The sequence below is a fragment of the Silene latifolia genome, chromosome 5, assembly GCF_048544455.1.
Source record: "Silene latifolia isolate original U9 population chromosome 5, ASM4854445v1, whole genome shotgun sequence".
In the NCBI taxonomy this organism is placed as follows: Eukaryota; Viridiplantae; Streptophyta; class Magnoliopsida; order Caryophyllales; family Caryophyllaceae; genus Silene; species Silene latifolia.
This window is the reverse complement of record NC_133530.1, coordinates 31,137,023-31,197,970: the sequence shown is the minus strand read 5'-3', so window position 1 is coordinate 31,197,970 and position 60,948 is coordinate 31,137,023. Positions and strand designations below refer to the sequence as shown.

At 36.0% G+C, this 60,948-nt stretch overlaps 2 protein-coding genes across 2 annotated transcripts; one reads left to right on the top strand and one right to left on the bottom strand.

Moving 5' to 3' along the window:
* Positions 1-24,566: 24,566 nt before the first annotated feature.
* On the top strand, positions 24,567-32,293 carry LOC141655172 (meiotic recombination protein DMC1 homolog). Its single transcript, XM_074462264.1, has 7 exons — positions 24,567-24,613; positions 31,324-31,390; positions 31,472-31,585; positions 31,648-31,716; positions 31,813-31,891; positions 31,980-32,179; positions 32,264-32,293. The coding sequence occupies exons 1-7, from the start codon at positions 24,567-24,569 to the stop codon at positions 32,291-32,293; spliced, it is 606 nt and encodes a 201-aa protein (XP_074318365.1).
* A 2,847-nt stretch (positions 32,294-35,140) lies between these two features.
* Positions 35,141-36,954, bottom strand: LOC141655171 (protein FAR1-RELATED SEQUENCE 5-like). Its single transcript, XM_074462263.1, has 2 exons — positions 35,631-36,954; positions 35,141-35,532 (listed from the first exon to the last, which is right to left on the bottom strand). Exons 1-2 carry the CDS (start codon positions 36,952-36,954, stop codon positions 35,141-35,143), a joined length of 1,716 nt encoding a protein of 571 aa, XP_074318364.1.
* Between the last annotated feature and the right edge of the window lie 23,994 nt (positions 36,955-60,948).

Genomic DNA, 60,948 nt, shown 5'->3' with positions numbered 1-60,948 from the left:
ATTATCTTTGTGGAAATGCAGGAGATGGTGAACGAATAAATCGTTCCGTGAAATCGCACTGCTTCGCATCAAAGTCCAGGTGATCGATGATCGAAATGATGAGGTAGATGACGACGGGTACGAGCAAAGATGTTGGTGACGATGATGAAGAGGAGGACAATGGTGATGAGGACGAGGGAGATGACGAGGATGTTGATAATGTTGGCGATGAGGAGGACGGTGATGATATGGAGGATGATGGATCCGATAATGAGAAAGAGGTGATCAGAGATCTTGGTAGAGACCGTGAAGGCCCGGTGGCCGCGTCAATTGTTTCGGATGACGCAGCTAGTGAGAAAGCACTGGAGGTGTCTACACAATGAGATAATGGAGGCCGTGCAATATTACGGCTCCGCTGAATTTACTACAACATCGGTCACGAGACGAGTACAATAAGGACACCGACGTGGATGTTGGTAGTACTCGTGAGATTTCCGTTATATACGAAGGAGGAAGGCAGATGGAAAGCGGTGGGTCATTAAAGAACCACCAAAATTTGACCGCGAAGCTCGGGAAGGTATATATTCAAAAGAAGAGCTTGACGAGGCCGAGAAGAAGTTCTATGCGAATGAAGCGGTGCAAAGGAAGAAGAGCAGACGATGGATCTGGACGTTGGTGTGGCCGAGGATAATGAGATAGGTGACAAAAAAATGAGGCCGAAGAAGAGCGAAGATGGATCTCGGACGTCCGGTGGCCGGGGATAATGAGTTAGCGGACCAAAAAAATGAGGACGATGGGCCCACCGACGCTGTTCCACCCGTCTCTCAATCTGCGATTTCGTCTGCGAGATTATTGAAGCGCACCGCCGAGCCGAAAGGTCGGCCGAGAAGACCATGGAATTGGAGAGGTAAGAGAATTGGTGAATGTGGCCTCCGACACTACGGGAGCGGTTGTGTATGTGAGTGAAGCTCTGAATGCCGAGGCGGAAAAGGATGATGACAAGATGGGGAAGGGTAATGCTGAACCTGGTCTCCAATGTTCAAGTTCAATTGTGGTTTCTAACCCTACACGATCTTTGTACAAGTGGACTCTAAATCTTTGGAATTTAGAGGGCCCGATGCCCGGAGACCGAGAAGGCGGATAATGCTTTGGCGGAAGTTCGAACACGAAGTTCCCCCCACCACTCAATTGATGTTCTCTCTCACGAGATATGCGATGCGAGCGCGCGGCCAACAACATTATCAAGAGGGTGCAGAAACGGCGGAGGCGAAACCACCGACGAGCGGGTGTTAAAGGAAAATGAGCGCCTGAATATGTATATGCGTTGCAGTGCAAAGGAATTTATGGACGTAGAATGGACAAGCACTCGTATATTCTTCTCGCGAAGTAAACGCGCTGTTCGAGGAGCACCCAATATCTCAGTGCCGATTTGTAAATGAGGAGGGTTGGAATAATGATGAGCCAAATTTGGATATAAGTTCTCGAGACAGTGGTAGAGAAGGTAGTGGATGGGGTCAAGGATCAAGGATCACGAGGTAATGCCGTGGATGAAGGTATTTACTTAGAATTACATTTTTCTATTTTAAAGTTACACTTTTCTTATTTACAGTAACACTTTTTTGCCTGTGAATGACACTTTTCTCTGCTGCAAGTAGACAATTTGTTAGTTAAAATCACACTTTATTCAGTTAGAATCACACTTTAAGTTAAAAATATACTTTTGTAGCTTACAATTTGTAGTTAAAATTAGACTATTTGTAGTTAAAATTACACTTATTTGTGATAAAATAACACTCAATTTTGTTTGAATTATAATTTTGTCTACTGAATTATACTTTCTTCTCTGCCACAGTTACACTTACTTACTGATGATGAAATAACACTATTTTTATTACAGATGCGGCAGTTGAGGATGTTGCCGCGAAGTCTTCGGAAGGGACCGTCGAGAGAAGAGAGGTATCAGCTGACGTTCTTCCAGAGGCAGAGAACGTTGACATTCCTATCCTGGTCCCGTACGTCCCTCACAGTGATCTGAGCTACCATCCTTTTTTACTTCACTCAAGTGAGCCCTTACCATGCATGGATCACGTCATTGAGAACCTTGGGTGTTCTCTTGATTGTGGGGCACCTAATCCTGATTTGTGCTTTGCGACGAAAAACCTAGCATTCATCAGAGCTCTTAGTGCCAATGTTCATGGATGAAAATATGTGATTGACTATGCGTTCAATCAGTCAGACGTGTTTAACGAGTTGTAAGTGCATTATTCTTTACAAGAGCCTCTTAACATTGCTAATTATATATATATTTGTTGGCTAATTTCATTTTTTCGTTGTAGGGAACAATTGGTCCAATTCAAATGACGGTATTTCATTACCCGGGAAGATATTGCAACTTTGAACCCTGGCGCAAATCATGACCAAAGTGTTATTGATGGTTGGTGCTTGCTACTCAACCACATCATGAAACCTTCGGACATATCCCGTTCTTTCTTTGGACTAAGTCACACTGTAAGTTAAAATGTTACCTTTGTGTGTTAAAATTACACATTTGTCCGTTAGAATTATACTTTTTAAAGTTAAAAGGTTGGTTTTGTATGTTAAAATTGCACATTTGTCCGTTAGAATGATACTTTTTGCCGTTAGAATTACACTTTTGATTGTTTAAATTATACTTTTAACATCTCCCTTCTGAGTTAATTCTAACACTTTTTTTGGTTAAAGGTTCACTTTATTTGTATAAAATAGTTCTTTTAATTATCTGTTCACGCATTTAACACTTTTCAAATTACACCCCCGCAATTATGATTTGGGACGCTCAAAAGCTTGGGAAAGTGTTGAACAAAGACGAAGACATTTTTGGTGGTCAGGATTCATGGGTGAAATGTGTCGTGCACCATTCCAGCTTGATACGGACATGGTAGGTAACAAAACATGTAATCTTGTCTCATGGTTTTTAAGTTTTAATTGTTCGATCTTAGCAACACACGTGTGCGATCTTTCTCCCGTTTATCCGGCGACGGTGATCACTACACAAGTGTGCATCAACTTTCTCACCGAAGCGATTGACTACCTCGACAACCGCAAGTACGATGACCCAATAGAAACGCTCCCTTACGGAGGGATAGCGCGTATTTCCGTAAGTGGCCGATATCTACAATTACTCTTTCTTTGTTAAAATTACAGTTTATCCATTTTTGGTTGGAGAAATCCCACTTTTGATTACGCTTTTGTTAGAATTACACTTTTGATGCTAAAATAACACTATATGCTACTGCAATCACACTTTTCTTTGCTAAAATTACAATGTAGTATGTTAAAATAACACTTTATCTTGTTACAATTACACTTTTCTCAGCTAAAATCACACTTATCTTGGCTAAAATTACAATGTAGTCTGTTAAAATAACACTGTATTTTGTTAGAATTACACTTTTGTAAGCTAAAATAACACTTTATTCTGCTACAAATCCCACTTTTGACCCTTTGGTAGAATCACACTTTTGTTGCTAAAATAACACTTTATCTTTCTACAATTAGACTTTTGTCACTAAAATCACACTTTTTTCTCGTTAAAATGTCACCATTTGCTGTTAAAATAACCCTTTTTTTTGTTAGAATTACACTTTCCTCTGCTACAATCACACTTATGTTAGTTAAAATAACACTTTGTCTTTGCTACAATCACACGTTTTTTGTGTCCAGGCAAATATAATGGGAAGTATTTGGTGTCTAAAGGGCTGTCTAAGGGGGCAAAGGTCACGGGTTCAAGATTGTCAACATTGAGTTCAAATTTGGCAAGGTCAAGGGTATTCGAGAAATGACTGTGGTGTTTTCATGATGCTACATATGATGTTCTACCGCGGAAGCCCTTTTAAATGTGACCTCGGGAAAGAGGATGCTATGAGTTTGTACCGTGCTGAGATTGCTGCATCACTCGTCCTCTGTGACATTAACAGTATCAGAGAAGATATCCTGACCAGGGTTGGTTTTTTCAAAACGACTGCTGGACATCCGTTGACAAGAAAGTTGAATGCTGTTAAGAGGAAAACAGATGGTGACATAGGGCCGGAGTCCATAAAACGTGCTCGCGTAACTGAATTTGAAAAGCCCGTTATGGAGGTGACGCCGGTTGCCATGCGCATTCCATCTGGTCAAGCGCTATCAGCCGTCAGGAGCCATCCCCGTGGAAAGGGGGACGGGTTGGGCACTCTCTCGGATCGTGGGTAGAGGTGGTCTCAACACAAATGTGGTGTCGAAGCTGCTCCGGGGCAATCAGGCGTTAATCAAGGATATTAAAATCAGGAGGAAGCATGTAGCCGACTATTGCTTGTTAGATGACCACACTTATGATGAACGGTCTGTCACGCTGGCTTAATTAACGCCTTCTTTATTCAAGGATACTCAGATTATTTTTGACATTTATTTTACTTTAATTAACGACTTCTTTAATATTACGGAGTGCGGTGAATAAAATGGTTCCGGTACACCCGTCCACGCAACGCCGGAGAAAAGACATTATGTCCTTGATGCCTGAAAACCTTATGTCGTTAGATGTGATCGAGTCTTTGGTCGATTTTGATGAACCATTTGGAGAAGGAGGAATATGGCGACCAAATGAGGATGTCATTCTTTGGTATACGTCACATGGTAATTCCATTTATCATTGCATAATATTTATGTCCACTTCTATTCCACCTTTGTTGCTTAGAATGTCACTTTTCTTAGTTACAGCGTTTTAATGTGAATGTTTCACTTTAGTTCTTTTAATCCACAAAAGTGTCATTCTAACCTTGTGAAGTGTAATTTTAAGGGACAATAGTGTAACTTTGGGTGACAATGTAAACACAGTAATCATGTGTACTATTGCCTTTTCAAGGAGTTACTTTGTTGCGTATGCTCGGACGTTTGAGCAACCAGGCACACAATCGACAAAGAACTATGACGACGCTTGCACCAGATCCGGGACACCTTCATCCAAGACAATGACACCGCACCGCTTAACTTGAAAACAGACTTGCTATTTGTCCCGTTCTGCATTGACGACCATTTTGCATGCGTTTGTATCAATCACAAATCAAATACATCGACTTGCTGGACGGGCAAAGGCATTCTCGACCAAGAAGTCGCAGATTTGGCAAAGCAAACAGCGTTTAATTATAAGTTATTTTCGATCGCTTTCTTCCGAATGCTATCTTTTTTGTTCAATCAGTTTTTATAGGGTAATTATGTACATTTGCAGTCTAGCGCAGTGAGTGATTATTTAGAATCACGGGATAAGGATAAGAAGAACACTAGGGCACGGGAAATTCCTAATTATGTGTTGCGCCAGATACCTTTCAGCGGGATGTCACCAACTCTCAACCAACCAGAGTCGGGTCTGTTCACCATGATGGCGATGCTCTTATACGAGGGTCTTCCTTTTCAAAGATGAAGATCTCGAGAAGAAGAAATCACGGCGCTATTTGGTGATCCAGTGGTAGCTACCCTCGTTAAATGCGCACATGAACATTTTGCGCGAAGGTGTGCTCGAGAAGGTCAAAGCTTTTGTTAGCACGAAGGACAAACTGTGGAAGGTATTACAACGAAGCGTAGATGACCCCGTCCCAATGCGAAAAAATAACAACCTTAATTTAGTAGTTCTGTTTTTGTTGGAATATTCCCTTGGCTATGTAAACACTTATTTCATATTTTGTATTATTTGCAGCTGTTAGCAAACTTAATGTAGACAGTTATTTTTTGTGTAAATAATCTTACGACATTCTATAAAAGAATGCCTTTTCCTCTCAAGCAAGACGCAGCCACAACTGTCTTTCAATGTATCTACTTCAACAATATAGAGTAATATGTTATCTAAATCAGTCAGAAGAAAGTGTGACTGTAATACACGAAATTGTAATTGTAACCTTCAGAAGTGTAATTCTAACAGGCAATATCATGATGATTTACCTTACATTACATAAAATATAAATGTAATTTTAAAAGACAAAAGTGTCATTTTAGTAGTTTTATTTATGAAAAGATAGTAATGTTGTTTTACCTATCTCGAAAGATGTTGCGATAATAATCGTGTACTTTGAAGAACATAATTTCTCATGATAGTCAAGCGTTACATATTTTAACTTAAAAAAAGTGTTACTGTAAATAACAAATTATTTAGTTAGAATTACATTTTTTAACTTTTAATTACATACTTTGAAGAACATATTTTAACTTAAAAAGTGTAGTTTTAGTAGAGAAAATTGTAATTCTAATCAATAAAGTGTGATTTTAACTAACAAATTGTCTAATTGCAGCAGAGAAAAGTGTCATTCTAAGGCAAAAAAGTGTTACTGTAAATAACAAAAGTGTAACTTTAAAATAGAAAAATGTAATTCTAACTAAATAACTTCATCAAAATACATTGTCATACCAACGGCGACCGTTGTCTACAGCAGATTGATGTCTAAACACAATACGAAACATCATGTTGTACCTCGTATTTTGTGTAGACATCCCAAAAAATTGCACTACTTATTACGTCTTAAATTGATTATTCTAAGATGCCTGCTTCTTCATCTTCTTCGTCTTCTTCTTCTTCTTCTTCGTCTTCTCCATCTTCTTCTTCTTCCGACGAGGTTTCGACGATTGCGAGATCGGCGGGTGCTCTGCGAATGGGTTAGGGCCTTCCTTTTGTCATGGTTAGCTAATCGCTTGCAATTTTTACACATACGTTTTGGCTTCCTTGCCAAAGCAATCGCTTTTTCCTTCTTCGACAACATTCTCTTTCCGCTCCCTTTGTTCTTGGATTTCTTGGGCGGCAAAATGGTTATCTCCTCAGTAGGAGAACATCCAAGAATTTTCTCCAACTGTTGACGTTTATTCAATGGTGATCCTAATGGTGAGAGTTTTTCCTTAAACTGTCTAATTAGACACGAGAAGTTCTCGACATCATTCTTCAATTTGCCCATGAGCAACCCAACTGTCTGATGAATCTCCGACCACATTACTGACATCGCAATCTGTTTTCCATCTATTATATCAATGTCCTCAGTTGCTTCACCATTACAATCGAACATTTTAGACAACCTTGCATCTTTACACCATCTTTTAACAATACATTGTTCTGGAATAATCTTCACTCCGTTTGATGAGTAAATCCATATGACATGCCGGCAAATGATGCCTTTCCTCTCAAGCATTCTGCAGCTACAAGTGGCTTTCAGTGTATCTAGTTCAACATTATAAGGTAATATGTTAGTTAAATCAGTCAGACGAAAGTGTGACTGTAGTAAAACACAAAAGTAGCATTTTAATCAATAAAAGGGTGATTCTAACGGATAAAAGTATAACTATAATCAATTTGTAATTTTAACTACCCAAAGTGTAATACTAATCAATAAAAGTGTTATTCTAACTGATTAAAGTATAACTTTAGCAACCCATCGTATTATTTTAACAACCCAACGTATAATTCTAACAACCCTAGGTGTAAATCTAATCAACAAAAGTATAATTTTAACGGATAAAAGTATAATTTTAGGAAACAAATGCTGCTGAGAATGATACCTGGGCGTATGTGACCTCATAATTTCTCTCCCCGCTTGCATCTCTTACAAAAGGGTCACTTCTAAAGAGCCACACTCAGTGAATCCTCTACTTTTACAAGTACCAATTGACCACTTGGCCTCTTCTTTAAATTCCTCGAATACTTTATGACTGTACACTTCCGCCCCGTGCACTTCAATAGCTAGATGCGTTGATATTTCAGAAACCGTGTCTCATTACGATTGTCAATCTGTTTCGTGTGTGTCTTTCTTTGGTCCATCGCTACTGTCAAAACGCATCGTAAACTCAACTAATGTTCCCGACTTACTCTCAAATCTCTTAAAAAAACTATTTTCGCTCTCTGATCTTTGGGTTGTCCTCATAACACCTCCCATATCTAGGTCCCTACAATGAGCCATAACCCACTGCCTCCTTTTAGCAAACATTTCTTGGAACCAGCCAATGTTATTAACATTGTGTTCCCTGCCAATTTCTTCCCATTTTGCATCGAACTCTGCCGGTTCAATGTCTTCATCCCATATTATGGCATTCAATTTCTTTAGAAACACTGAATAATCATCTCTCGCCATTCCATACTTGCTTGGAACCTTGTTCATGATATGCCACATACAATAGCGGTGGCGCGCTGTCTTGAACACCAATGGCACCGCTTTAAGAATACCAGCATCCTGATCGGTGATAATGTACTTAGGCTCTTTGCCACCCATCGCACCCCGAAACGGGTGAACACCCATTTAAACGAGTCTGCATCTTCATGAGCAACAAGCGCTCCACAAAGTGACCGACCGTTTATGATTATCAACCCCCGTGAAAGGTGTGAATGACATGTCATACTTATTGGTGGAATACGTCGGATCGAATGACACTGCATCCCCAAAGACTGAGTAGTTCCTTCTAGCGATCCCGTCCGCCCATATAGCTTTACTAAGGCTACCGTCAGAATCAACATCATAGTCAAAGAAGAACCCTGGTCTAGTAACAATGTACATTCCTTAAAGTGGTCCACGAACATCCGACCGTCCGTTCATGAATGTAGCATTTCACATCCCTGTGAAAGTTCTTAAAAGAATTCAAACTAGCACCGATGTTTTCAAACCCATTAACATGTTCCTTCGTAATTTTGTACGTCTTCGTAGCTCCTATCTTCAGCTGTTGATTAATGACAATCTTTTAGATTTACAGATTTCATTCATCAAAAACATTATTAAAACAGATACAAATATATCAGTTCAAAAAAAGAAAATAGTTGTTTTAACAATAAAAAATGTAATTGTAGACGCAAAAAGTGTAATTTTAGATGACAAAAGTGTAATGCTAACAAAATTAAGTGTAATTTTAATCAAGAAAAGTGTAATTCCAATCAACTCAGCCTTGAATTATAAAGGATTATCATTTTGTGATAGTCTCATTATGTTGCATGACAACTTTTGAAACTCTCTATCTCTTGTCGATAGAGAAAACAGATACAAATGTATAAGTTCAAAAAAAAAAAGTGTTCTTTTAACAAGAAAAAATGTAATTGTAGACGCAAGATGTGTCATTTTAGTTGACAAAAGTGTAATTCTAACAAATTACTGTGAAATTATAACATAAACAAGTGTAATTTCAATCAAGACAAGTGTTATTTTAATTAACTCACCCTTGAATTATAAAGGATTATCATTTTGTGATAGTCTCATTATGTTGCATGCCAACTTTTGGAACTCTCTATCTCTCGGCGATACGAGTTCATGGTTGTGCCCACTTGTGGAATCACAATTCGTAATTCCCCCTTCATCAAGAACAGCCTAATCCTCGCTTTGCAACCAACACGCCTGACTTTGTGTCTCCTACCTGAGTCCTGGCCGCCACTACACTCCAATTGTCCCTTCTGTTTGAACCCCTCCCGGTTGCAAACCAACAGTTTAGATTTGATCTCCCCTCCACGCCATCTCTTAGTTGTGTACTTACGCACATCAAAACCACAAGCAACAAAGATAAATTCTATAAAATGTCACTTGCTTCCTCTATTTCCAGGAACTCCCGACCAACGTCGGGGTGAACTTAGCTTCAACATCTTTGCAAAATTCTTCTTCGTTCGGCTTTTGTTTTCCATTGTGCTCAATATTATCTGACAATAGCGTAATAATTATCAATTGTTTTCATAACAACTTAAAGTAACCCCTATATTTGTTCAAATTATATATTTCTTAAAATTAGACTTTTCGTAGTTATAATTACACTTTTGCCTGTTAGAATTATACTTTCTACTATTAGAATTATAGTTTATAAAGTTGCGACTTTTTTTACAATCAACCCTTTGGTTGTTAAAATTACACTTTTCTTTCTTACAATTATACTTGTTTCTATTAGAATTACATTTTGAAAACTCACAAATGTCTTTTGCAATCACACTTTTGCCTGTTAAAAATTACAGTCAATCTGTTAGAATTATACTTTTTATTATTACAATTATAGTTTATAAAGTTGCGACTTTTCTCATTACAATCAACCCTTTGGTTGTTAAAATTACACTTTTCTTTCTTACAATTATACTTGTTTCTATTAGAATTACATTTTGAAAACTTACAGAAATTGTCTTTTGCAATCACACTTTTGCCTGTTAAAATTACAAATCAACTGTTAGAATTATACTTTTTATTATTACAATTATAGTTTATAAAGTTGCAGCTTTTGTGTTACAATCAACCCTTTGGTTGTTAAAATTACACTTTTGTATGTTACAATTATACTTGTAATTATTACAATTACGATTTGAATAATTCATATTTTGTCTCTTACAATAACACTTTTACCTGTTAAAATTATACTTTCATCACATATAATTACAGTTTTATAAGTTATACTTACGATATTGACAATTTAGATACAAATATTACACTTTTGAAATTCAATTCTACCATACTAATTACAATAATACTTTGGTGGCTTACATTCACACCTTTTGCAGTTAAGATTACAATTTCATCGAATTCACTGTTATAAATTTCAAGCCTGACACTATGATGTTGAACTTATTATTCCCAGAGTTTAACTTCCATCATGGAGAAGTTTAACAGATTTTACATAATAAAATACAAGCTTCAAAAACAACCTAAAATACACTTCCTCGTCATATTTAAAGAACTGTTAATATCTAACCTAATGTTTTCATAACAATATCAGATATTAAGGACTCAAAACAATATTATATATAAACTAACATGAAGAAAATAAAAAAAAAACAATCCAATCATTACCATGGCCAAATGGAACCATTTGCAAATCCGTCATTTTTTACGTTGGACGTTGGTCTTGTTGTTTGTTTCTCAGCTTCGAGGATAATAATGGAAGATGCTCAAGGATAATAATGGAAGATGATCAAGGAAGCTGATAAAGGAAGATGGGAAATGAAGAAAGTAGGATTCCCTCTCAATTTTCGCCTGTCTTATGAGTATTTTTATTTTCAAATTGTGTTTTGGTGGAGTATGTCTAAGAAATGTGTTGAGGAAGGTTGTTGAGTGATTATGCATGTGTTTGTGTGTGCACAGTGGGTAATAGCAAGTTGTACTGACAAAGCCCTTCTCTCTCCTGCTCACCCTATTTCCTTTTTTTTTTTCACGCCTATAATGGGCTTAAACTAGGCAAATCTCCACTCTCCATTCTTCTAATCCAAGGGCCCTAATAAAGACTTAGGGACTCAAAAGATATTAAGGACTTAGAAGAACTTATCACTATATAGTAATTTCTCAGCTTCGAGGATAATAATGGAAGATGCTCAAGGATAATAATGGAAGATGATCAAGGAAGTTGATAAAGGAAGATGGGAAATGAAGAAAGTAGGATTCCCTCTCAATTTTCGCCTGTCTTATGAGTATTTTTATTTTCAAATTGTGTTTTGGTGGAGTATGTCTAAGAAATGTGTTGAGGAAGGTTGTTGAGTGATTATGCATGTGTTTGTGTGTGCACAGTGGGTAATAGCAAGTTGTACTGACAAAGCCCTTCTCTCTCCTGCTCACCCTATTTCCTTTTTTTTTTTCACGCCTATAATGGGCTTAAACTAGGCAAATCTCCACTCTCCATTCTTCTAATCCAAGGGCCCTAATAAAGACTTAGGGACTCAAAAGATATTAAGGACTTAGAAGAACTTATCACTATATATATATATATATATATATATATATATATATATATATATATATATATATATATATATATATATATATATATATATAGGCTAAATCATCAATTACTCCCTTTTATAGTACACTTTTTCAAAATTACTCCCTTTTATAAAAAATTTTAAAAATTACTCCCAAAAAATTGCTGAAATTTTTAAATTGCTCCCAAATCCCTTTTTTTGTACATTTAGGACGAAAATGCCCTTGATTCGCGAGAATTGGGTCATTTTGTTTGCTTCATATCCGAGTTTTACATAAACAAAAATTACGTTCTTTATACGAATAGAATCTTGAAGAAGTATACTTTCCAATGGCATTGGAATCAATAAGTTTTACCGTGTGAATTTTGCCCAACAAGCCTTCAAAGACTCGATACGATTTTAAGACAGATTTATGCGTCTTTCCACGAAATGCGATTCCCGACAAACTACAAATCACCCAGAAGTCTACCTTACCAATTCGGAAACTAGACTCAAAGGGCTACAACCATGTGAAAGGGCGTTTACATTAAATCAAAATAACACCATGGAAATGGCTCCTCAATATCGACACGAAACTGAAAACAGGAATTTCAGGTCTTAAAATCGTATCGGTCTTTGAAGGCTTGTTGGGCAAAATTCACACGGTAAAACTTATTGATTCCAATGCCATTGGAAAGTATACTTCTTCAAGATTCTATCCGTATAAAGAACGTAATTTTTGTCTATGTAAAACTCCAGATATGAAGCAAACAAAATGACCCAATTTTGCGAATCAAGGGCATTTTCGTCGTAAATGTACAAAAATAGGGATTTGGGAGCAATTTAAAAATTTCAGCAATTTTTTGGGAGTAATTTTTAAAATTTTTTATAAAAGGGAGTAATTTTGAAAAAGTGTACTATAAAAGGGAGTAATTGATGATTTAGCCATATATATATATATATATATATATATATATATATATATATATATATATATATATATATATATATATATATATATATATAGAGAGAGAGAGAGAGAGAGAGAGAGAGAGAGAGAGAGAGAGAGAGAGAGAGAGAGAGAGAGAGAGAGAAAAGAGATCAACTAAGGCCATTATATCATATTAAGTCCATAAGGCCTAATGTGGGCTTGGATCAAGCAAACCAATGGCCAAGATTGTGCAAAAAACCCCACTCAACTAATGCTTTAGAATTACCTCTCTCCTCTAACCACTAACCCATGCATGCTATAGTGTAATGTCCATCAGTCTGTCATAATTTCCCTCCTCAATTTCCACGTTATTCAAAACAACTTGCGGTTTTTTTCCCTTTATTTCCTGTCATTTCGTCTTCCTTTTGTTTTCTTCACATTGCTGATAAACCCCATCTTCCACTACCAATTAATCCCAGCTCAACCGCCCCCATTTTTCATCACTACCAATTAATTCCAACTCATCAGACGCCATTTTCATCACTACAAATTAATTCCAAGTTGCCTGCAAACTCGTCTGTCTCCATTTTTCTATAAGGTATTTTTTGATTCCTTATTTAGTGATTTGTACTTTGTTTTTTTGTTAATTTGATTATAAAAAGAGTTCATTTGATTTTTCAATTATCATAAAAAGAGTTCATTTGATTTTTCAATTTTCAATTATGGGTTTGCTCATGTTGATTTGTTCAATTGTTAATTATGGTTGTGCAGATTAAATACGAGTTCATTTGATAATTAACAATGGTTTTTGCCAAGAAAAATGCCAAGAAAACTTCCAAGAAATCTGAATCAAAGGTAAAAAAGCTCGTCTTGTTGGTACAACTCTTATAGAATTATGTATAACTTCAATTAAATATATGCATAATTCTAATCCCAATTGTTTTGTCATCTACAGATGGATGTTGTAGAAAGTATTGACAAGGGACTTGATATCCAGGTTAAAAGTTTCGATTTTTATTTTTACGTTACTAGTTGTATAACTCTGATTACTAGATGTATAACTTTAGTACTCAATATGTATAACTCTGGTTAGTAGATGTATAACTCTGGTTACTAGATGTATAGCTTTAGTACTCAATATGTATAACTCTGGTTAGTAGATGTATAACTTTAGTACTCAATATGTAAAAATCTGGTTACTAGATGTATAACTCTGGTTATTAGATGTATAGCTCTTCTGAGTCTGTGACCAACTCTTCTTTCATAATGTCAAACTCTAATTGTTATATGTATAACTCTACTTCTAATTAGTTTTTATGCCTAGAGTTAGACCTGGCAAACAGATCAGGTCGTGTCGTGTTCGTATTCGTGTCAACTTTAAACGGGTCACCACTACCCCAACCCTAACCCGACCCAATTACTTAAACGGGTCATTTGTCTCAACCCTAACTCAACCCATTTAATTTTTCTATAAACCCAACCCGACTTGTTTAACCCATTTATCTTTTAGCAGGTCATGTTTAACCCATTTATCTTTTAACGGGTCATCTTTAACCTACTTAACCGGTTTAACCCAGTAAACTATTAAAATAAACCAAGCTTTATAAGCCTATTATCCCATAATTAAGGAATAAAAATACTTTCTTTTAAGTTGTTTGGGTGGACTATTGACACTTTTAAATAAGCGGGTTATTCGTGTCGGCTTCGTGTCAAAAGAGCTCAACCCTAACCCGACCCATTTAAGTTTCGTGTCGTGTCCGTGTCAACCCAATTACTTAAATAGGTCACAACGTCTTGACCCTAACCCGCTAACTTCGTGTCGGGTTCGTGTCGTGTTTTCAGGTCGTGTCAATAATTGCCACCTTTACCTAGAGTTATACAATAAATGCGTAAAGTTATACATTTTATACCTGGATTTATACAATATATAGTTAGAGTTATACAGTATATGACTAGAGTTATACAATATATGCTTTGGAGTTATACATTAGATTCCTGGAGTTATACCTAGAGTTTTACCTGGAGTTATTCCTGGAGTTATACATTATACTGTATATGCTTACAGTTATACATTTTATGGCCAGAGTTATACATTCTATGGCTAGAGTTATACATTATATGACTTTAGTTTTCTTAATGTCTAACTTTTGTTATTATATGTATAATCTGTCTTCATTACTCTTTATAGCTAACTTTCCTGATTATCTCTTCTTTTGAATGGTTAAGAGTTATACATTATATGGACTTTAAAAAGTTTTGACTTTTTGTTATAATCTATGATCATTTGTTGTACAACTCGATTACATGTTGAATAACCTGCTTTGTCATAATGTATAACTGGAGTTATACAATATATGCCTAGAGTTGTACATTTTATTCCTGGAGTTATACAATATATGCCTAGAGTTATACAATATATACTTGAAGTTATACATTTTAATAATAGAGTTATACATTCATGGCTAGAGTTACACATTATATAACTTTAGTTTCGGATTGTCTAACTTTTGTTATTATATGTATAACTCTGTTGTTATTCTTTATAACTCTCCTGATTATCTCTTCTTTTGAACGGTGAAAAGAATTTTGGATTTTATAGAAATTTGATTTAATGTAATTTTGGTTATACATAATCTGAATCCCTATTTGTTTGTCACCTGACAGATAGATGATGCACCAAGTCCGAGAAGGAGCTGATTCCCAGTTTCAAAGTTTGACTTTTTTATAATCGTTGTCATTTGTTGTATAACTCGATTACATTTTGAATAACTTTTCTTTGTCGGAATGTATAACTCTTTATATTTTCTCGATTAACTCTATTATCGAAATGTATAACTTTACTTATATTTTGTATAACTCGACTATCTATTGTATAACTTTAATTCACAAAGATGTCTATCTCTTTGTTCCAAATATCTCTAATTGCAACTACAGTATGTCTAATTTTGTGTGTTGTCCTTGCTTTTTCCCAGATGGTTGAGGCCAAGCCAAGGGTAAAGAGGGTGCATGAATCACGGTTTCGTGTCGACCTCAAAGACTTGTCTCTCTCATTGAAAAGCTTAATGAGGATCGGTGTCCGCTTGTTAAGAAAATTGGGTTTGGTGGCCTTTTGGAGCTTAAGATTAGCATGACTTCCCACTTGCACACGTTCACTGTTCTTGGAGTCCTTCTCTGATGGGTCATATGTGTTCAGGGCTTCTCGGAAGAAGGAGTTTATGATCAGTAAGCATGACGTGCATGACTGTTTCTTGATACCTTTTGGACCCAACCGTCTCCCGTTGGTACCTACTGGTTCGCAGAAGGGGTCCAACGATCCCGAAAATAAGGAGGTGAAGGACAAATGGCGGCAAGCTTATAGAGGGGGGGGGGGGGGGCAAAGCAAATAGTTCAATAAGTTTAGGGAAAGTTCACAAGCAACTTATGGAGTACGAGGAGGTGGACGATCATTTCTGCCAGCTATTTGTTTTGTTCTCTATGTCTTTATTCCTCGCACCCACCCCAAACAACGGGATAGATTTGAAGTCATTAAGGGCTCAGTAGAAGATCCTAAAGCCATTCCGCATTTTGACTGGTGCTCTTATATTTTGGAAATGATGGTGAAAGCGGGGACAGACTGTAAAAAGGGGGTAACGATGTTGGGTGGATGTATCCCCTTCCTCATGATAAGCTACTTTCAGTGATATGATTACAAGGGTAAGCCTTGCCCCACGATCTACCTTTGATTAAGCATTGGGATGAAACTTCGCTTGTAGATAGGGTAAAATTTGAGGTGGCTCAAGGGGGATTGGGTACTTTAACTTTGTCTAAGACCAGGTATCCGAGGTGCCTTCAAGATCCCTCTTATAGAAGGAGTTTGGACAAGATGTCGGCCTCGGCGACCCGCGTGAACCAAAACTACTGTTGCTATCAGGCCCCCTACCCCCTCTCTCCTGCTCAACTTCTGAGAAGAAGTTCATTCATATCGAACTACCAGCAGGTGTCGAGGATGACCAGGAATTGAAAGCTAGGGCGGTCGATGTTAGTTCAAACTATTATATATTTTTGCAGATTGATTCTGTTTCAGCTGAACGTACCCATATATTATAATATAACTAACTTACTATACTTCTTCAATGTAGCATACTCACGAGCTTTATCTAGAGATGCAAAGGAACGCTATTGTGTTCTATTCATGGTACGCAGATGCAACCGCAAGGATCAAAGCTGTAACTAGTGATCCGACGGGCCTAAATCCTAGTCAGGCCTCTCAAGAATTCTTTGAGGGTGAAAAGAGTCAAAAGTACGTCACTGAAGCAGAACAGATTGCAGAAAGGTTGAAGGTTTCTGTTGGTAATGCTCCTGCATTTGGAGAGGTAGTTAGTGAGCCCCCCAAAAAATATGACGGAATCGATGCATCTACGCGTCAAATAAGTGAAGTTCTGTCTAGTCTCGCCAATGATGGGGGTGGCAGAGGTGGTAACCCTCGTGTTGAGCCGCGTCGAGAGTCGGTCAAAGCCGACACGCCAACGAAATCAGTTGCAGTTTCATGGTCAAAGATTATGGAGGAAGTGGGAGGTGATACAGTAGTCGATAATGTGTTGTCAGATGCTAGCCCAGGGTTAAAGGATCAAGTTGCGTGCACCCCCGTCCAGACTGTCATAGAGCTATTGTTGGAGGCGAATTACACCGAGGAGGAAATTGAGCAAGCTTACGGCCGGTCAGAGGATGCTGAAACTCGGCTCGGGGCAGGTGATGAGGTGCATGAGCACGTTCATGGGGAGGAATTGAAAGAAAATGTTCTAAATGTTGAAAGATTGCCAGACATTGACCATGAAAGATTGTCAGACATTGTAGACCAAGCTGACGGACGGTCAGAGGATGCTGAAACTCGGCCCGGGGTAGGTGATGAGGTGCATGAGCAAGTTCATAGGGAGGGATTGGAAGAAAATGTTGAAAGATTGTCAGACAAACAACCGTCAGATAAGGAGATGGAAAAATCTACTGTCCCATCATTGCCAATGGATACACAAGAATTGATGGAGTGTATGTTTTCTACTGCTGAAATGAAGGAAGCTTTATGTGGACTTCCAGCGTACGAGAGTGGTCCTGGTGGCGAGGTAAGTTTGTTAATTTGTGCTAAATACTTGTTATACATTCGTTTTTTTTTAATTGGTCGTGTATAACTCTAAGTTGATAAAGTATAACTTTGTTGAAATTTATGATGAGGCCTTGTAACTGTAGTGCCTATTTGTATAACTTTATTTTTCAATCTGTGCAACTGCAACGGCCGTTTGGTACAACTCTTAACCATATGTGTATAACTCTAACTCAAATATGTATAACTCTTATAGAATATTTTTAATACTTCACACATGTATATAACTCTTGCCCTTCTATGTATAACTGTAATTCATTGGGTTTGTAACTCTGTGACATCTTTGAATCACTTTTAGAGTTATACCTGTAACTTTTTTGATACAAAAACATGGTGTTTAATTTTCATTATTTTTCATTCAGGCCACTGTTCAAAAGGATGTAATTGAGAATGTTGAACAACATTCTAACAACGGGGGTGAAATTGTAGTTGTTGTCGAGGGTGCGGAGGTCACCCCGGGGGATCCTTCAACGGAATGGAGTGGAAATCAAATCCCTCTGACTTTCATGAGCACGGCAGATTTGAATGAGGCATTTGCCGGGGTTGATGAGCGAACGGCCAGTGCGGCCAAAGAAGGTGTGGTAGCTGAAATCGCTGGTGCTAGGGTTAAGCCGGTTGCACCACCCCCACCCCCTTTGTATGTGCCGCGATGTGACATGATCCACCATCCTTTCTTACTCCATTCAACTGCCCTCCTTCCGTGTATGGACATTGTACCTGAGAACCTAGGTTGTTCTCGGGATCATGGGCACCCGAACCCGACCAAAGACGCATGCTCACGATTCTTTGCGATTTAACAAGGAACTTTTCAGGACGGTGTTCAGAGTTAGGAAAGATGTAATGGATTATGTCTTTGACCAATTCCACGCCCATAATAAAGAGTAAGTAAAAGATAAGTTTTACCTATATTTCAATACGACAGTGAAACAAACAGCCATGAATCTTTTCCCTTGTCTTTGCGTGTCCGATTTTGCTAATCCTTTGTAGGGAACAATTGGTCACATATGCCTGTCCAAACTGCATAACGCGTATTGATCTCCGGACGTTGATGCCCGGGTCTCGGATTATGGCCAATGTCATCGATCGGGGTCTCAGTACTACTCAATCATCTTACGCACGCGAACACCGCAATTGCTGCAAGTTCGCGCTGTTTTTTTCAACCTAGGTCACACTTTGTAAGTGTGCTTGAACTCGCAAGTTATTTTGTGACAAAATGTACGTAACTTGTGATATAAGCTGCCAACCCCCGTCTATCATTTTTATAGGACCTAGCAGTTGCAATTTGGCAAGGCAGGAAAAAAAACTTGGTTGTTGATCATTCTGATGGCTTTTGTGCCTCGTGGGACATGTGGCAAGAGTCGTGTTCTAGTCCATTCCAACTGGACTCTGATTTGGTGAGCTCAGATATCAATATAGAGACATTTCTATACTGGAATTATACATTATTTGCCTAGAGTTTTACAGTATATGCTTAGAGTTGTACAATATATGCACATGGGGTTATGCATTAGAGGCCTGGAGTTATACCTAGAGTAATACCTGGAGTTACACAATGCTTACAGTTATACATTTTATGGCTAGAGTTATACATTCTATGGGCTGAAGTTATACATTATTTGCCTAGAGTTATACAGTATATGCTTAGAGTTTTGATGAGTGGCTAACTTCACTCCATAACTCTAGTCATAGAATGTATAACTTTAACCATAGAATGTATAACTCTATGCACATAATGTACAACTGCAAGAATATACTGTATAACTCTAGAAATTGAATTCACAACTCTGGACATATAATGTATAAATCTAACCATAGAATGTATAATTCCAATAATGCACAATATGTATGCCTCTAATCTGCTAATTATGTTTTAAAACTCTTAGAATTTTGGTGCATGTTTGTAGGTTTTCGTCCCGGTAAGCACTGGCGATCAAGATCATTACTCTTGCATTTGCATAAATTTCCTCTCTGAGCAGATTGAGTACCTTGATAATCGTTCTTACGAGGACGATCTTCTGAAATTACCATATGGAGGGATTGCGCGTATTACTATAAGTCTTATAAAATTGGTACCTAGATTAATTTTCAGCTCCATTGTTTTGTTAATTGGTCTTCCCCTTTGAAACGCCTTGCCTAACTTCTGCCAGGCTGATGCAATGGGAAAGTATATGGCCTATAAAGGGCTCGACAAAGGGAAGAAAGTTGAAGGGTTTCCTTTTGTCAACATTAAATTCAACTGGCAGGGATCATGGTATACTGACAATGATTATGGTCTTTACGTCATGGCTCATATGTTGCTGTACCGTGGAGAGCCATTCGAGTGTACCATAGGGACAAAGGACAACAATGACCTCATGCGAGCGGAAGTTGCTGCCACCCTTGTCCTAAGTGACATTAACGTGGATAGGGAAGTTGTGTTATCTAGGGTAACATCTTTTAAGGAGCTTAAAGACCGGAAAATGGAGGAGCTGCATGAGGCACAGAGGTTAGCCGGCAACACAAGTGGAAGGAAGAGAGGTGTTGGAATTGTCGGAGAGAACAGTGCTGCTAAACGCTCTAAAGCCAGTTCAACCTATTAGACCCCACCTTCTAAAGTAGCCCTGGGCTGGACGCCGTCTAGTCGGGCCCTCTCAGCTGTTAATAGCCGCTCCCGGGGTAAGGGCGATAGCCTTGGTTGCACCACATATTGCGGGGAACCAGACGCCGACCTTACAGTTGTCGCCAAGATGCTGAAGTTGAACAAGGCATTAATTAAGGATATCCCGGTGTATCGCAAACAAGTGGCTGATTACGTTTTCCTTGATGACTACAAATTTCCAAATGGGTAAGCTGTCTAAAATCCTAATGTTTTATCATATTAAGTTTTATCAATATAGAGACATTTCCATACTGGAATTGTACATTATTTACCTAGAGTTTTGCAGTATATGCTTAGAGTTGTACAATATATACTTTGGGGTTATACATTAGAGGCCTGGAGTTATACATTAGAGGCCTGGAGTTATACCTAGAGTAATACCTGGAGTTATATGTTTCATCACTGAAGTTATACATATCGTTAATGGAGTTATACTGTCCTAATCTGCAGTTGTGACTTTCATCACCGAAGTTATGCAGTCATATTAATTGAAGTTATCTTCCCATTTAGTAGACGTTATAGCCTGACTAACACCTGCTGTCTGAACCACAGTGAGCCACTTGTGAACTATTCCCGGCACGCAACAATTAATAGGTTGCAAATGCTGTCCATGCTCCCTGAGACGCCAATGGATGATTCAGTGATTGAGTGTTGGTCCTTGTTGCTTAATCGTTTGGAGGCAGAGGAGTGCGCGATTTTCCGTTCGTCTTTCTTCGGTATCCGTCATATGGTATGATCGTAATCAATCCTTTAATATGCTTTAAGAGTTTCACATACCCTCTTTTAGAGTTATACTTTGAGGGTATGATATTTAAAACTTTCACAGAGAAAAATAAGACTAAAGTTTTACATACCCTCTATGGACTTACACATTCTGTTTTGAGAAGTTATTAACAGCCACTATGAACTTAGGCATACTTCAATATGCTATAAGAGTTACTGTGCAACTCCAATGCACAAGCCCTATAACTCCTCTGGTATCCTCACACATATACTTCTACTTGAACAGGAAATAATCTTGAGCCTTGTACGAAACCCGATCCAACAAACACCGGACACCGAAAGGTTGTACAATATGTGGGACGTCTTTAGAATCGACAGTGGCAAAGATTTCAGCTTAAAGGCTGATTTAATCTTCGTACCCATTAAGATTGAAGCCCATTATGCATGTGCGTGTATAAACTTTAATTCTAGGACGATTGATCTTCTTGACAATAAGTACTACTCAAGTCCGGGCCAGTCGGATATATGCAAAGCGTGTCACGTAATTGTAAGTGGAATTAAATTGTAATTACGTTCAACTCAAATTGTAGTCCCCGCTTTACAATTTCACTTTATGACGTTTCTGACTTTGTGCCAGGCGAGCCTCATGAGCGACTATCTGGAGTCTAGGGACGAGGACAAGGAGAGAGGGAAAATCCTACCGGAGTTCCAGTTTCACCAGATCCAGTTTGCTTGGCATAAGCAAACAATCAACGACACCGAGTCTGGCTTGTTCACCATGATGCACATGTTAATGTACGAGGGTGATAGTTTTGGTCACGTTGATCTTGAGAGGAAGGTGAACCGTCGATATTTGGTAATCCAGCTAGCAGCGGCGCTTGTCCTAGCTGACATGAACATCATCGGGCAAAGAGTTCTGACCAAGGTCAACGGTTTCATTGGCGAGAAAGACCAGATCCTAAAGCAAGTAGAAGCCAGACGAAAAGCAGCGCGGAGAGCAGAGAAAAAAAACTGCGAATAAATAGAATGTATTTCCTTTGATTTTGTATTCTCTGTTTTTGCAACTCTAGTATGTTGTCAAGAAACAACTTAAAAACTTAGACAACTTTTTGGAATAGATTGTTATTATATCATCTTGGTCAGTCATAATTAAAATCCAAGTTTTACAGATAAGAATTAGAGTTATACACTCTGTGAAGTAAAGTTATACAAATTATGTACAGGAGTTATACAACTCATGACTGCAGTTATGAAAAAAGGAAAAATTCCTGAGACAGCTATGAGTTATACAAAAAATATCAAGAGTTATACAAATTGTGTAAAAGAGTTATACAACACATGACTGTAGTTATGAAAAAGGCAAAATTTATTAGACAGTTATGAGTTTTGCAAAAAATAACAAGAGTTATACAAATTGTGTACAAGAGTTATACACTCTGTGAAGTACAGTTATCCATATATGGGTAAGAGTTTTACTTAAACCCACTGAAGTTATAATTCGTTCTTTATCCAACTTTTAAATATTGGATTTTTTGCCATGAACAGAAGTCATCAAAATTGTGTAAAGAGTTATACAACATTAGCTTGAAATTTCACACTCATAGTACTGAAGTTATACAATCAGGAAGGTGCATTCCCCATTCAAAATAGACAAAAGCTAGCTTCTGAATACCCCTTCCGTCTCACCAGATTTTTTACCTTTTAAAGAAAAAAATAGTAAATAATTTGTTGAGACGGAGGTATTTTTCTACTGCCTACTACTACAGCATGTTAAGTTTCCTTCTTCTTCTTCTTCTTCTTCTTCTTCTTCTTCTTCTTCTTCTTCTTCTTCTTCTTCTTCTTCTTCTTCTTCTTCTTCAGATTCCGGTGAAGACGGTGGATGCTCAGAGAATGGGTTAGGGCAGTTCCGCTTATCGTGGTGTGCCATTTGTTTACAGTTATTACACATGCGTTTTGGCTTACAAGCCAAGGAAATGGCTTTAGCCTTAGCTGACACCATTCTTTTACCGCTGCCTTTGTTTTTGGATTGTTTTGGTGGAAGTATTGTTACCTCGTCACTGGCGGGGCAACCAAGGATTTGCTCGAATTCCTGCTGCTTAGTTAAATCTTTCTTGTACGGTAAAAGTTTCTCCTTGAATCTCTAATTAAGGAGCTTAAGTTCACAACTTCAGTCACACTCGTGCCACGAAGTAAACCAATTGTTGCATGAACGTCTGACCACAACTTCACCATCGCAACTTCTTTTCTATCAGCGCTGCTATTTGAATCCGTTTGTTCACCATCACATTCTGATAATCTGTATTGCAATGCATCTTTTCTCCATCTTGTAGAAACGTAATCATCTGGAATTGTCTTCTTGCCGTTAGCCGACAAAATCCATACTATATGTCGGCACAGAAATCTCATCCTTTCAAACATCATACAGCTGCACCGTGTAGCCAGTGTCCCTGTAATCAAATTAAATTATAAGAGTTAAACATTATTAGAGCTATACTACAAATAACTGCAGTTCAGTGAAAAATTGAATTTCTAATGTTATTCTGAAAGTAGAGTTATACATATGGCAACAAGAGTTATACATTCTGAAGGCTAAAGTTATTCAAAATGTAATCAGAGTTATACTACAAATAACCGCAGTTCAGTGAAAAATTGAATTTCTAATGTTATTCTGAAAGTAGAGTTATACATATGGCAATAAGAGTTATACATTCTGCAAGTAGAGTTATACATATAATAAGAAGACTTATACATTCAGAAAACTTAAGTTATTCAAAATGTTGTCAGATTTATACAAATGAGATAATCTGCGTTCGGTGAACAATCGTATAACTTCTATGTTCGAGACAATGTAATCTGTGGCACTATATCTAGCAACTTCATCAACTACCACATAAAGTTTATGCCAAAATGTTGTTACCTGGGTTGTACTCTACGCTGAAACTTTTCTCTCTGATTGAATCCTTAACGACAGTCACTTCAAGTCCATCGACTTCAGCATAGCCCCCGGTCTTACATGTATCGATTGAGCAAATGACCTCTAGTTGGAATTCCTTAAAAACCTCACGGGTATAAACATGTGACGCATTTTCCTCTATGGGTAAATGCGTCCCCGTTGCTGATGTTGAGTGTCGGTTTTCATGGTCAAGTCTCTTCTGCGTATGCCGTTGATGGTCCATAGCGCTTTCAAAACGCATCCAAAACTCCACTAACGTACCTGACTTCTGCTCGAACTTCTTAAAAAAACTATTAATGCTCTCTGATCTCTGGGTTGTCCTCATTACACCACCCATGTTCAAGTCCCTACAATGTGTCATCACCCATTGGCTCCTTTTATCGTACGCTTCTATAAACCACTCTTCGTTCAGAAGACCATGCACTTCCATTATCTCTGCCCACCTACAATCAAAGTCGTCTGCTTCTAGGTTGTCGTCCCATATAATGTTGTTTAATTTCTCAAGGAACTCCTTATAATCCTCCTTTGTCACCCCGAACTTCGATGGCACCTTGTTCATTATATGCCACATGCAAAATCGGTGGCGGGCAGTCTTGAAGGCAAGGGGTACGGCCTTAATAATGCCCGCATCCTGATCTATGATAATGTACTTGGGTTCCTTTCCACCCATAGCATTCAAAAATCTGTTGAAAACCCACTGAAAGGATTCATGATCTTCATGGGCAATCAATGCCCCACAGAATGTCACTGATCTCTTATGGTGATCTATGCCAGTGAATGGCGTGAAAATCATATCGTACTTGTTTGTTGAGTACGTTGGGTCGTACGACACTGCATCTCCAAAAACGGAGTAGTTCCTTCTAGCGGTTACACCACCCATATTGCCCTTCAAGGTCATTATCCTTGTCAACTTCATAATCAAAATAAAACCTTTGTCTATTTTGCGCCATATTCTTGAACCGGTCTATGAACAATTGACCGTCCCGTTTATGGATGAAGCACTTCATATCTCGGTGAAAGTTCTTAAAATCAGTTACGGATGCACCAATGTTCTCGAACATGTTTACGAGTTCCTTGCACATGTTGTACGTCCTAGTTGCTCCTATCCTCAACTGCAGTGGACAACATATCCTAATCAGTGCTACCTCAACTATAACTCTTACACCTTGGCATATAACTTCATGAAACATATGTATAACTCCATTGATTGACACAGACTGTATAACTCTAGACACAGACTGTATAACTCTAGACACAGAATGTATAACTTTGCTTAGAGTTGTACATTCTGTGCCTAGAGTTATACAATAAATGCATAGAGTTATACATTCTGTGCCCAGAGTTAGACAGTCTGTGTCTAGAGTTATACAGTATAGGCATAGAATGTACAACTCTAAGCCGATAATGTATAACTCTGGGCATTTTGCTTAGAGTTGTACATTATATGCCTGGAGTTATACAGTTTCTGTCTAGAGTTATACAATATATGCCTAGAGTTATACTTTATATGCCTAAAATATATAATGTATAACTCTAGACACAAACTGTACAACTATAGTCATAGAATGTATAACTCTTGTGAAAATATTTTGAAGTTTCACAATCAATTACTAGAGATTTTCATAACTCTAAAATCTCGGTGTATAACTTTAGAATTTGCCATTCAATTAGTGGGGGTTTGATTAATAGTAAACTAATCCTTGAGTTGTACATTATCAAGTACTTGTGAAAATCTTCTATGTTTCGCGACATCTTTTGAAACTGACGATCCTCACTGGATACAAGCTCGTGATTATGCCCCATGTGGAATCAGTCAATTACTAATACTCCATTCTTCATAAATAGCCTGACATGTGCTTTACACCCTACCCTCTTGACTGTATATTTCCTCTATTTCACAGTTCTTATTCCCCATTGCATTTCTTCTTCCCTAATCCCGGTCTCATTTTTTTTTTAATTATTGCCTCTCCTTTTGGGACATATGTGAACCCCTCTCTGTTGCAAACCAGCAACTTCGACTTGATTTCACCGTTGCGCCATTTTTCCGTCGAGTACTTCCGAACATCAAACCCGGACGCCAATGCATAAATTTTATAGAATGTCACTGCCTCGTCGATTTCAAAAAATTGTTGCCCTACACAAGGTGTAAACTCATTGCTAAATGCTTACAATACTCGGTTTACGCTTCCTTACGACCACCTGAGCGAATCAAACATCCATGAAATGATTAAGATCAGAAAAATCGTAGGCACAGATCGTATAACTCGGGCACGAGACAGATAACTCGCCCACAGCATCGTATAATCGTAGGCATATAATGTATAACTCTTATCATATAATGTATAACTATAGTCACAATCTGTATAACTCTAGTACTACAATGTATAACTCTAGGCAAAGACTGTATAACTCTAGCATACAATGTATAACTCTAGGCAGATACTGTATAACTCTAGCATACAATGTATAACTCTAGGCAGATACTGTATAACTCTAGCATCCAATGTATAACTCTGGTCACAGTCTGTATAACTCTAGTTTTACAATGTATAACTCTAGGCACAAAGTGTATAACTCTAGTCACAGTTTGTATAACTCTAGTCATACAATGTATAACTCTAGGCACAGACTGTATAACTCTAGTCACAGTCTGTATAACTCTTGTCATACATTGTATAACTCTAGGCACAGACTGTATAACTCTAGTCATATAATGTATAACTCTAGTCATATAATGTATAACTCTTACCATATAATGTAAAACTCTAGACACAGTCTGTATATGCTAAGAGTTATACATTATATATCTAGAGTTATACATTGTAGACTGTATTACTTTAGGTTCAGTATGTATAACTCTAGTCATACAATGTATAACTCTTACCCATATATGGATAACTGTATTTCACAGAGTGTATAACTCTTTATATTTTTTGTATAACTCCTAGCTGCCTAATAATTTTTGCCTTTTTTCATAACTGCAGTCATGTGTTGTATAACTCCTGTACAAAATTTGTATAACTCTAGTCATAAAGTGTATAACTCTAGACATATAATGTATAACTCAAGACACAGTCTGTATAACTCTCTATATATAATGTATAACTCTTAGCACACAATGTATAACTCTAGGCATATAACGTACAACCCTCCACATCCTATAACTTCACTTAATGAATGTATAACTTAAGCTATAATATGAATAACTATATCAAAATTCGTAGCTTAGTAAGAGTTTTTATGTAAAATTTAGGGTTAGAATTACTCATACATTACTGAAGTCTGCAGGAAATTGTCAAAGAGTTTTACAAAAAACCAGTGGAGTTATAACACGATGAATATAAGAACTGCATGAGTACACTGTATTATTGAAGTTATACATATACAGGTCAGAGTTTCACTTAAACCCACTGAAGTTATAATTCGTTCATTATCAAGCTTTTAAATTTCACCATGAACTACAAGCTACCAAAATGAAAGAACAAATCTGATGAACACCATGAAAGTACAACACCATTAAGAATAATGAACACAAATGAAATAACTACAAGCTACAATAATGAATATCAATCCAAAATTATATATAGCACTTTATTCTTGAACATCAAGCTACAACAAGAACCTAGACACAAATAAGAAAGCAAATAACTCACCATCGACGACAACTTCAATCTGCATATGATCCATTTCACAAACACTGACTGTCATTTTCCGCTTCTTTCTCTGATGAACAATGACAATGTATTTATCTTCAACAAAGCTAATGAATTTTCACGGATGAACAAGGAAGTAGTTTTTCTGATAACAATTTATTTATCTGATGATTAATGAAGTAGTTTTACAATTGGGATGAAATTTCTCTTATTTTTTTTGTTGATTTATATTGGATTTTACAGGATTTAGGATCCTTTGTATGGTGATTTCTATGGGTTTTGCTTGTTGAGAGGTTTTGAATGGTGAATGAAGAGGGAAAGCATGCAAAATGATATATTTGTGATTGTTTAATGGTTTTGTCCGCGGGATTTGTACTGGAGGAAGTACATAAACAGTGATAGTGGACCCTTTTGTCAAACAACAAGCATTTCCTTTTTTTTTTGCTCTAAAAAAGGCTCCCTCTCTCCTTATCTCATCCATTCAATCTCTTCATCCAAGGGTTCTTATAAGGACTTAGGGCCTTATATGGTATATATATATATATAGATTTGGGATCCTATGAGAACCATCAAGATAATGAGAACTGTGAGAACCTCTCTAAGGGCTGAGATTAAATATAATTTGAGAATAGTCCAACCCGTCTCACCCACCAATTTTCTATCATTATCACGCGTTTTGCCTTTTCCTTATTTCGCTCGACTTTATCTCTCCTCCATCATGCTTCCTTCTTCGATCTCGTTGATTTCGAGCACCATTACTCTAATTTCGACCAAAATACTTCATAAATTCGACATCAATTTTGCTTCCTCCTTCATTCTCGCTGATTTCATCATCAATGTTTCTAATTGCGAGCAGATTACAATTTAGGTAATTACCCCAATTTCGTTTATATTCATCCGTTTTAATGATTTTTATGATTCAAATTAGCTGATTAGGGTTGGTACTTGTTCTGTACCTCTTTCGTTCGTTTCCGTTGATTTCAATTATTGTTCAATTCAAGTTGCAAGTATTTCTAGCTATTTTTACCACTTTTATCAAATTGAACAATATAAACGAGACGGATCTGGTATTAGTGAAGATTGCAATCAGAGTATTCTTGAGTAGTGTTGGCTCTTTTTAGTGATCTTAAATTGATGTTATTCTGATACATCCATATCGATTGGCAGGCAATGTACAATGATTGATAGGATACATTCAGTATTTGAGGGTGTAGTCAATAATGTTTAGTCTATTCGATTTGTCTCTGAAATGGTTTACGTATATATATTTATAGTGTAGTTTTTAAATGGTAAGTTGTTTGTTATTTTCGTTTTAACATAGTGAATTTCTTGTGGGATTTTTTATGGTAGTTGTCTTCATAATAAGACAAAGAACAGGGGCCAAGTCTTTGTAGAGATGAGTACAGCTAAGGAGGCTGCTGAAGCTTTTGCACAACTCGAAGGTTTCATAAGTAGTGTTGGTCTATTGTTTTTCAATCGTTGCTCTTGGGTGTTCCAGATTTGAAACTTTACTGGTTTGTTATCTTGTTCATGTATTGGTTATCAAGTAGCAGCATTGTGACATTATATTGAATGGCTTTAGTTGAAGAAATTCCAGTGAACTTTATTGCTTTATTTGACAAAAATATGATAGCTTATTTCCCAGTTGTTCTGTCTCACACGAGTTTAGGGTAAGAATAGTTAGAGTTAAACGTTTTTGGTGCAGATTTAGTATTGGGTTGAAAAGCAATCCGATGAAATATACAGTGCCTTTAAACTATGATACTACTGTTGACACTGCTATGCTTTTTTAGGATTAAGATATTAAGTTAAGATCTTTGATGTATATGATATTATGGTCTAAGCGATATGGGACTATTAAACGAGTATTCTGAATATTAAGGTATAAAATCATCTTGTATTGTGTTGTATGACATGGATTGGCTGAATATTGAACTATTTAGTCTAGGACAATTGAATGTGCTGTTTTATAGAGTAGTTTTTTTTAAGATATTTTATTTTCATGAAATAAGATTCTATGTGCATGAAATAAGGTTCTATGTTCATGAAATAAGGTTCTATGTGCATGAAATAAGTGTTAAATGGGCATGAAATAAATTTATATGTGCATGAAATAAGGTTCTATGTGCATGAAATAAGGTTCTATGTGCATTAAAAATTTATTCAGTTCAATCAGTTGGTCATATTATGATACTAATTACTGTTGGTTAAGGACGTTAATTTCATATGTGCATGAAATAAGGTTCTATGTGCATTAAAAAGTTTTTCAGTAGCGTCAGTTGTTTATATTGTGATACTAATTACTCTTGGTAAAGGAAGCTAATTTTATATGTGCATGAAATAAGGTTCTATGTGCATGAAATAAGGTTATATGTGCATTAAGAACTTCTTCAGTTGCATTAGTTGGTTATATTATGATACTAATTAGTGTTGGTTAAAGATAATGATTTTATATGGGCATGAAATAAGATTATATGTGCATGAAAAAAAGGTTCTATGTGCATTAAAAAGTTCTTCAGTTGCATCAGTTGGTTATAATATGATACTAATTACTGTTGGTTAAGGACGTTAATTTTCTATGGCATGAAAAGGTTCTATGTGCATGAAATAAGGTTCTATGTACATGAAATAAGGGAAATGACCATGGAGGATATTTAATGTGTTTACCGGCCTTTTTTTGTAATTTCAAGGCATTTTAGTGTATCTATTACATATCTTACTAATATGTGAGAAACATTTCGGGTACTTATGTCAGTTATTTCGTATTCGTATTTGTTTAGCGTATTTTAAAGGCTATTAGCTCAATTAACCTCTAAATTACCCCGCATAGATGATGTAATCTTTATTATTATTATAGATTATTTGAGGTGAGGTGACCTTTGTGTATTAGGGTAATGTTTGCTTAAACAAGTGAGTTTGCAAAGTAAGGGAGGGGTGTGGGGGGTATGGTGTAATGATTTCACTGTACGTACTATAAACAGTTTGATTAAAGGGCCTACTTCTTTGTTTAGTCATATAAAAATGTGTTATTTTGGCCAAAAATATTACTGACCTGCGGGGTAATTTAGAGGTTTGGTATGCTGTTTGTTATGCTATAAACTGTATTATTATGCTGAAGTTGTGTTTTGTGGTGGCGTGGTATGAAAAAGTGGAGAAGATCGGTGAGGGGAACTTACGGTGTGGTGTACAAGGCCCGTGACAAGGTCGAATGTGGAGGAAGAAACTGCATCAATCCAGTTATGCTGAGGTGGTTTATCATTTGCTTTGTTTAATTTTATACTATGGAACTGAAATTTTTGAATCAGCTGGTAAGTTGATGATTGATGTTTCCAGAAAAAGTACAGTACCGGTCTACCAGAATAAAAAACCAGGACATGCATATCGATTGCAGGCTTTTCAGGTACTATAGGGACTATGACGATGACTCTTATTCAGGTTCTGTGTACCTAAGCAAAATAATTTATGGTTTACTGATTCTTAATTAGACCGCCTTCAACTGAAATGTTATGAATAACCTTACAGCTTCCACCAACTGTTCTTGGTGTAGTTATGATGGATAAATTCGGAAGATGGCCACTTTTGATGGTAAGCGTTACTCATACGAGTCATGCTTCATTGATCGTATTTAAAAGTAGGATTACTACCAGCCGACCTGACCACATAGTGCCTATTGTTGAAAGGTTTGGTATGGATGCTGCAGCTGTTCTGGACAATGTAAATGGGAACTGTCTCTTACTCTTAAGATTTAAGCAATATCTCGAGATCATTTCACTGACTATTGCCTCCTCCTTTCAGATCATCTATGCTCGTGCATATACTTATGAGCATCAAAGACAACCTTCTTCTCGGCACGCGGAAAAAATGGCCGAGGAACCCTTTCGATTCTTTGGTGAGTTATCTGCGATGCTAGTTTTCTATTGTTCTATCTTCTAACACCAAATTAATGACTTCGTTCTCATTGATATGTCTAGATCGTAGATTCTATAATTGCACTCTTTCGAGTTGATTTCTCTGGAAGAGGTGAGCTGGCAGAGCGCCAGGTAAATTCAGTCAACGCCAATTTAGTCACATTTATTTGTTCTCTATACTCAATTTAATTTCTGGATTCACGACTCAAAACTAAATCGCTTTTGCAGCAAAAACTCGCTCAGATGCTGTCACGTCTGATTAAGATAGCTGAGGAATTCAATGTGGCAGTTTATCTCACTAATCAAGGTACTACTAGGTTTTTAAATACCATAATAATTAAGGATGGAAGTCGAAACCATACTATCGTGCTCACTTGTTCAAACATGGTTTGCAGTAATTTCTGATCCAGCTGGAGGAGTATTCGTGACAGACCCAAAGAAACCAGCTGGTGGTCATGTACTTGCTCATGCCTCGACTATTAGGCTGATGTTTAGGAAGGGCAAAGGTGAACATCGTATCTGTAAGGTGTTTGATGCTCCCAATCTGCCAGAAGCTGAAGCACGTTATTCTATTCTTATCTGTAAGGTGTTTGCTGTAAGTTGTCACTTGTTAAGTTGTTTTGTTTATCTTGTGAGCATGTTATTCTATTCTTATCAAACAATTTATTGTATTTGGCAGAGTAACTCGTATTTATTTAGCATATTTTAAAGGCTATTAGCTCAATGGTAGAACAATGTGCAAATTTTGCACAAAGGTATGGGTTCGAGTCCCATATAGCCTATTAAATGCATGAAAAAGCAACCTATGTGCATTAAACAACCATAGGTATGCATGAAATTAGTGTCCAATTTCCTCATCTTTTTTCTTTAGGTCCGTGATAAGAAGTGGAAATAGGATTACCAATTACACTATTTCATTCTTAGAATAAAAGAAAGATTTGGTATTTCATAGCCAATATGGGAGTCGAACCCACATCTTGTGCATTGCACAATGCTCTTCCATTTGAGCTAATTGACTTTCAAAATAAGTAAAACGTAAACATTCATAATATAAAAACGGCAATGATGTCATGACGAGATTATAAACTGATTAGTGGGTCATTTAATTTACGGTTGGGTTATCCAAATCTGACTTATTGTGTATAAGACCTCTGACTCGAACTCTTAATCACTAGCTATATAGTAAGAATTCATCAGTTAGAGACAGCTAACTATTATTGGCAGAGCAGTTATGGTGTCAAATTGTGCGGTTGGATAACAAGGGAAGTAACAGAATCCTAGCATATTACGCAGCTCCAGTAAATTAGGATGTCCAAAATACATAAAAAAGAGAAGTAAAATGCATCATAAAATTCTGAAATATTTTGTCACCACCACTACCACAACATTTGTCTGAATCCAAAACACTATGTTGTTTCTAGATGACATAACAAAAAAATCAGCTAATGACATACATGACACAAAAAGTCATCGAATCGAGCGAGAAGTTCGTTATACTGGTCGGGGTCATTTTGACAATTTATGTAACACATTTTATGTATCCAGTGTCCAAGAAAAGATTATCGGAAGGATGACTAACAACTTGTTATTGACATGTTAAGCAGAGGAATCCAAGCCATGCTCATTAGGCGCGATCATGTTTCTAAGAGACGAGCATATGATATTTCTAAGACAGGGGCACTGCCTTCATTCTACAACATTTGGTTAGAAAGTAAAACTTAACCAAGTTTAAGACGGGCATATGATATTTCTAAGAGATGGGCATATGATGTTTCTAAGAGACGGGCATAAGAAGTATTTTTAAATGCAACAACTTTTTAAAAATACGCCAGAGCGAAGACCCATGAGGCATATACAGTAAACTCTACGTCTTGTACATCATTGCATTCAAACTTTAACTTGATACGAGAATTATACAAATTCCCCCCACAGAATTACAGCCGAATACAAACACATAATGAACCAACCAACAATAGAGGATGATAAGAAGCTGAGAAATGTGAAACAAAAAACTCACAGTGTTCCAATGGCCAATAATTGCTTAAGTGGATCAACATCAAGCTAACTCAGAATTTGTATATCAAAACCATCTTGCCTAAGATTCACATGTTGATCTTCCCGCTGCACAATCATTCACGACATCAATAATAATAGAGCGTTTACAACAAAAGAAGGTATCATGCTACCATATTCACATCAAGTAAACTGCCCCCGACCATTTACATTCAATTATAGACCCATTGGTATAGAACAACACCGTTCTAAACTCACACCAGAGCTCAGGTTTCTTAATACTCATGTTTCTTAATATTTGCCTTGTACGTGCATAGAAAAGCATTGTATGTGCATAAAACAACCTTCTACATGCAGGAAATATTCATGTATTAAATTTAAAGGATGAACAGAATCGTACTTTGATTAAATTCACGGAACCTAGTCCCCAATTTCATAATTTCAACAAATTTAGGTAATTTCTCAATTTTCCTAATCCTAATTTCTTAGTTTCCTCCAATCTAATTCACGAAACCCTAATTTCAGAAGCATAATTCAACAATTTCGAAAAGTAATCCTGAATTGAAAAATTAATCAAACCTTAATTTCACAAACATTCTAACACGATAATCAAACCCTAATTTAACTAATTTAATCGACGATTGAAAAAATTACAAAGAGATCATAATGTAAATGGTAATTTCACAAAAATAAACAATCAATTTCGGAACTTTACCTCGAATAAACAGGATCCATTGATCGAAAAATCGTCTGAAAGTTGATTGTCGAATAGTTTGATTGTCGAAGAATTTGAAAGAATTTGTTAGTTAAATCACAAGAGTGATGTTGAATATTTTGACAGTAGAAGAGAAGAAAAAAAAGATGAGAGAGAAGCAGTTTTCTGAAAATGATGGGTGAGCGAAGGTTTGAAACAAAGTCACGTTTAATTTGGTTGATGTCGTCAGTATTATTATTATTATTATTATTATTATTATTATTAGTGGTTCTCATGGTTCTCATTATATATAACTGGACATATGACAGTATAAGTTAGTGGGTGCAGTGGTTTAGTTCATGCTTTCCTTACTAAGTGTCTCGTGTTCGAATCCTCTTGTGGGTTTTTCTTTTTGTTTTTGGCATAATTTTGCACAAGTTAATCAAATGCTATTCTAATACTTGAAGACATAAACTCAATACTGTGAAAATGAATTAAGGAAAATAGTCATTGATTTTGATTGATCATACATTATTTGTTTAAAAAAGTCAAATGATATACAAAAAAAAAAAATCATACTTCCTATTTACAACCTATGACTATAATTAGTATATTGAGAATATTGAGAATTTGAATATTGTGACCTAAATTGCGGAGGCTGTTGTGATTGGGAGAACGTCGGAGTATTTTGTGACGGTGTAAAACGTAGAGTATTTTGTGTACCACTAAAGCCACTCATAAAGGATGAAGCATCATCGTTTGCAACATGTCGGGTTGGGTTCGTATTTGGGGGGAGCGTAGTGGTCGTCGGATCCTCATCATTTGTCTTTCTCCTTCTCTTTGTCTGTTTTACAATACGTCTTCTGCCATTCCCTCGCTTGTCCGGGGGGAGGGGGGGTCTCTAATGTCACCTTCTTGTTGAGGTGTGTTTATGATAATCTCCCTAGGTCGTAGTCTCCTACGACCCCACATTTTTGAGGAAACTCCACCTGCCGCAAATGAATCTTTAGACTGTATCCCAGCATGAGCCTCCAACTCTTTGATTAATTCATCGGTTCTGCTATTGTAAATGGCAGAAGACCCTTCACTTTGCATAGCCAACCTCTTAATGTAATCATTTTTTACCGTTATCTCAAGAGACCTTTTAACACGTTCTGACTCATCCGGGTTGTAGTACCCAACCCGAATATTTTCGTATCCTCTAACCAAATCCTTGCGCCACCGATCCAATATGTATTTGTCTGAATAGCTTTTACGTCCAACACATCAAGACACTTCATGATATGGCGACATAATATCCCTCTAAATTCAAACATCTTATAACCACATTTATACTCACCAGTGATTGTGTCAATACTCAATTCAAAACTTCTTCGATCTTTCTTCCAAAATGCTTCTGTCACTTTTGATGTGGCCCTAAACCTCTTGATGAAACCCAAACTATTTGGAAGAGTTTCGACGTTGGTGCTTATACAACCATATACCTCAGTTTTCACCTCTCCAAATTTACTGTTTGTGTAGACCTTACTAAAGATATCCTCGAATAATATCATGGGATCCCATTTAAGTGGGCTCTTAATATCTTTGGCGTTATTGACTTTCTCGTCCTCCACATTTTTCTCTATGGCATCCTCGTACTGCTTCATGAATTGCATCAGGCAAGTTTCTATGCTCATGTACGTTTTAATAAATTTGTTTGTTTGTTCACTCCTCTGAGTATAAGACATACCCGCACAGAAATTGTCTTTCCAAAAAACAGGCATCCACCGCTGTCTCATATCCCATGCACCCCTCAACCATTTGTTGCGTCGCAAGTTGTATTTTTCCATGAAATCGTCCCACATATCTTGCAGTTCCTCCTCCGTGATACTCTCGTGCACAAGCGTACACAAATCTCTATCAATCTCAGGAAATTGTGGGTGGTCTTTTAGATTCGTATCCGCGTTTTGAAGAATATGCCAAAGGCATAATCTATGTTTAGTCTCCGGGAACACTTTCTTGATTACCCTCTCCATTGCTTTACATTGATCAGTTAGTAAGACGTTCGGAGCTCTCCCCATACATTCCATCCACTTCTCAAACACCCACTCGAATGACTCGGTGTCTTCGTATGAAATTAAAGCCGCTGCATATAATATTGTACTTCCATGATGATTAACTCCAACGAATGGACAGAAAGGCATCTGGTACCTGTTACTTAGGAATGTACTATCGAACGACGATGGGTCACCAAAAGCCTTGTACATGGCACGACATCGTGCATCAGACCAGAAAATGTTCAACAGCTTATTATCCGCGTCCCTTTCAACAGCGTAGTAAAAATCTGGATTCGGCGCTTTTAAGCCCTCATTTAAGACCTCTTTAGCGTCACCACGAAACCTACTTTTGCGACGTTCGCTGTTGATAAAGTTTCTCGCGTCCTGCCCATTGAAATGTAGATTATGAATCCCTCCAACCTCCCTAACTAATGTGTTGAAGTTCCAGGTAATTGGTATGCCAGCTTTGTTGTTCAACATCAACCTGGTCTTCAAATATTCGCTTATGTGCCTATAATTGACTACATGTCGGCTAACTTCAGGATTCAAATCGTGATTATGTACCAAATCACAAGTACATATTACAAATTTCTCAGTGTCGTGATTTAATTTCCCAAATACATACATTTTACATGGTGTTATACACGAGCTTTTCTTCGTCGTATTGCTCTCTGATCACATAAGCCTAATCTTGTTCATCATGTGGAATCGTGGTTCTTTATCCCCAACTCCGTTTCGACGTACCCCCTGCTCCTTGAAGGGAGCCAAAAGTTGGCTACTACGAACATGAAGTTCAAACCCCATCTTATAAGCGTAAGTATAACAGAAAGCGGCAAACTGTTCACTTGATTCAAATTCCGCACCAATCGTAGGCTCAATAGCTGGTTGATTGTCTTCATTACCTTCCAGAACATGTGCTGCATGCCGTAACAATTCAGTGGTTGTGTCATTCTCGTCAATGACTTCGTTTTCTCCCTCCTCCTCGATATAAAAAGCATTTAAATCAAAACTATTAAAATGATGAAGGTCGTTTTGAGATGATGAAGGTGATGGAGTTGATGAACTTAGAATTTGCTGTGTTGAACTACTTTGACCGTGGAAGTTGAAAGGTTAATCTCAATTTACTTTTAATTATTTTTATTTTTTACTCATATTTTATTTTTAATTATTTTTAATTTTAAAAATAAAACCTAATATTTACGGTGGAAGTTGGAAGGTTTTCTCCCTAATTTTCTTTTAATTATTTTTAATTTCTTACTCATATTTTATTTTTAATTATTTTTAATTTTAAAAATAAAACCTAATATTTATGGTGGAAGTTGGAAGGTTTTCTCCCTCATTTTCTTTTAATTAATTTGTTGAAAAATTCCCGCCTAATTCTCCCGCCAACCTAATCCTACCATTATCCACACTCCCTATAAAACCCTATGATTTAGTCATATTGTACTTTTTTTTTTCAACTACAAAATCTTTCAAATATTAAGATTATGGGTGTCTTGCCGTCACCATATTGCGATCCCTCATTTGTAACAACCCTAGAAAGCTATGACAAGTTGTTCAGTAGAGATCCGACGTTCTTAATTGGGGAGGAGTTCATGGAAAGGGTGATGATCAATCGTCAGAAATTTATTGATCTTGCAGGCGCTAGGTTAGGTTTTTTACCTGGTTGTGACACTTACCCAGTCGTTCCTAGGCCAAAAAAGCCTCTTACAAGGAAAATGACATCTAAATTGTCTACTGGGTATCCAACTTACTTCAGAAGCAGCAACTATCGTACTTGACATTCAAGCTATTCTAGATTGTTATGAGATTGATGATCGCGACGTAGAAGGTGAATGGAGGAACTATTGGGAGATGGAGAGGGATTATATCATTAGAACTGGCGTAATTCCAAGTCACCTATGGTGCTTTCTTGTGTAAAATGTTTAATTGGATCAAATAATATTCAAGAATTATTATGATTACTAGCATTTGTTTTAGTTAATTTTAATTAAATTTATCTTACTTGAACAATTTAGATTAAATATATCTTACGTAAACAATTTCAGAATTTAAAAACTTTTCTATAAATTTGGTACTTATTTAGTTAAGATGTAACGGGATAAAATTAAAAAAGTAACGTTATCATATAAGAGATTAAAAAAGTTACGTTATCATATAAGTAAAAAAAAATCGATAATTTCTATTTACATAAATAAAAAAATCGATAAAAGAATTTTAAAGGACACAATAAATTAATTAAAGAACTACTCATTGTATTGGAATATTGAAGGGCAAAATGTCATTTCCTAAACATATTTATTTAAAAACAACTTCCAACTCCTTCAACAAAATTTATTAATTTCAATTTATTAATTAAAATAAAATCCGTGGCAGTTGAAAGGACACATGTTGTTTTATTATCTCATCTATAAATACACATTCACTAAATGCAAACCCTAGTTTCTCAACTAACAATTTCCCATTCATTTCTGTTTTCCTCTTCTCCTTCTCTTAAAACCATAAGCTCTAAACAACCCTAAATCTTTAAACTCCAAACTTCTTTCATATAATGGATAAGAACATTCGCTTAACATTGATACACATGGAGAGGAACAAATACTATATACATCCGCCGTTTAGACGATTTAGAGACGAAGATCAACGATTACCTTGATAAGATTCGGGAGATGGGTATTAGTCATGACGTCTTGTCGGAGATGGAGCAGATGAAGTTGCTTGCAGATTATGAATCTGCTATACAAGACCTCCAAAAAATAAAGGAGAATAGGATCATTCTCATGGAAGAGAATGACTCCCTTGAAAATGTTATTGCTAAATTTTTTTCAAATTAATTTAGTATGTATGTTTGTACGTATGGATGTTATACCCAAATCCACAATTTTTCCTATTTGGGTATTCATCTCGGTTTGTTAGTTTTTAATTTGTATAATATTTAAATTATATAAAATGTGGACTTCTAGTATTTTCCATTTATGTACTTTATTCAATTCCATCTCTTTTACTTGTTTATTTGAACCGTTAAAATTGATTTGACAAAACACAATACAAAAAGAATAATGAAATGAACAATTTAAATTGATTTGACATAATACAAACCATAAAGAGTAATAAAAAATGAACAATTCAAATTTGATTTGACTAAACACAACTTGAAATGACTATTGTTGTTGCGTGTGTAAGAAAATCCGGCGGCATGCATAAAGTCACAATTCTGAAAAATGATTTGACTTCCAAATCACATCAAGTCATAACTTTTAATAAAAAAAAACGATTTTAAAACCCTAACTGCTACCTTTTCCCATTATAAAAGGCAAAACACATTCATCTCAAAATTATCCTTCAAAAGACAAACCCTAATCTTATTTTCCATACTCCTCCATTATCAATCAAGGTATTTGTTCTATTATCTTCAATTATTGTTTGAGTTTTTTTTGTTTTTGTCACAATTGATTTTATTGAATAAATCCCAAACCCAAATCGATTTTTTTAACTATCTATTTAACTGATTGTGCGGTTGTTGCTTCTTAATTTAATTAACTTATTTCAGATGGATAGACAGTTTATTGCTTTCTTAGTTCAATACACAATTGATCGCTGAAACGTTCTCGCTCGGCTGCGAGAGATTGACACTCAGTTGGAAACCCTAATCACCAGAGCGTCTCATGTACGAGACTTTACGATAACAAGAGGGATGCAGGACGTGCAAGCAAATATGGATAATATGATAAGCTATGTAAGGGCAAATCGCGAACCAGCTCAAATAGAAATTAGGAAAATTGAAAGGGAGATTGTTCAACTTGAATCTCTTGGATTTTAATTAATTTTAGTTAATATTTCGTATTTTGTAAGGATTATTATAAGTATGGTTTGTATTATATCTATATAAAATAATAAAACAACAACCATAACATATTTTGTTTCCCTCCAAAACCTCACATCCACATTTAACATAGATTTTAGGATTCCTTAAAAAAAGGCCCACTAACTAAATGACCCAATATATAAAATTTCTTTTATGTTGTTAGCATAAGATTTATACCATCATATTTTATTGTTGTTTTTACTAACTTCTCTATATTCTAAAGTCTCCATAATATCATAATTAGTTTTAGAATTTTGTGCTTTTTTTTTTAAAATCATATCCTATATAGTATATACAATTGTTTGGCATGAATTTAAATTTTTCAAGCATCATGTTTTTATTCGATTAGACAGTATTTTTTAATCATGCAATTTAGATAATCATTAGTCTCAAAATCATTCGTTTTACGTTTTTAAACCGGCGTGAATAGCTAATTGTTAAAGTGGTCAATCATGTTGAAGTGTTCATAACTTCAATCTAACTATCTATACTTAGAACTGGGAAACAGATCAGGTCGTGTCGTATTCGTGTTCGTGTCAACGTTAAACGGGTAATCACAACCCCAACCCTAACCCGACCCAATTACATAAACGGATTATTTGTCTTAACCCTAACCCAACCCATTTAATTTTTCCATAACCCAACCTGACGGGTGTAAGCATGATATACAACAAGAGTGTAACTATGTTTTTACAATTAATTAACATACATGTTTTAACATAGGTGTAAACATGTCGGCATATGCATGCTCTAATCAAAGATATGAGATACGACGGGTGTAAGCATGATATACAACAAGAGTGTAACTATGTTTTTACAATTAATACTCTCTTAATACTAATGTTATTTTGAAAAAAAAATTAATACTATAATTTAAATATGTAGATTATACTGTTATAGAAGTATTGTATTTGTAATTGTAATTGTCAAGTATATAATTTCCATGTAACATATGAGAAATCAATTACCTCAAATAAGAAACCAAAACAATATTGTAAATCTAAGAATTTACAAAAAATTATATATATACAATTTATACACGCCCGTGCAACTTTGCACGGGTCCTAAACTAGTTTTATAAATCTATGAAGATCCTTTTTCATTACCAAAATAATCCACATGCATGTCTCTTCAGTTGCAAAATTAACAATCAAATTTATACTAAAAAAAGTAGAAAATTAAACGACAAAATGTAACAACGAAAATAGATTATTATTAAGATAAACTTAAAAAAGTACAATATTAAGCCTAATCCTTATTAACTAAGGACTTTAAAATCTTAATATCATCTTCAAATTCTTCCCTGAGTTTGCAACATTTTTTATAAGTACCCAACACGGATTTGATGAAACCATCCGCTTCCTTCTCCATTTCCTTTATGCCTTTTATATAATATTCGTTGCGAATTTCAATCGCCCCGACCACCAACACGGATTTGATGAAACCATCCGCTTCCTTCACCATTCATTTCTTAGCTGTTGTTTTTTATTTCATAACAAATAAAAACTTATATTTTAATATTAATTTAACTGTTGTTTTAATATTTTAATATTTTAAAATTTTAAAACTTGTTTTTTATATTCATTTATTATATTAATATGTTACTTTATTAATGTAACTATATATTTATATTATGTTTTCAATAATAAAATTTATATTTTAATATTTTAACTTAATAAAACTAACATTTTACATTCCAATTTGACTAATATAATTTCTGTATGGAAAAAAAATATGTTTCGGCATTAATATGTTACTTTATTCTACGAATTACATAAAATATTTAGTTTCAATTATTTAAAAACATGTAAATAAATTAAGATATATATTATTTACTATTATTTTTAATAATATAATTGGTCATTAATAATTTTTATCTACTTGCCTTTTCGAATTCTGTAAAATAAATTAAGATGCATAGGGATGACAAACGTTAATAAGTCAATTTTATGGAGAATAGTAAGAGTTACACTATTTTTTTTTTAATTCCATTTTATCGAGTATGATAACAGTCGCCCTTTTTGGTTTATATTTTTTTTATTTTAATTTATAAGGACAATTAAATTAAAAGAAAGGTAATATGAGAAGAAAATTAATTTCATTAATATTAAAAACGACGATACAAAGGGGAAAAAAACAACAAACAGAATTTAAAAACTAAACCTAATGACTACAACCAACACAAGAATCAAATCTAAGTTTCTTAGAATTGAGCCTTCTTGGACGAGTCCTCCCGAACCTCTTCTTGGATATCTTTGAAGGGAGGATGTCGGGGGTTTTTGTGCATGGCGATTTCCCCATAGCTTTACCGGAGTTCTTCGGCTTAGGAGGGGTTGTTATATCCTCAATCACCTCCACTAATTCGTCCTCTTCTACCTCCCTCACCCTAACAATGGAGGAATTAATTTTAGGGGTAGCTAACATCTCTATCCCATTGTCAATTTTCTTCCAATACATTTTGTCGAGTTCAAATTTACCCCAATTAAGCATATTAAATTCCTCCTCAAATAAATCGACAAGGAAAGTATTTCCATGGTAACCCGGACTAGCTCTAGTTAAAGCATTTTAGACATTTGTAGGACCAACTTGCTTGATTATTTCTCTCATGAACAACCTCGTGCAAACAATGTCTCTTGCATGGGCTTTCCTCTCTTCCGACATTTTTGTTATTTCACTTTAGAATAGTTAAATTAATTTAGTAGGGAAGATGAACTTTGGATTAATTAAAAATTGGAGGGAATGACTATATTTATAATACAATATTTCCCTCCAAAAAAAAACAATCAATGCATGGTTTACCGCCAAATGCAACTTAGGTGGGGAAAACCCTAACGACCTTTCATCTTCTTAATCATTACAAAATAAAAATAACAACTTATAGATTATCAAAAAAACAATTCGTAGTAGCACATTGGTAAGATACATAATTTTCTAACCAGACGTCTAAGGTTCGAACCTTGTTGCGGTATGTTTTTTATTAACAAGTTTTTTCTGTGTACTTTTTGTAAAAAAAAAAAGTATTTAAATAAAAATAGTTGTACCATAAATAATTATGTCAAACAAATTTTTATTATTAACATTTTTTTAAGAATTTTTTTTAATTTTTTTTATTTAACTCGCTAATTTCATACTTAATATTTTGAAATTATACAAAAAAAAATATAATGTAAAAACACTGCCTTATAAAATGCAAAAACAATTTATCAATAATAATAATAAAAAAATAAAACCTTGAAATACAGAACGCAAATATATTCAATAATAAATTAAAACGAAAAATACATATAAAAAATAATCAGCGAAAATAATTATACAAAATATATTGTATAAATATAACGTATTAATATCGTATATGCAAAACGTACAAATATAACGTATTAATTAATGTATCCGCCTCAGTATAAATATACGGTATACAAATGCATACATAAATATTGAAATACACAAAAATATTAATAATAAATAAGAGTTAAATATAATTAGGAGAGAAGTTTTTTTTAATTAATAAAATATATGGCAAAACCGAGGACATTAATTAGGGAAGGTAATTAATGAAGGAATCAATGGATTAATTATATTAAATCAGATTCTTTGAGTTAGACAAGTGACGCGTTATTATTGGTGGTGTATGAGAGCCCTCATACACCTGGTGTAACTCTACCCTTTTCGGGCAAACTCATCAAAATAAAATTCTTGTGACAAACCCAAGAAGAAAAACTACCCATTGCTATTGCTCATAGTGACTTAGACACGTAACAATAACGCTTGTAATTGGTTTGAGTCTGTTTCCTTTACCTTTGTTCGTAGACAATTTAATAGGGAAGCGCATAGTTTAGCTCATTTTGTTCCGTGGGTACCAGGTTGTCGATGTTGGGATGTTAATATCACGTTAAACATTGTATCTTTGCTTGAGGCCGATTTACGTAATGCTATATAAGCTCCATAAGTGTAAGATTACGTAGATAAGATACGTATCATGCATATCCTATATTGTTAGCTATATATCTTTTGTATAGGAAAGTATATATTTAGGCATATATTTAGGAGATTAGTTTCCTCCTTATTAGGATATGTAACAGTATATATGTATCATATCTTGGAGTCATTATCATCAATAAGAATTCTATTCTTCCATTTCCTCTGTTTCGAGTTCTATATGGTATCGTGAGCCACAATTTTTTTTTTCAAATCAAACATCATGACAAGAAGTGATGACAAACAAAAAAATATACCCAAAACTATTCCTATAAACTCGCCTCTTTACCTTCATCCGTCGGATAGTCCTAATTTGTCTCTCACACAAATCATATTTGATGGCGAAAACTACGATTTATGGGCCGCCGCCGTTAAAAATGGATTAGATGCAAAGAAAAAATTAGGAATTATTGAAGGAAAGGTCAAAAAGCCATCAAATGATGAGGACGATTATGAGTCCGTGGCTTGGCGATAGTGCAATGCCATGTTGAAAGCATGGTTACGAAATGTTATTAATCCAAAGCTTCACAAGAGTATCGCTTTCAATCAAACTGCTGCAGAAGTTTGGGAAGAATTGAAAGATCGATATTCAGCCGGAATGCACCACAAGTGCATCAATTAAAAGGAGAATTGAGTGAATGCAAACAAGGACGTGAGTCTGTGGTTGATTATTATACTCGCCTAAAGACAATTTGGGACGAGCTTGAGAATTATAGCAAAGTTCCAAATTGTACCTGTGGAGTGGGAGCCATGTTAGCCAAGGAGCGTGAAGAAGAGAAAGTCCATCAATTTTTAATGGGACTAGACACGTCTTTGTATGGCAACGTTCGTACAAATCTGTTGATGGAAGACCCCATCACTACTCTTCATAGGGCTTACGCTCTTGTATTAAGGAAAGAGAGGCATTTCAATATTACCAAATTGAAAGAGGATAAGGTAGAGGCTGCCATGGCTGTGCGTGCGTACGGATCAGGGAGAGGACGTACTGACAGTCGTTTGCAGCAAGACAACGAAGATGAACCACCTGTGCAATGTACTCATTGCAAAAAGTATTATCACACTGAAGATAATTGTTATGATAAACATGGTTAAGAGGTTGTCAAGAGCAGGGGTCGAGGTAGACGGGGAAGTTCTGGCAGAGGCCGTGGTAGAGGGCGACAAGGAGGAAGAGGCCAGCACCATGCCAATGCAGTAGGAACCGTGTCAGGAGGAAAGGAAGGAGAATCGTCCAAAGAACATTTTCCTTTCACTAATGAAGAAATTGAGCGCCTTCGCACTCTCTTGATGACCAGTCCAGATGGGAATGAAAAACTCACAGGTATGAATGTTCATGTTGTTGTTCAAGAGTGGTTAATCGACAGTGGCGCGTCGCACCACATGACAGGAAACCGTGACAGTCTTAGAAATATTTGGGTAGACGAGCAATCGACTGTAGGGCTACCTGATGGAAGGAAGGTGCAGGCACGCGAACATGGTGAAGTCGTATTAAGCGACAATTTTATTTTAAAAGACGTTCTATTCGTGCCATCTCTTACTAGTAATCTAATATCCGTGCAACAGCTTATCCATGAAAACAATTGTGTGATAACGTTTTTCTCCGACTATTGTGTTATGCAGGCTCAGGTTTTGAAGACGGAGATTGGTAGGGGTGAGCATTGCGATGGACTTTATTACTTTCGGCCAAGTAGAACGGAGATGGTGAATAAAGCTTTGATGACTAAAGACGACGAGTTGTGGCATAAACGTCTTGGACATCGTTCAAGTAGTAAAGCATCTTTTTTTTCCAAATTAACTGGTAGGAATTTGAATTGGAATAATGATCAAGTTTGTGATAGTTGTTGTCGGGCAAAACAAACTCATGCCCTGTTTCAAATTAATAATAAGCGTTGTGATGATTTGTTTGGTTTAATTCATTGCGATATTTGGGGAAAATATCACGTAGCTAGTTTATCCTGTGCTCAGTATTTTTTGACTATTGTTGACAACCATAGTCGGGGTGTGTGGGTGTATTTAATGAAGGAGAAGAGTGAGGCAGGAGAATTAATGAGAATGTTTTGCAATATGGTTAAAACCCAATTTGGAAAATGCGTCAAAATTATACAAAGTGATAATGGAACAGAGTTGTTGTCAGGACCGATGAAATTTAGAACTAGCAATGTTGATACCCCCAACAAAATGGGCGAGTTGAGAGAAAGCACCGACATATATTAGAGAAGGATAGGGCGTTGAGATTTCAAGCAAATTTACCCATTCATTTTTGGGGAGAGTGCGTGATGACAGCCGTGTTTCTGATAAATAGGACACCGACCCCCTTGTTGTAAAATCGAACACCATACGAAATATTATATAACGCACCACCTAATTTTTCAAATTTAAGAGTGTTTGGTTGCTTGGCTTATGCTCATAACAAGCATAAACCACGTGATAAGTTTGGGGAACGGGGTAAGCGATGTGTGTTTTTGGCTATCCGCATAGCAAGAAAGGATGGAGAATGTATGATTTGAGTGAAAAACGCCTCTTTGTTTCGTGTGATGTCCATTTCTTTGAGCACATGTTTCCATACTATCAACCCAAGGAGTTACATGATTCACCCGAATCAAGTAGAACAATACCAGAACATCACACATGGGATTTTTTTTGTGGTGTTTGAAGACCATGACAGGTCTTATTTCGAGACAAACAGTGAAGTATCGAAAGGTGATCAGAGGGCTGATGGAGTCATTGGAGAAAATGTTGAGACAGGGGCAGGAACAGGGACTGATAACCCTGGAATTGACAGAGAACAGGACATAGCATCCTGATGACAGTGAGACGAGGGAAAGTGCTATAGAGACGAGTGCAGTGGCAGGTGAAGTACTTGGCAGAGGGGCAAAGACGTAATTCGACCCAGCCTGGCGGAAGGATTATGTGTGTAAGTCTACTCGTATCATTAAGTCCATTCACAATGCTCATCATGACCAGTCCACGTCTTCAATCCCAGGTACTCGCTATCCCATAGTTAATTACGTTGCCACAAACTGTTTTTCTACTTCCCACAAATCCTTTCTAGCTAAAATTGACAGGCTCAAAGAACCCACTTCGTATGTCGAAGCAGCTAGCAATCCCAAATGGCAGGTAACAATGAAGTCTGAAATTGAAGCTTTGGAGAACAATGGCACATGGAACATTGTGCCACTGCAGGCTGGAAAGAGGCCAATCGGGTGCAAATGGGTATATAAAATCAAGTATAAGGCGGATGGAACCATTGAGCGATATAAGGCAAGATTTGTAGCTCAAGGTTTCACTCAAATTGAAGGCGTCGATTATCATGAAACCTACGCACCCGTGTGTCGCCTAAGCCTATCAAACAAATTAACCGTATAACCAAACTATGTAGTAGGGAAATAGGGTGTCGAATCCACAGAGATGGTGTGTTAGAAATGGGTTATAAGTCTCGGTCTTTGTTTTCGTCTAGTCGATCAAGAAGGTTGATATGATTTCTATGCTAAATTCTAAGCTAACAACATGAAATAAACGAAAAAGTAAGTAAACAAACAAGGTAAACACAATGAGAAGAGAGGCTAGGGTGTCAAGGTCACTCAAATAGGAGGGGTACAAGGTTGAGTCGATGCAAAAGGGTATAATGGAGAATGAAGTCTAGGTGTGTCTCTATCTCTCGATACGAGACGGTCCTTGGGTCAAAAGTAGTTGAACTCTCGCCCTAACTAGTCCTAACCCACTTGTCTAGTGCGGTCTAACTAGTCCCGACTCTCGCCGTAGGCGAGTCAAACCAAGCAAGGTAGAGACCAAACTCTCGTCTAAGCCACTCCCCCAACATGCTCAAAACACAAGGCAAGAGGCAAACATCCAATGATATACAAAAGAAAATGAAGCTACGAATATGGGTAATTGTCTAGGTGAAGTCTTGACCTCTCGGTCTAAGAGGTTTCAAAGTCAAGGTTAGTCAAGGTCTCCCTCAAATTACTCAAAACCCGATGATCAAGCACACAATCAAAGCACAAGTTAAGGCTCTCACCCTAACAAGCTAAAAGATGATGAAAAACTCAAATTCTCACTTAAGCATTTCAACAAACATCTTGTATGCATGAGATAAAAGACAAGTTACTCATAACAATTAGCATTCAAATACAACTCAAATCCGATCCATTAATCCTACAAGACCTTCCCCTCCTCCCTAGACATACACTACTCAAACATGGTAATGAAGATGGGAATAAAAGATGAACAATTTAAGATGAAAATAACAAGATGAAACATTATATAGAAACAAGTAATTGAACAAACCATAAACATGTAAACAATTTAAATAAAGAGTAATTAAGAGAAAGAGTTATACCAATACTAATTAAAGGAAGGAACTTGGATTGGAAATAAAAGGATGAATCTCTTCTCCCTTCATATTACAACCCACTAATCTAAATGTAAACTAATGAGAATTGAAAAACTTGAATAAAATAAAGAGAGATTAAAATTAATTATGAAGAAAGATTATAACTTTTATTAACGAAATTGAAGAGAGAAATATTAGGATTCTTTTTACAATAATGAGAGAGTATGAGAGACTAATTTTCTAATCTAATCTAGTCTAATTTCTAAGGTGGTGTGAATAATTGTCTTCTTTTATACTAATAATAGTCTAATAATCTAATCTAATAGCCTTGCTCAAGCGGATCCAGAAATTCTCGGTATCTCAGGTTGCGGGGGCTCGGGTGGCCGCTTACATTTTTACTAGACTTAGCTTTGCTGTTGCTGAGGGTGTGGGAGCCTAGCTTGTTTCCCGGCTCCCCACCAATTTCATGTAAACTTTTATTTTTCTTTTAATGAAAGTTGCGCGCATCCTTTTATAATAATAATAATTATAATAACAACCACATACTAAATCTCCTCACCTCACCAAATTATACACGACTAATCACGACACATCAACCAAAATACAATTATAAGGCATGAACCAAAAAGCAAAGCAAGCAAAAGCAATTGAAACACGCAGCACGAGATGTCCCAGCCGGTCCACCGTCCGCCGGTGATGGCACCGGCATGGGGCTCTCTGGAAACTTGTTGAATATTTGATGGTTCTCCCAGCCGGTGGAGGTGTCGACAGCCGGTAACCCGTCTGGGAGTGCACTTGTGATGCGAGACGTGTTGCGAGCCGGTTGGCTGGCTACCGGTCACAAGGCCGGCTGAGAGTCTTCTGGAAAATGGAGGGAGTTTTGGGGAGTGTCCCAGCCGGTCGTGGTGGCGGCCGCCGGGGTGCCGGCTCAGGGAAGAAGGGAGTGAGAAAACAGGGGAAAAGTAGCGCGCGCTGGCTCGAAAACTGAGTTGTGGCTGCCACCTTGGTGGTCGGTGGTGAGCGTAGGTGGTATCTTTGTGGAGGTGGAAGTGGGAGGAGGACATTTGTGGTCGTGGGAGGTTGTTATGGTGGCTGGTGGTGGCTTTGGTGGTGGTTGAAAGATGGGTGCATGAGATGGGTGTTGTTTGTATGTTTGTGGCTAGGGGTGGAAGAAGGGTTTGTGGTGGCTGTTGCGGTGGTCCATGGTGGTCTTGGATGGTTGGGATACAATGTTGGAAGTGGAGGGTGGTCATTGGTGGTGAGTGGTGGCTGCCACGGTGGCCGGAGGTGGTAGTAAAAGCTCAGCAAAGACCGTCTGAAATTAGCAACTGCTCCTTTAGTTTATTTTTCCATGATTTTGCCTATTTTCACCTCCGCCATTTCTTCTCATAATCCCGTCTTCCTCTTCCGCCTCACTTTCCCGTCTTGCCTGCACATTAAATTAATATAATAATAATAATAATAATAATAATAATAATAATAATAATAATAATAATATTATACATAAATACAATTAATTATTAATTATAAACTAATACGATTAATTATTATAAATTAGTAATTAAATGAGCTTATTAGACAATTAAGCACACAAAATGAGTCGGAATAAAGTAATAGGACGGGACTAAACCGTCCTAAATTAGGACGATATCACCGTGTCAAAGATGACTAGCGTGAGGTGTCTTCTTGTTGTAGCCGTAGCCAAAGGATGGAACATCGAACAGTTAGACGTCAATAACACATTCTTACACGGTGATCTTGACGAGGAAGTGTTCATGAAAATTCCGCAAGGGTTTGAACGAAAGGGGGAGAATAAGGTGTGCAAATTATTGAAGTCGATTTATGGGCTAAAACAAGCATCCCGAAATTGGTTTGCTAAGCTCACTAATTCACTTAAAAGGTATGGTTTCGTTCAATCTCTCGCGGATTACTCTTTATTTATGTACAATAATGGGACTGTTTTCATTGGAGTTTTAGTATATGTCGATGACATAATACTAGTTAGCAATGACAAAAATGCAAGTGTTGAATTCAAGACATTCCTCGATAAAAGTTTTGGGATTAAGGATTTGGGACGTCTCAAGTTTTTTCTTGGAATTGAAGTAGCGCATGGGTCGAGGGGGCTGTTTCTTAATCAACGGAAATATGCGTTGGGTATTGTTGATGAAGCAGGAATGAGCAATGCGAAACCAGTGTATACACCAATGCTACAAAATCACCAACTCGAGCTCGCTACTGGGTACGTTTTGAAGGATGTGATGAAGTATAGACAATTGATTGGGAGAATCGTGTACCTCACCATTACGAGACCAAACCTGGTATATTCAGTGCACATATTGTCACAATTTGTTAATGAACCCAAGAAGGAGCATTGGGAGGCAGCCATGAGAGTAGTTCGATATATCAAAGGAAATCCTAGCAAAGGAATTATGTTGAATAAAGACTCGGATTTACAGCTGCGTGGGTATTGTGACTCGGATTATGGGCGATGTACAACGTCAAGACGATCTCTTAGTGGTTATTATGTGTCGTTGGGAACATCACCAGTGTCATGGAAGGCTAAAAAACAGGCCACAGTGTCGAGGTCATCGGCGGAGGCCGAATATAGAGCCATGGGAGGAGGCACAAGTGAGTTACTATGGATAAAGTCTTTTCTAGCTTCACTAGGTGTTTATCATTCGAAGCCCATGATACTTTTTTGTGATAATCAAGCGGCAATTCACATTGCAAAAAACCCGGTATTTCATGACAGAACGAAGCACATAGAGATTGATTGTCATTTTATGCGTCAACATGTAGTCTCACAAAATGTCAAGCTTATTCATGTTCCAAGTAAAGAGCAAATTGCGGATTTATTCACGAAAGCTTTAGGAGGTGAAGCCTTCGATCATCTACAACGCAAGTTGGGACTTGGGCTTCCAAGTTTGCCAACTTGAGAGGGAGTGTAAGATTACGTAGATAAGATACGTATCATGCATATCCTATATTGTTAGCTATATATCTTTTGTATACGAAAGTATATATTTAGGCATATATTTAGGAGATTAGTTTCCTCCTTATTAGGATATATGTAACAATATATATGTATCATAGCTTGGAGTCATTATCATCAATAAGAATTCTATTCTTCCATTTCCTCTGTTTCGAGTTCTATAATAAGGGTTTGTTCAAAAAAAAAATATATATATTAGGTAAGTGATACGAGTATATATATTACAGTATTAGGATTAGAAATAAGGTATTTATTTATTTGATCGATATGGTTTAGTTTCCTAAATTATGAAAGCAGGAGTCTACCTTATCTATATATATATATATATTTATAAAAGAGGCTTTTTTCGAGCGATTCTAGCACATCATCAAAAATCAATTTAGGAAAGTATCATAAATAATAATTTTTGATGTAAAAAATAGTGGAGAATCCTTTAATTATTATAACTTATATATTTCCTAAATTATATTCAAGTGATATTTCCAATTTTTATATAAAAACTTTTTCATTTCATTTGACAACAAAGTATTGTTAAAAAAATTATGAAAATAATATAATTAGATTCGTAATAAAAAAATGCTATCATTAGAGTATAAATTTTATATCATTTGCATATACTAAAGATAGTGTACCTCTTAATTCTTAATACATCATATATCCCACATTGAAAAATAATGTAGGGGTGGAGAACATACTACGTATAAATAATAGAATTTTCCCACATCGAAAGATTAACAAAGTTTGTTAATCCTATGATTATAAATATGAGGCATCCTTGAAACTTAGATATTAACCCAAATCTTTTAAGTCTCTTAAGTATTGTCTTAAAGAGCTCTTAAAAGTTTGTATCATATCCCCACAATATGATATAAAAAAAAAGTGGATATTTTTTAATTATTATAATATATATTTCCTATATTATATATCCAAGTCATGTTTATAATTTTTATATAAAAACATTTTACATTTCATTTGATAAAAAACTATCGTAAAAAATTTATATAATTAGATTTGGGATAAAAAAAATGAAATTATTAGAGTATGAATTTCATATCATTTATAAAAAATACGATTATTAATAGACAGTATAGCTGTATAGGTTGTCGATATGTTATATGTCACGCATTGAAAAATAATGTAAGTGTGATCAACATACTACGTATAAATAGTAGAATAGTCCCACATCAGAAAATTACCATAAGGTGGAGTCATCCAATTATAAATAATAAAATTATCCCACATCGAAAGATTAACATAAGGTGTGATGATCCTATGATTATATATATGAGTCATCCCTTGAACTTAAATATCAACCCAAAATCTTTCGAGTCTCTTAAGTATTGTCTTAAAGAGCTCTTATATGTTACAGTTGTTGTGCTCTAACAGTTAAATTGATACGAGTGACCTTGATTTTCTTGATTCAATTATCTAATTATATTATACTTTAATATAACAATCGAACACCGATAAGACTAACTAACAAATGTAACAATAAGTATGCATGATCTCCATAATTAATAAGTCTTAAAAGCGATTAATATTGATTAATTCAATTTAATGAGAATGATGATGTGGTGAACATACTACGTATAAATAGTAGAATTGTCCCACATCGGAAAATTACCATAAGGTGTGGTCATCCGATTATAAATAGTAGAATTGTCCCACATCGAAAGATTAACATAAAGTGTGTTGATCCTATTATTATAAATAGTAGAATTGTCTCACATCGAAAGATTAACATAATGTGGGGTGATCCTATTATTATAAATATGAGTCATCCTTGGACTTAAATATCAACCCAAAATCTTCTGAGTCTCTTAAATATTGTCTTAGATAGCTCTTATAAGACACTACAAAAAGAAATAAAACAGGCGACCGATTTTGGCGACTGAAATCAGTCGCTAAAATCAATTTGGCGACTGAAAATCAGTCGCCAAACGCCAGTCGCAGACTTTAGTCGCCTTTTCTAATTTTGGCGACTAATATCGGTCGCCAAATTTGGCGACTGACAAATCAGTCGCCAAATGATAAAAATAGCGACTGAAATGGTAGTCGCCAAATTGGCGACTGATTTAAGGTAGTCGCCAAATTGGCGACTGAATTTTAGTCGCTAAATTGCCTTTTAGTCGCCAAATTTGGGTGACGTGGCCAATATCACTGAGTCAAATTTGGCGACTGAAAGGAGATTTGGCGACTGAAATTCAGTCGCCATTTTGGCGACTATCCTAAATCAGTCGCCAATTTGGCAACTGAATTTCAGTCGCCAAATCCCTTTTTCAGTCGCCAAAGCCTCTGTATGTTTTGGTGGTTTTTTTCGTTTTCATTGCTAGCCAAATATTTACAACCTGCATACAAACCGATGTTCCACAACGCCATACATCCCAAAATTCAACACACACAACACCATATATTTCAACCCAACACCACCCATTTTCTCAAACTTCATTTCATATATTGAAAATGAAAGTTTTACAAGCTAAGTTATTCTAAAGTTCAAGTTTTACAAGCTTATATGCTAAAATCATCTTACTTGGAAGCCAACACCGGCTCCACTCCTCCCTTGTGGACCATGTGGATCAAAAGGATCGTAGTCGGGTCTAGGTCCGGGGTTACAACTTTGCCACCAAGTCTCAAACATTGCCATTTTTTCCTTCATTTGGCGGAATTCTTCATCACGTTTGGCTTCACGTTCATCACGCTCTCTTACTTGAGCTTGAAGTTGACTAATAATTCCCGGTTGATACGTGGTGCTGGGAATTGTTGAAGTCGATCTCCTACGCGTGTTCTCAAAGAAAGCCGGTGTTGAACTTTCGGTACCATACACGTGCCCTTTCTTGAAGCCATTCACCAACTCATACCATATGTCATTATCCGGTTTTTCTGGATTGGCGGCTTTTTCATGTTCAAATGCATCCTACAATATTAAACAAATGGTAGTAAGTTAATATGGTAACCACCTTATATACGACATTTTAAAAGAGAATAAATTAACAAAAATTAAGTGTTAGGGAAAACTTACATATAATTCCTTGTCTTTTGGCTTAGTCCAACTTCTAACCCCTTTGTGGTCAACCCTGGAATGCGTGTCCAGAAACAGTTATGGTACCGTCGCAATCGGCTTTGACTTCTTCTTTCCTTTCTGAATGAAAAAAAAACATACATGTTAGAAAATCAACAAAAAATCTAACATAAAATAAACATGTTGCATTGAGAACCAAAAAAAGTGTGAAATAATAGACAAACTTACACTCAATACACGATCCCAGAACGATCGTGATCCCCCGTAATGAGTAGGCTCGACCATGGCATCTTCCTTTCCTCCTTTTTTGTTGAGGGATGCTTGCTTAGACTTCTTCTGAAAAGCTTCACTTTTAGTATGCTTTATTAAACCTTCATACTTCTCACCTGCAATTACACATATGAAATCATAACTAATAAGCTACTGATATTATTTATAATATAAGAGAGTATATGCTAATTAATATAAATAACAAAACAAGTTAATTAAATACTTTTCATGTTCTCTGGCTCCTTCGGGCGCCTGACCGTCTTCCAGATCACGTTCCAATATCATCGAGTACCGACTTCATTGTACCTGTTACGGACATTCTGTTCTTGAGACGGTGACCAAGCAAATGATAGCCGAAAGTTATTGAACCACGCCTCTTTTTGTGCATTAGAAGCTTGTGTCCACGATGTAGGAATTGGACCGACGAAATTACTCTTCGTGCTTTTCGTGACACCTCGTACCACGCAATCATCCATAAACCTGCAATTATTTTGAACATGTAAAATTAGAAACAATTATTATTTTACAAAATAATAATAATAATAATAATAATAATAGTAGACTAATAAAGAATAAGATTTACCATAATCCCGCCGGCTCAAGAATCATCCGATAATCCGAAGTGTACCGTATCGGCACTGACTGGCTCGCTCGTCGGTAGCGTCGGCCACACGTCACCGTCTCCGTCTGCACGGATCCTCACACACAAACTCCTCCTCCTCCGCACGCGTACTCTGTCCCGTAACCCGAGAAGCCTCCACGCTTCCTACCTCGACCGCTCCCAAACCATCTCAAAGAATACAAATAAAAATTTACACAAATAATGATAAATGAAAATTATACGGACTTCTAAATTTTAATTATTTACTCTTGAGGAATACAAAAAAAAACAAGGTTATTCAACCTCAATTCATCAATAACATGAATTATCAAACTAAATTTATCAAAATCAAGTCCTAAAGAAGGTTCCACTTAGCTAATAGCTAATTTCTCTTAATCCAAAAGACGGTTCCACTTAGCTAATTCCATTAATGCAAAAGATGGTTTCACTTAGCTCAATATTAATAATAATAAGACGGTTTCACTTAACTTAGTAATAATAATAATAATAATAATAATAATAATTAAGACGGTTCCACTTAGCTTAATACTAATGATAATGAGACGGTTTCACTTAGCTACCAACACCAAACACCACCCCACGACCCACGCCCACCACGGCCTACCCACGGCCGAACCGCCACCCACCGACCAACTCCCACCCATAACCCTAAACTAATACAAAAACCCCCTTAATCATTCCCTTTTAATTCAAACATAAATTAAACTAAATCTAACTACAAATTAATCTAACATACTAACTACAAATAAATCTAACAAACTAACCACAAATTAATCAAACTAACTACAAATTAATTTAACAAATTAAACTAATTAAACTGAAATTAAACAAAAAAAACTAACCTAATTACAAGAGTGGAAGTGGCGGTGGAAATGGCGGTGGAAGTGGCGGTGGAAGGGTGGTTGTGTGGTGTTGTTCGTTGGTTGTGTTGTCGCCGCTGTTTCGTCGCTCTTCCTTTTTTTTCGTAAAGAGTAAAGTAGGAGAGAGGAACGCCTGTTTCTATTAAAAATTTTGGCGACTGAAATTCATTTTGGCGACTGAATTTCAGTCGCCAAATTGGCGACTACTTCTAAATCCGTCGCCAAATGTAAAATATCAGTCGCCACTTTTGATTCCCTTTTTAAAAAAGTCTGTCGCCAGATTAGCGACTGATTTCAGTCGCCAAATTGAAAATCAGTCGCCAATTTGGCGACTACTGCTATCAGTCGCCAAATTTCGATCGCCTGTTTTAGTTTTTCTTATAGTGAGAGTTTGTATTATTACCTCCACAATAGTGAAATTTATTTGTATTATACTTTTGATTTTGGTGGTTTCACAATTATATAATTATATATTCTTATATCACTTCTTTTTCTACTCAAATTTAATAGTTTAGCAATAAGTTATTTATTTTTTAATTTTTAAGCTGAATTTTTAAATAACGAACATACATCAGTAGTATTCTTATTATATAAGAGACTTTAAAAGTAACGTTACATAATGTTAATTTTTCAAGTTTTAACATTTTTTTTCATCTAGAGAGTCCTACCTTAAAAACTACTTACTATTTACTTGAGAAAAATGTTAATTTTATACGTAAGAAAAACTTTGAACTTTAGATAAGATTAGTTTGTCAGTAATAAGATAAAATTGCACAAATGTTATCTATATACGTGCGAAAAACTTTAGACTCTAAATAAGATTAGTTTGTTAGTATTTGCTCATTATTAATTGGATTGGATGTTGAATGTACGAATATTAACATATAGTATTTGCTCATATTATTAAATATTAAATATAACTATTATTAGATATAATGAGTAGTAATTGTCCGTATTTCGGGATTCGGGTTGGATGTCGAGCTAGGTGTGAAAAATATGGTGTATTTATTAGTATGTTATTTGTCCACATTGGAAAAAATTGAGGTCTTGTGAATATACTACGTATAAATTGTAGATTTTCCCCACATTGAAAGATTAACATGCAAAAGGAGGGTGATCTTATGATTATAAATAGAAGTCATCCTTGAAACTTGAGAATCAACCCAAAATCTTTTGAGTCACTTAACTATTGTGAAAGAGAGCTCTTAAGAGTTTCTATTATTAACGGTTAAAATTAAAATTTAACAAACTATAATTTTGTTGTCGCTAAATTGTATGTTTGCTTATAGTGGCAAAAAACATAGACGGATTTATCTTTTACGCCTTTACGGTGGAATAATAGCAATAAGATGATCATAGGAGTATACATTACATGTGATTTGTAAAAGAAAGAACATAAAAATGAACTATATATATCAGTAATTAGAAGATTAATTATTATTATTATTATGTAAGACGGTCTTATTAATTGAACAAAAAAATTTGAAATGACTAACTTATAAGAATGACATGTGTAAGTAAATTGTCGATATTTTAAGGGTAGGTATATGGTTCAAACAAAATATATACTCCATTCGTCCCAGTCAATAGTTTACATTTCTTTTATTCTCCCTACCAAAATATAGCAAATGTAAATTATTCATTAATTTCACACATGTCTTTGTATTAATTATAAGGGTTATCAAAGCGCCCCCAATGACTTACACTTATGATGATTAGTGCTACTTAATAAATTTTGCTAGAATTCGAGATAACAAAGCTCTATAGACACTACTTAATGCTTAGAATCAAGTACGTATCAAGAGACCATAAGGGATTTAGATATTTCATTTTTTTTTTGAATTATGTGACACCCGGATTTGAACTTCGAAACACCTATCTTTATATTAATCATAAGGGCTATCAAAGCGCCCCGATTGACTTACACTTATGATGATTAGTATTTAATAAATTTTGCTAGAATTCGAGATAACAAAGTTTTAGAGGCTACTTAATGCTTAGAATCAAGTACGTATCAAGAGACCATAAGGGATTAGGATATTTTATTTTTTTTAAGAATTATTATGTGACACCCGGATTTGAACTTCGAAACACCTATTCGATAATGTTCAATAACTTAGTTTTAAAATAATCAAAGTCATTAACCCGTACGAAGTACGGGCTTTCAAACTAGTAAACTATAAAATTAAGGACTAGTGTACGACAAATATCGTCATTACTCATTAAAGCAGAATGTCAATCATCTTATTAGATCACTCACCCTAGACCGCTTGCTTGGGAAAGGTTTTACCGACATGTGCGATCTTCACAACAAGAATGTCCTCCTTTACTTCGACAACTCCTCGTTTGACACTTCAAGTCTCTACAAACAACTTACAGAGGGATACTGCAAAATTAAGCGCCAGTTTTGTGATTGTGAAGTTGTTTTAGTTTATGTGAAGCCTCGTTTTTCAAATGCAGACGCAGAGATAGACTGGCCTATATTACCCGCAGAAAAGTGTTGAACTGTCATAAAGCATATATTTACTAATCAGCTTGTTGCATTTGTTGGTAGTACCCTATGCACATTTGGGAAAGACGGGAAGTTACTCTCTCGAAATGCTCTAACCCCCTATTTAAAGACACCTTGTACACTGAGATTCTTGAACATGTAAAGGAGAAATTGGAGCGCTATATATAAGGTTTGTGTTTTCGGTTTTTCAAGGGCATTCTATGTAGGCGGTATGACTATTAGACGAATAATGAAAAGATAAACTTACAGAACTTGAAGAGAAAGATGTCGTGGCGTGATAGAATCACTGCCCTAAAGTTGAATTTGCCCCGCTCGATATACACGGCCTCTTGGAAACCAACCCCCAGGGTTACACGACGTCCGAGTCTAAGGTGTACGACAAAGACTCAGAATGAGGACTACTTGCAGAACGTTGCCAAATATCAGCTTTATACAAGAGAAATATTTAGAGAGGAATAGAAGAGAGAATGATTATTGTTTTTTTGTGTGGTAGGGATGAGTTTATATAGTAGTGAAATGGGTATGGTAAATCATAAAGTTAGTATCGTAAAATGGTAATTTTAGGATACTACACAATCAATGTTGAAAATCTCATAAATCAAGTATGGGAGAATACACAATCAATTTGGAAAACTATCCCATGACTAAATTGGGAATTACCATTTGCTTCTTTTGAAGCACTAACTCCAACAATCCCCCACATGATTCAAAAGAAAAGAAAAAGAATAGCTGATATAAGGCAACGGAACGTAAGTCTTAAGATGACAATGTTCCTGAGGAATTGAATTATCACCCAAAGTCATACAATTACACCTTTCACACCGTATCGAGTTGCTCTCGGCATTGGACTCTCCACGGTGGTTTGTAACGGATAACTGTGCACAAACCTGCATTCAAATCTGTGTTCGTCCTCGCGAAATGTCATAAAAGGTACCCCTCACATGCATGGGATCTCGTGAACGCTCTAGAGGTCCTAAAGCCTAAGAACCTCATAGGGGGTAGGGCATTTCCCCCACATTCACATAGGTAAGTCCATCAGGTTTGACTGTCATAAACCATCCTTAAACAAGGACTATGGACTTATTAAGAGCTTAACTCAACCTTCCTCACATGACAGAAAATAGCTCAATATATAGAAAGAATACTACATCACTTTTATTAAAATAGAAATGGTAGTAGTATTACAACATGAGATCCTCGTGATTTCGTTTGACCCATTGAACTCGGTAAACCCAAGTGGGGGGAGCCCCGTCACGATTCACTCCCAATAGGCTTTAAACCCATTCTTTGTGGTGCCATCAACACCAACTTCTACCATGGCCATTGGTAGGAGGATCACAGTATCCTCTTCACACTTTACGTACGTACTATCATGATATTACATTATTGTGTAAGGGATCTCAATATCCACTTACAATTCACAACCTTTGTGAACCCATTATTCGATCAGATTATCCATCACTCTTGATAATCTGCCAAAAAACCCGATGCTTCAGATTATGATGCATAACAATTAATGGAGTCAAAATATTCCCACAAAGGAATACTACCACTTAGCCATTCAGCTTTTTATCTTGCAAATTCTTCACAATATATTCATACTCCATTACATATTAAACAAAGCAATTATGCATCTATGAGTTGCATGATATAGCATTATGAAAGACACCGTTTTCCAAAGTCAAATAAATATCATAATTATTCGACGTTCATTTAAATTGCAAATTCATTCCCAAAGATACAATCATTTTCATAGATTAAGTTACCAAAAACCAGGGTGCCCAACACCTATAACAATGATATAAGCTATATCATATCTCTCGTAATACATACAAACATCATGTATATGAATGTAAGAACTTTCCAACAATTTCATTTTGTCATGTAAAAACTCAAGAATACATCTTAAATAGCTCATATATTAGTGATCCAATTATCACCAATAACTTCTGTTAAAGAAACATCGCAAAATCAAAACCAAATAAATATAGATTATGCGTCTTTTACCTTTTCTTGGTTAAAAAAACATGACCAAAAAAATAACTACTCCAAAATGTATTACCACAAAACCTTTCACAAATTTTCAAATCAGAAAAACAAGTTTATACAATCCCAATATCAGAGTATTCACAAGTATAAATCAATCCCATGTAATTGCCATTATAACCACTTC

Excerpts from the sequence above, each read along its gene's own strand:
- LOC141655172 (XM_074462264.1), top strand. The coding sequence starts at position 24,567 with ATGGCACCTTGTTCATTATATGCCACATGCAAAATCGGTGGCGGGCA. Across the intron at positions 31,586-31,647 it reads GTGAGTTATCTGCGATGCTA|ATCGTAGATTCTATAATTGC; the intron begins GTTTTCTATTGT and ends TGATATGTCTAG. Across the intron at positions 31,892-31,979 it reads AGTTTATCTCACTAATCAAG|TAATTTCTGATCCAGCTGGA; the intron begins GTACTACTAGGT and ends CATGGTTTGCAG.
- LOC141655171 (XM_074462263.1), bottom strand. The coding sequence starts at position 36,954 with ATGTATGTATTTGGGAAATTAAATCACGACACTGAGAAATTTGTAATA. Across the intron at positions 35,533-35,630 it reads GAGTATTGACACAATCACTG|ACAAATACATATTGGATCGG; the intron begins GTGAGTATAAAT and ends AAAGCTATTCAG.